The following is a 67,892-nucleotide window of genomic DNA, read 5'->3' as shown; positions in this document are numbered from 1 at the left end:
GGTCAACATGGTGAAACCCCGTCTCTACTAAAAATACAAAAATTAGCTGGGCATGGTGGCGCGTGCCTGTAATCCCAGCTACTCAGGAGGCTGAGGCAGGAGAATTGCCTGAACCCAGGAGGCGGAGGTTGCGGTGAGCCGAGATCGCGCCATTGCACTCCAGCCTGGGTAACAAGAGCGAAACTCCGTCTCAAAAAAAAAAAAAAAAGACCCTTCTCTAGCCTTTTTTGAGATTCTCATTTCACTCTCCAGCGGCTCTGATTGCTCTGGGCTCCTCTCCTGCTTCCTCCGGCCACCATAAAGGGAGGGCTTCTTTTTAGCCCCCTGTCTTTTCACAGGCATTGAACATGGCAGACTTTCCATTGGGATTCCAGGTACCCACACCATACACCAACTACCCTGTCAAAATATACCTGCTTTTGCTAGCTGAGGGAATCTGTGGGGATCGCTCCCATGTGAGGCCCCTGGGAAATGGGCCTCGCCATACGGTGAGCTTGAGCCCAGACACAGATCCCTGGTTGGGGGAGTCGAGCTGAGGGAAAGCAGGAACCGAGAGAGGGACTATGTTATTCTAAATAGTTAACAGACATTACTTTATGAATATGAGGACTTGGGAGGCATTGTGTCCACTTTCGGCTCCTTATGGTTTATTGCTTGATTGTGTTCATTTTGGACCCTTGTTACCTTCATTGTAAAATATTCACTTAAGTATTTACACTTGGTAACTTACTTACCGTAACTTACTGGGTGTAACTGTAACTTACTTCCCATAGCTTACAGGGCGTGACTGTAACTTACTTACATTGATCCATTGGGTGTAACCTAATTACTGAAAGTAACCTACTTACTGGGCGTAACCTACTTAATGGGATTAACTTACTTACTGGGCGTAACTTAGTGGGCATAACTTGCTTACTGTAACTTAAGTACGTTGATCTGGTGTAAACAACTTTGACTTCAGAAAAGTATATAAGGAAACATATTGCAAAAATAAAATTGCTGCTTGGACATAGCCTAAGCCAGCCCTCCAGACTCCGCTTTTCTATTTTCTTTCACTTCCGCGCACTCTCTCCCTCAGGTTGCACGAGACATCTACGTTGGTGGTCTTGGGGACTCCTGCAAGTCGGTAGTCCCCCGGCAGACGTGCCGGACCCCGACAGCTAGCATTCTAGAGTCCTTGGTAGTTTCCGTTCATTAGTGATTCAGAGTTTACAGTTATGACATGCGGGAGTCCTGGTTTGTTAAAATGTGCTACTCCATACTGGAGGTAGAACCAAGAGAATGTTCGGCATGGGGGGTGAGAGCAAGCGGGTGAGCAGGAAAAGGCTGCCGAGTGGTCAAGTCTAATAAGAAAAAAACATTGTGCATTGAATTTGGCTGCAAGAGGGTTGGTGGCTGTCACGAGAAGTCCTCTCAGTGGGTGACAAGACAGCAGGAAACTGAGGAGTGGATATGTTCTCTTATGTTAAGGAAGTTTCTTTTGAGTCCTGGTCCGCTAAGCATGGTTTGTAACTGAAGTGCATTTTACACTTTATCACATACGTTCGGTGTTGTGAACTGAACGCGAGCCTGGGAATCTCATCCAGGGAGAGGGTCCCCAACCTGGAAGAGAGCTTGCGCCGGAAAGAAAAGAAAAAGAAAAAGAGCGAGGTCTGGAGGGCTACATGTGCTATGCCCATGCAGAAATTTTATTTTTGCAATATGTTCCATTATATACTTTTCTGAAGTTAATGTGGTTTGCGCCAGATCAACATACTTAAGTTACAGTAAGCAAGTTACACCCACTATGTTATGCCCAGTAAGTAAGTTAAGCCCAGTAAGTCAGTTACGCCCAGTAAGTAGGTTACTTTCAGTAAGTAGGTTACGCCCAATAGATCAATGTAAGTAAGTTACAGTCACGCCCAGTAAGTCAGTTACACCCAGTAAGTTACGGTAAGTAAGTTACGCCCAGCAAGTAAGTTATGCCCAGTAAGTTACTGTAAGTAAGTTACCAAGTGTAAATACTTAAGTTAATATTTTACAATGAAAGTAACAAGGGTCCAAAATGAACACAAGCAATAAACCATAAGGAGCCGAAAGTGGACACATTGCCTCCCAAGTCCTCATATCCATATAGTAATGTCTGTTAATTATTTTGAATAGCATAAAGTTCCTCTCTCGGTTCCTGCTTTCTCTCAACTCGACTCCCCCAACTGGGGATCTGTGTCCAGGCTCAAGCTCACCGTATGGCGAGGCCCATTTCCTAGGGGCCTCACACGGGAGCGATCCCCACAGATCCCTCAGTTCAGCACTTCTCAATATCATCATATGGCTTTTCTTTCTTTGGTTTATGAGCATAACAATATTAATGGGCTTCTTCATGTTGAGTCACCCTCAAGTTCCCGGAAACAAACTCTCCTTGGTCATGGTGTGTTATTCCTCTAATTTAATCCGCGGCTGGATTCCATTTGCTAATTCTCTTATTGACAATTTTTGCATCTATCTTTACATGTGACCTTGGACTGTGGTTTTTCCTTTTTTGTGCCATCGTGTCTGGGTTTTGGTAATCAGGGTTAAGCTAACAGGTAAAATGAATTGAAACTGTGTCCATCTTCTGAACTTGAAACATTTTGTATAGTACAGGCCTGATCTTGAGTGTTAAAAAAACAAACAAGCAAACCAAACTTGCCTGTAGAACCCTCTGGGCCCTGTGCCTTTTTCTGGGGTAGGATCTTATAACCCTCAGTTGATAACCCGGTAATTGATATGTTCAGATTTTTCTAGGCCCTCTTGAGACAATTTCCAGATACATATTCACTTAAACAAGACCTTTACATTTCATTTTTTAAATTCCTTTAAATATCATTCCCCATAAATTTCATTTAGTCAACAAATACCTTTTAATCTCTATGATGTGTCAGATCCTTAAAACAGGCTATATTAAACCTGAATCAACATAGAACTGCTGCGAGATTAGACATTCAATGAATCAGTCCCTTTGCTGCCTTCCCTCACCAGCATCATCTCAGGTGAGAATCCAGGTAGATACTTGTTGGCCTACAGTTGACTTGCACCTGTCCACACACCCAATTATCCGTGCATACATCCATTTACCCACCTGTACATATATTCCTCCATCCATCACCCATCCACTCCATCACCATCTACCTATCCATACATCTATCCATCTGCTCATCCACCCACCCACCCACCCACCCACCCATTCATGGAACCCACATTGAAGGTAAGTGCTTGGAAGACCAAACTGAGATTTAAAATGGCCTCCTCAGGCCAAGACCATGGACAGAATAGGGCAGGATAAGACGACGTTCTGGGATCCAGGGAACCAGAGTGGAAGATCTGAGGGAATTGTTTGTGAGGTGCTGGCTGGGCCCCTCCTCAGCCCTGCTGTCGGTTACATTTATGTTGATGTGTCTCCCGGTGGTCGTTTTGAGAGCAGGGATGGAATTTAGTCCACCTTCATGACTCTAGGGCTTCGTACAGCCTGGCATCTGTGTATTGAACAGATGATGAAGGGAGGAAGGACCAGTCTTGTGGAAGGTCACACCCTAGCCGGACAATGGGGGGTGTAGCTGCTGAGGGCTGGGTGCCAGGAGGGCCTGCGGCTGCTGGCTTCATCACCATAGAGGGCTCTAGTCTAGATTTCTGTCCCGCCCCCGAAGCTCTGAGCCCAGGTCCAGGGGTGGGGAAAGCCCTGCAGTCCTAGCCCACACCCTCCGCGGGGGCCGGCCAGCCCTTAGCCACTGCAGCTCCGCAGGGCATCAGGAGAGGCCTCGACAGTCTTTCTCCCCACGGTGCTGCTGAGCTGGGGCCAGGACCTGGCCGGGGAGCATCTCAGCCCCATTCTCGGCAGGAGGGACGTGGGAGTGGGCACTGCTTGTCCTCCCTCCCCGCTCCACTGATTCTGCAGAGAACCAATCTGCCTTATCAGAAACTCCCAGGAGTGGCTGGCTAAACCAAACAGCTAGGATTCCTGCTCAGAGGCACATCTGTTCCTGATCGACTGGAGGCCAGGGATGGCAAGGCAGGGGAGTGCAACAGAGCTACTCAGCCAGACCTACCCAAAGCGATGCTCTGGCCAGGCATGGGGAGCCCGCCAGCCTGGCACTGGGCAGACCTGTGTTGCCCTCGGGGCCTGAGGCAGGAAGAGCTCCCTGCTCCTCACCCTCTGCCCAGCTGAGGAGCCAGGTCCTGCATTTGGTGGGGCCAGGGGCAGGGTGGAAAGGACCCAGCCATGCATGCCTGCATGCGATGCTGCTAGGCCACCCAGAGCTCCTCCAAGCTGGGGCACCTCTCTGCTCCCGGCCCAGCACCACCCCTCCCACACCACCCACCAGTGCACCTCTAAACCCTCTCAGGCTCCAGGGGTTCCCATACTTAGACCATTTCTCTAGAATTTGCCTCTGAGTGGCTCACTCTCCCTGCTTCCCAAATCTCACTCAAGGTCAAGTTCAGCTTCTTGCCTCGGCACTGAGGCCCTGCGAGCTGCAGCCATCTCCCGCTGTGTGTGCACACCTTTGCCTGCCCATGAGGTTCCCTCTGCCTAGAATGCCCTTCCAGCCCCTGTCTTGCCAATACCCATGCACCTGTCCCACCCAGCAGCAGGAGTGCCCCTGTCTGCATGGTCCTTCTCAGCCCCAGGTCTCAGCCCACTGATGCCACCAGGCCCCTTGGTCCAGGACTTTCTTCTTCTGAAGCCCCCAATCCCCAGCTCCAAGAGCAGGCATGAATAAAGAATGACCAGGAGGAGAGCATGAGGGGAAGGCAGTGGAGGAGGCTGGAAGAGGAAGGGGCCCTCTGGCACGCTGAGGAACCCTGGGAAGGTGAAGGATTGAACCACTTTCCCATCTCCTGGGAGAGCCGGCCATGTGGGAACTGCCTGAAGATGGAGAGGAGACTGTTCTTGCTTCCAGCCATGGCACCTCGGGGTCCCACCTGTCCCCCACCACTGGGTTCCAGCATGCGCCTGCACACCGCCCTCTGTGCAGTCTGAGGCCACCACTCTGTGGCTGCGGGTTCCCACGGGCCGTGGCATCCCCATCTCCCCATGCTCCACAATCAAGGAGGGAGGAGGTGGAGGATGGGGTGCAGCAGGGGGGCAGGTGGGTAGTAGGTGCTATCACCTGAGGGTCTAAGCACCTGTCTGGGTGGAGGGGACACTGAGGGGCTGAGGGGTAGACTTGGGGAGGGTTTTCCTGGAGGGAGCAGCTGCAGGCGGCCACTCTCCTGCCATCCTTCCCTGTCAGGCCACATGGAGTCCCTAGTCCAGCTCCCAGACGGACTTGCACCCCACTACCCCAACCCCCAAGGTACATCTCATGCTGCTGACCCCCAGAGGAAGCAAGCCCTGCCCTCACCCCAGGTCCGTGGTGCGATCCCCTCTCCCGGGCCTCGGCAGCCCTTTCCACTGAGGAGCCCCGTAGGAGGGCCCGGTGCTGGGGAGAGGATGGGGGGCTGGCTGGGGAGAGGGCGGGGGGCTGGCTGGGGAGAGGGCGGGGGGCTGGCAGAATGTGCCAGGTCAGTGTAAACAGATCATTTCTGTCTGCCGGAGGGGAGGGCTGGGGGTGGGGAGGGAGTTGTCTCGGGCTTTGTTATGTTCTGAAAAAAAAGGCAAAAAATTTGGGTCACAAACCACAGACTGTTTGCTTTCGGCATGACTGGCATAAACAGGCATTTTCGCTTTGGTTTCGGGCGGGCTGAGGCCTGGGCTGGCTGGGGCTGGGAGCTGGGAGACAGGCTGGAGACTGCACTCTGAGGCCTGGGGCTGCAGCCTGGCCTGGGCCAGGGCGGGCTGGGCAGGGCCAGCGGCCCAGCTGAGAAGGTAGAGACCAGCCTTGAGGGGTGGGGCCTGCCCGCCCGTGGCCCCCAGCTCTGGCCTGGCCACACCTGTGCAGGAGCTGGGAGGAGCAGGAACCCTGGGGGCCAGGCCCAGTGGGACAGGTTCCTCAAGGGTAAGGCCTGCTGAGCCTGAGCAGGCCAGTGAGCACCCCAGCAAGGAGCCCTGGCAGGCTGGGCCTACTCTGCAGGCTAACCCAGGGGCAGGGAGTTAGCCACCGGGTGGGGTGCCAGGGTCCCTCTAGGTACCCTCCAGGGCCTTCTGTCTGGCTCCTCTGGTCTGGGAGCCCTAGACAGAGCCCCAGTGATCCTGGAGAGAACTTGCCAGCAGGCGCCTTGGGGCCATGGTTAGCAGTATCTCTGGTGCCAGACCAAACAGGAAGGGAGGCCAGCCTCCAGGGAGTCAGGATGGCACAGTACAGCAGAGGGCGTGTGCCAGTTACTAAGACAAGGGCGATGCCAGAGGGCTGGGCAAGAGGGCATCAGGTGAAGCCTGGGAGTGGAGGCGGGGGGCAAGTGGGAGGACCGGGGTGGAGCCACGTGCTGGAGAGCCTGGCCAGGGGCTGGATTTGCCAGTGGACCATGGGATTCGGGGATTCCGGGAGGACTCTTCATGGAGAGAGGCAGGCTCTGGTCCCCCTGCTCTGGTCCCACATGGAGCATGGCCGGGGGGCTGGCTCTACTGGAGGCTGGACAGCAGGGGCCAGGGCCTGGTGGAGTCCATGGAAAGCCTTGACCAACTCAGTGTGAGGTGTGACAGTGGGCCTGGTTGGCACACTGGGTGACGGTTGTGTGGGACATCCTGGGGGAGGGAAACGGGCCACAGCAGGTGCCGTCAGAATTGTGTCCTCTTCCTACCTGGAGTGTCTGTGGGACAGGCCCGCATGGACTGCTGCTGTGTAGAGGAAGCCCAAGGCAGGCTCCACGCCGGGAGTGCAACCATGCCAAGATGACCTGGGTGAAGGTGTGCAGGGGAAGGGGTCCAGGCAGCGGCAGCCCGACCTGGCACCACTGTGGCCGGGCAGGTGTCATAGGGGTGGCGGTGATTGATGGGTAGCAAGGGTCAGGTGACCTCATGGGTCATCACGAGGGTGTTGCTTGTCACCAAGGAAGTAAGGGGCCACCGCCGAGCTTACCACATGGCCGTGTGTGTGCTGCTTTCAGGTTAGGAGTAGAGGAGACAGTCCAGAACGGGCAGTCAGGAGGCTGGGGCAGCCGGGGTGCGGGCCGTGGACTGGGAGTTCCTTGATGACAAGCTCAAGGCAGGATCTGCAGCACCTGGAACGGGGCCTAGGATGGAGCAGAGGTATCCTAATGTCATTTCCCAAGGGACCGCTAACAACAGAAATTCATTCTCACAGTTCCAGAGCCAGGAAGTCCCAAACCAAGGTGTTTGCCAGGCCTCCCTCCCTCCAAAGTCCCTAGGGGAGGATCCCTCCTCACACAGTCCAACTCCTGGGGCCCCTGCGTTCCCTGGCGTGTGGCTGCCTCAGTCCCATCTCTGCCTCTCGGGTCGCCTGGCCTTGCCCTTAGGTGTCCCTTCCCCTTCGTGTCTTTTCCGAGGATACCTGTCACTTGATTTAGGCCTGCCCCAAACCCAAAATGATCAAATCGCAAGATCCTACCGAGACCCTTTTTATTTTTCTCTTTTTCTTGTTTTGAGACGAGATCTTGCTCTCTTGCCTAGGCTGGAGTGCCGTGGCACAATCTCAGCTCACTGCAACCGTCACCTTCTAGGGTCCAGCCATCCTCCTGCCTCAGCCTCCCAGCTAACTGGGACTACAGGCATGTACCACCACGACAGCTAATTTTTGTTTTAGGTTTTTTTGTTTTGTTTTTTGGTAGAGATGGTGTTTTGCCATCTTGCTCAAGCTGGTTTCAAACTCCTGGGCTCAGATGATCCTCCCACCTCAGCCTCCCAAAGTGCTGGGATGACAGGCGTGAGCCACCACCCCTGCTCACCCTTTTTCTATACAAGAGCACATTCACGGGTCCGAGGGGATCAGGGTGTAGACAGATCTTTTTTTTTTTTCTTTTTTAGAGAGACATGGGGCTCTCATTCTGTGACCCAGGCTGGACTGCAGTGTCTGTGACAGGTGCTGGCATAGCTTACTGAAACCTTGAACTCCTGAGGTCAGGTGATCCTTCTGCCTCAGCCTCTGAGTAGCTGGGACTGTAAGTCCGAGTCAGCGCACATGGCGGGATAGATCTTTCTGGTGGCTGCCGTTCACCCCAGGCCAGTGGGGGCCCATGGTGTCTGTTGAACACATGCACTGGTCTCTGCAGCCTATGCCATCTGCCCCCCTTACAGCTCTGACCTCAGCTCCTACACAGGCCCCCCACTTCCTCCTGCCGCAGCTCCCACCCACCCAAACTCCCAACTTCAAACACTCCCAGGCCACTCATTTTTCATTCCCACTAGGAGAAATGCTCTTTCCTGACACTTGACACTCCATCTCTGCCCTCACGCCAACTTCTCCATGAGGCCTATCCTGCTTAAAAGAGCACCTAGCACCTTTGCCCTTCCCTCCATGACACCGAGCTCATCTCTTCGCCTGAGAGTCCTGCATGTGGGTAGTGCCCGTACAAGTGTTTGGATACATGGGTAAGGGGTGGGTGGATGAAGGGGTGAGTGGATGGATGAAAGAGGGGGTGGTGAGTGGGTCAGTGGGTGAGCGGGTGAACAAGATGGATGAATAAATGGATGAGTGGGTGGGTGGATGGAGGGGTGAGTGGATGGATGGATGAGTGGCTGAATGAGGGGTAAGTGGGTGAGTGGGTGGATGAGATAGATGAATAGATGAGTGAGTGGGTGGATGGATGAGTGGGTGAGTGAGAGGTAAATGGATGAGTGGGTAGCTGGGATGGATGAATAGATGAGTGGGGATGGGGGTGAGTGGATGGATGGATGTGGGTGAGTAGTAGGTGGGGATGTTTGTGGATGGGATGGATGAACAGGTGGATGAGTGGGTGGGTGGAGGGTGAGTGGATGGATGAATGAGTGGGTGAGTAGTAGGTGGGGGTGTTTGTGGATGGAATGGATGAACAGGTGGATGAGTGGGTGGGTGGGTGGGTGGATGGAGGGGTGAGTGGATGGATGGATGAGTGGGTGAGTAGTAGGTGGGGGTGTTTGGAGATGGAATGAATAAATAGGTAGATGGGTGGGTGAGTGGATATTGGGTGGGTGGGTGAATAGATGTGTGAATGGGTGAGTGGGTGATTGAGTGGGTAAGCGGGTGAGTGGGTGGAGGATGGATGAATAGATGGATGAGTGAGTGGGTGGAAGGAGGGGTGAGTGGATGGATGGATGAGTGGGTGAGTGAGTGGTAAGTGGGTGGATGGAATGGTTGAATAGATGAGTGAATGGGTGAGCAGGTGAGGGAGTGGGTAAGTGGGTGAGTGAGTAAATGAATAAGTGGGTGAGAAGTTAGTGGGTGAGTGGGTGATGGGATGGATGAGTAGATGAGTGGGTGGGTGGATGAAGAGGTGAGTGAATGGATGGATGAGTGGATGAGTGAGAGGCAAGTGGGTGAGTGGGTGAATGGGATGGATGAATAGATAGATGAGTGAGTGGGTAGATTGGAGGGTGAGTGGATGGATGGATGAGTGGGTGAGTGAGTGGGTAAGTGTATGAGTGGGTAGAGGGGATGGATGAATAGGTGGACGGATGGGTGAGTGGATGGTTGTGTGGATGGATGGTTGGGTGGATGAATAGATGTGTGAATGGATGAGTGGGTGAGTGAGTGGGTAAGTGGGTGAGTGGGTGAATGAGACGGATGAATAGGTGGACAGATGGGTGAGTGCATGGTTAGGTGAGTGGATGGTTGGGTGGGTGGATGGTTGGGTGGATGAATAAATGTGTGAGTGGGTGAGTGGGTGATTGAGTGGGTAAGTGGGTGGAGGATGGATGAATAGATGGATGAGTGAGTGGGTGGAAAGAGGGGTGAATGGATGGATGGATGAATGGGTGAGTAGTAGGTGGAGATGTTTGTGGATGGGATGGATGAATACGTGGATGGGTGGGTGGATGGATGAAAAGCTGAGTGACTGGGTGAGTGGGTGAGTGGTAAGTGGGTGGATGGGATGGATAAATAGGTGATTGGGTAGATGGTGAGTGGATGATTAGGTGGGGAGATAGACTAGTGGATGGATGAGTCGGTGAGTGGGCAAGAGGATGGGTGGATGGATGAGTGGATGGGTGGATGGATGGATGGATGGATGGGTGGATGGATGGTTGGATGGATGGGTGGATGGATGAGTGGATGGATGGGTGGATGGGTGGATGGATGGGTGGATGGATGGGTGGATGGGTGGACAGGTGGATGGATGGATGGATGGGTGGATGGATGGTTGGATGGATGGGTGGATGAATGAGTGGATGGATGGGTGGATGGGTGGATGGATGGGTGGATGAGTGGATGGGTGGATGGATGAGTGGATGGATGGATGGATGGATGGATGGATGGATGGATGGATGGAGAGTTGAAGCTGTCAGGATGAACTGGAAAAGCGCAAAGCAGGGAGAGGGGAGGAGAGGGCCCTGCATGGTCTCAGAACCCCTGGAATGAGGCCAGGCCCAGTGAAGTAGGATGAAGGCCGGGCAGCCCTGAGTGGGTGACGAGAGACCAGGCCAAATCCAGAACTGGGGTGAGTGGTTCTGCTTAGTTCTGCAGAGAAGTCAGGGGAGGTCACAAGGGTTTTGGGGTAGCAGGGGGCAGCCAGGCTGCAAGCGAAAGTAAGGAAGTTGCAGGGAAGCTCCTGGGCATGGGCAGGAGTGGCTGAGGGGGCTCAGGTGCAGAGAGAGACAATGTTGAAGTGACCTGGGGCCAGGGTGGGCAAAAGCAGGAGGGCCCAGGCTCACCAGGCTGGAGGCTGGGCCCTGAACCAGACCTAGAGAGAAAGGGAGACCATGAGCCCGGTTCTGCATGGGCGTAGGCAGGGGTGGGGTAGGAGTGGCTGCAGGGCTGGGAGAGGGGCATGGGGCAGGGCTGCCTGGGCCTGCAGGGAAAGAAACTCGATCTGGCCTCAGGAAGGTGGACAGGACTAGGCCTCCCTCTACACCTGCAGCAGGGCCTCAGAGCAGCCCTGACCCTCTGGGGGTCAGCAATTCCACCTGGGCCCCAGACCCTACAGCTGAGCCGTAGCACTGAGCCCTGGACTATCCAACTTAGCCCTAGCACTGAGGCACAGAGCCAGGGACCATCCCAGGAAGGCCACGGTGTCCCCCACATCCAATCTGCTCTTCTCCAACCCCCAGCCCTCCTCATCTTCAAGGCTAATCCCACCTCCTCCAGGCAATGCCCCAAACCACCGCTCATGCTCTCCCTTCCCTTGGAGTGGCTCTCAGACGGTGTGGGCAGTGACACACCCTTGTTGATGTCCCCCAGGCTCGAGGCCTTGGTGACAGCCCAGCACTCCCCAGTGCCTGGCACAGGAGAAATGCTAGGGACAGAGGCAGCCATCAAGAGACAGGGTTTGACCAGGGGCAGAATCCCCAGAGGCCAGGGAGCAAGTATGCCCCCAACCCAGTCAAGCCACTCCCCACTGCCCACCTAGCACTGAAGGCTGCAAGGCTCTGGGTGCACCTCCAGGCTCCATCTGTGGCGCCCCTGCCCCTCCATCCCCACAGTGGGGTGGGAGCAGGCAGATCCACTGCCCAAGGCTGCTGGGAAGTTCCTGGAGAGGGCTGGAGAGGAGGCTCCCAGCAGCCCAGCCTACCCCTCCTCCCACACCCAGGGACCCTGAAAGCCAGAGGCCAGCACCCTTGGAACAGCTGGGCACAGGGCTGAATCCCAGTGGGAGGCAGTGGTACCAAGGACATCCGTGCAGCCTCCATCTTGGGAGGGGGCTGAGTCCCTGAGTGGGAGTGGCCCTGAGCCTCCATCTCCAGCAATAGCTATGGTGGTTTCCAGAACCTTCTAGACATTGCCCAGCCCCAGTCCTCCAAGGTTGGGGAGGCACTCCCTGGAATTGGTAGTGATGGTACTTTGCATTTCCTTTGGAAAAGCCCCTTAGGCTCCTACCCCTCCTGGCAACCCCATCTGTGAGAACTTGGTGCCTAAAACTGTCGTAGACCCCCGGGCTTCGGGTGCACGGCCAAGCGTCTGAGAGTCCAGCTTCCAGCTGCCTTCATTTCTCCATGTGCATGGTCAGGGGATGGAGGGAGGCGCCCACATCCCTTAGGTCTTCCCTTCTTCTCCTCTCCCTCTCTCCCTCCTTTTGTCCCTCCATCCCTCCCTCCCGCAATCTGCTACCCAGGTTAAAGAGTGGAACACTCACAAGATCATAATTTTAAATGCTTTTTATTGGGATTGCAAGCGTTACAGGTTAAAGACAAAACCCAAAACTGGATTTTGCCAGAAATATTCGCGTTAAGGCGCTGAGTTGAGTCAAACACGGGCCGCCGGGTGGACTGAGGCGGCAGGCAAGGTGACATTCAGTGTTTGGCGTGGGGGTCTTCAGGTGATGGCAGAGGAGGGGACCCAAGAGGGGGCCCCCGCTGAAGACATTGGGGACACGGGGAGGAGACGAGATGGAAAGCCACAACAGGCGTGGAGATCAGACAGGCGGCCCGGGCCAGGATGGTGAGTGGCCTGGGGGAGAGCCGCAAACATGGGGACGCGAGGGGCTGGTCGGCAAGGCCCCCAGGAGCACCCACCCGTCGAGGCAGAACTTAACACTGGGTGAGTGGGCGTCCCGACGAGCGGGCAGGTAATTTGGGGTGCCTCGGAGTGTTTTGGATCTCAGGCCAATGTGGGTTCTACAATTGTGACAATTTGGCTTTTTGGTTTCTGCCCAATGTTCCAAATGGCCCGCTCTCAGGGCGCTTGCCGAGGGATCCTCTGCGCCCGGGGCGGGCTGGCATGGACGACCCCCAGGGCCATGCCAGCCCCGTCACTGGGACCCAGAAGTCTTGGGCCTCTAGACTGCTAGTCGGGCTGCGTGAAGGGGGGCTGAGCTGGGGGCACAAGTGGGGGCGAGGTAAACCTCCCAGCCGCCGAGTCCCTGCCACAGCCCTAGGCGCCGAGGTGGTGGCTGCTGCAGCACTGCCAGACCCATGGGCTCCGGGGCCCAAGCAACCTGGTCGATGGCGGGACCTGGCAGCTCTCCTGCTCTGCGGGCTAGACCTGTCTGACCTCCCTACTCCCCGACCTCACCCTGCCTTGCCCCCATGAGGTCCCACAGAGCTTCGGACCTCCTGGACACAAGGCAGGGTGCTGAGGGGCGGGCAAGATGTCACCGAAGGGGAGGGGAGGGCTCCTCAAGTGTGCGGAAGGCGGCCACCCTGCCCCAGCCTGATGGAGTCCTCTGTTCACACACCTGCAGCCCCTTCCCCCCCAGCCGGCCTCAGGCCAACCGGGAGCCCCCTCCTGTGGCCTCCGAGCACCCTCCTGACACCTGAGGAGACCCTGCCCCACCCCCCCCTCCGCCCTCAGGACCTCCGGGGACCAGCCACTGTCCCCTGAGGCCAGGCCAGGCAGCGGCCTTCTCCACTCCCCTTTGACTTCTCCGAGGGGGCGCAGTGGCTGGCACCCCCCCAGAGGCTCCACCCTCAACCCAACACAAGCAACAGGGAAAGATACAAAAATCAAATCAGGGCGATAAATGGCGGGGGGCAGGACGTGGTGGTCTTCAGGCTGGCTTCGTACGTTCTGGCTTTGGTCACTGCCCCCCTGTTACATAGGGAGGGGGTTTAATTTGGTTTCTGAGCGCATAAAAGCTAAGGAGGGGGTCCAAAAAAAAAAACAAAAAAAAAAAAAAAGGAAAAATGCCCCAAGAAATAAAGAGGGGAAATAGATCAATTGACGTGAAATTTGGGGGGGTCCTAATTTCTCTAATTCTGCAAGTCTGCTGTCGCTCCTCCTGACTTTTCTGGCCAAAATCTCTCGGGACCACTTCCTACCCCAGAGCTCCCCCCACCCAGCCCCCACTGCCCCCCACCCGCCCCGCCAACCGCCAGACTTCCCACTCCCCGCATCAGTGCCCGGCCCCTGGGGACCCCACATTTCTGGAGGGCTCCCAGGAGACAGGCAAAGATGATCCCTAGGTGTGTTCCGGTGGGGAGGACCCCAAGATCTTTCTTCCAGGAGCACACGAGGGAGTCAGGCTACTCGTGGGGGCAAGAGGGCATGTCTACTGGGCTACCTTCATCTCCACTGTGGCCACTCTTCTCACTCTGGCTGTGTCGACACACAATAAGGAAGGTGTATCGGGGTGGGTGGGGGATGGGGAGCATCGTGGCTCACACTGCAGGGACTCTGGGGACAGGCGCCAAGGAGGCCAGCCTCGCAAGGGCACCTCTCTCATGGTGGCAAGATGGAATTCGGCCTGGAACACACCCCTTCCACCCGATGGGGGCATCCCAAACCACCGCCGGCCGGCACTCAGGCCCCGCCATCTGAGCCCTCTCCTCTGAGAGGCAGGGCACAGACCGGGCTGAGGGGCAGTGGAGATGGGGACGGGAGGGGGGGCTCAGAGCAGGAAAACAGCTTGGAGAATCTTAGATGGACTTTGGCCTGATCTGGACAGACATTAGAGTTGCTTAGATATTCTTATTGATTTCATCCAATTGTACGGGGGTGCGTGTGTGTGTGCATGTGTGTGCGCAGGTGGGTGCGTGTGTGTGCATGTGTGTGCATGTGAGCACATAAAAGCTAAGGTGTGTGTGCAGACGTGTGCATGTGAGCACATAAAAGCTAAGGTGTGTGTGCATGTGTATGTGTGCATGTGTGTGTGCAGGTGAGCGCATAAAAGCTAAGGTGTGTGTGCATGTGTGTGTGCGCATGTGTGTGTGCATGTGAGCGCATAAAAGCTAAGGTGTGTGTGCATGTGTGTGCGCGTGTGTGTGCATGTGAGCGCATAAAAGCTAAGGTGTGTGTGCAGACGTGTACATGTGAGTGCATAAAAGCTAAGGTGTGTGTGCATGTGTGTGCGCATGTGTGTGTGCATGTGAGCGCATAAAAGCTAAGGTGTGAGTGCAGACGTGTGCATGTGAGCGCATAAAAGCTAAGGTGTGTGTGCAGGTGTGTGCATGAGAGCGCATAAAAGCTAAGGTGTGTGTGCATGTGTGTGTGTGCATGTGAGCGCATAAAAGCTAAGGTGTGTGCAGGTGTGTGTGTGTATGTGAGCGCATAAAAGCTAAGGTGTGTGTGCAGGTGTGTGTGTGCATGTGAGCGCATAAAAGCTAAGGTGTGTGCATGTGAGTGCATAAAAGCTAAGGTGTGTGTGCAGGTGTGTGCATGAGAGCACATAAAAGCTGAGGTGTGTGTGCATGTGTGTGCATGTGAGCGCATAAAAGCTAAGGTGTGTGTGCAGATGTGTGCATGAGAGCGTGTAAAAGCTAAGGTGTGTGTGCATGTCTGTGTGTGCATGTGAGCGCATAAAAGCTAAGGTGTGTGTGCATGTGTGTGTGTGCATGTGAGCGCATAAAAGCTAAGGTGTGTATGCAGGCCTGTGTATATGAGCACATAAAAGCTAAGGTGTGTGTGCAGGTGTGTGCATGTGAGCACATAAAAGCTAAGGTGTGTGCACAGGCGTGTGCATGTGAGCGCATAAAAGCTAAGGTGTGTGTGCAGGTGGGTGCTTGTGTGTGCATGTGTGTGTTCATGTGCGTGCTGTGTTCGTGTGTGAGCGTGTGTGTGTGCATGTGTGTGTTTGTGTGCTGTGTGCGTGTGGCTGCAGGGATGCATAAGGTGTGAGTGCTTTTTAGGATGGGAATTGAGATGGAAATTTGGGGTGGGGGTTGGGCCAATTAAATTGTGTGGATTTGGGTTTTCATGCTCTGTGCTCCCCTCCTGTGGTCTCACTGGGTCCCTCTGGCTGCTCCGTGATGTTGGGTGATGGAAAAGGAGTGAGGGCTAGCTGGGCTGTCCCTGCACTGGGGTGGCCCGATTAGAAGGGAGATGGTGGTAACAGCGACATGCCCACCTGTGATTTCTGGGGCCGCTCTTTTCTCTTTGCTGGTGCAGGGACTCGAGTCCGATCTGACTCCGAGTCCTCGGAGGAGAAGGGGGATCTGGCCAAGTTCCTTTGTCTTGCCAGCTGTTTCCAAGCCAATTTTCTTTTTCTTTTTTTTTTTTTTTTTTAGCCAATTGATTTTTTGGTTGTTGGGTTTTTTTTAAAGCCAATTTCTGAGCTTTGCTGGTGTTTCTATAAAGCCAATTAGTTTTAAGAGGGCCGTTGTGTGTAGGGGGAAGGGGTTAGTTTGATGTGATTTTTTATGTGTGGGGATAATTTGATGGGGGCATAGAGAATGTTTAAAGCCAATCGATTTTGTACATTTTTGAAGATGTTGCTGTTTCCTCAGCCCGATGGAGGGGGCAGAGGAGAGTAGCCTGTTTTTGGGGAGACGGGGCATGGGGGCTGGGGTCAGGAGAAGCCCCAGGGGGAAGTGGAACCGAGAGATTTAGCGATGGAACCTGATGGAACGTCCGTGGTCAGGAGGAAGGTGGTGGTGCTGGGCTGCAGACTTGTGGCAGGCAGTTTTTCTCAGTTCTCATTGCTGGACATCTCTGGGGGGGTGCCCCCGTGGGCGGGGTCTTGGGTGGACAGAGCAGTCAGGGGACGGTGACGCTTGGCCTCCCTGAACAGCTCGAGCTCCTTGGTGAGAACGCGACCCCGGCGGTTGCGCAGGAGGGCAGGCAGAGTCCTGCGCAGGCGTTGGGTGGACTGCTTCCAGGTGTCGTATTGGAAGATCTTGCCCACGGGGTATCTGGGGAAGTTGTCCTGGGAGAGGAAGGGTCTGGTCAGCAGGTGCCTACTTGCCACTCCACCGCTTGAGCCACCCATCTGATCTGACAGCCCACCCCTCACCCCTGTGACTGCACTGGCTATTGTCCAGGGGCAGGGGGACGGGAGGGGCCAACTACCCAGCAACACAGCAAGCAAAGAAGTCATGGGTCCTCGTCCCCGGCTAAGAGGTCCCAGTGGCCACAGGAAACACCGGGAGCCCAAAGCCCTGTTTCTCTCTCTTTAGGGAGAGAGGAAGGGGCCCAGAACCCTCACCGGAAGCACGGTCGGAGAGGTCGACACGTCCCTCTCGGACTTGGCGGGGGTGGCACAGTAGGTCTCCAGGAGGGCCAGGTCGCAGCTGCGGAAGCAGCACTCCTCGACGATGCCACGGCTGCGACGGCTCACACGGCTTGCGGGCCTGCCTGGAAGTCCACAGCACAGAGAGAGGGCGTTAGCACCCCACTGTCCTGCCCCGCACTGCCCCAGTGTCCCGGGAGGGCTGGAGGAGGAGGAAACAGCCCTGTCCCCAGGCCACTCTTCAGGTCAGGGGATGGAAGCCAGAGCTGGCAGGCAGAGGTGTCCCAGAAAGAAGAGAGGTGGGAGGGAGGTGAGCGGGATCCAGACCAGCCCCTGGCCTCTGCTGCCTCCTCCCTCAGATGAACAATGGGCACAAGCTCTCAGTCCCATGGCCAGATGGACCCCACCAGGACCAAAGGCCCACACTGAGGGTGGTTAGGGAAAGGTGTGAGGTGTGAGCCCAGTTCAGGGGACCCCACAGGAGGGGACTGCTGTCCCTGAGCTTGGACTCTGGCTTGGCACCACCCAGGAGGCTGGAGGGGCCCACACCGCCCTGCGGCTGCTGAGACAGGGAGACAGGGCAGGAGAGAAGAAGACGGGAGGAGAGGAGTGAGGAGGCGCGATGGAACCACTCCCTTCTTTCCTCCCGTCTTCCCCCTCTCCCCCACAGCAAGGCTCAGCTAGCTGGAAGGGGTGAGTTGCTGGGGCTCCACCTTGGGGTGCCAAAGGGCAGGTGCCATCAGCCAGAGGAGGGAGCAGGAGCCCCATCACGGGGTCCCCCAAGTGGGGGCTCGGCCCTCCCCTCCTCTCAGGAAAGCCTGGTACAGGGAAGCTTCTCCCTGGGCAAGACTGGCTGGCACCAGGCCCTGCAGTGCCACTTCCTACCCCCAAATGGGGCAGGAGACAGAGGGGGCACAGGAGAGGCCAGGGCGGGCGGGGGCTTCCAGGGTCAAGCAGCAGAAACACTTTTCAGAGAAAAGTTTTGAAGTACATTTGTATCCTGTGAGCCCATTTCACAGAGTGCGTAAGTAGAGGTGGTGAAGATGTCACTCCGGGTGAGTGTCAGGTAGGATAAGCCGTGCAGCCCCAGCCAGTGAGGCACTGTCCCCCGCCACCCCGTCAGGCATGCCCAGGCACCATGCCTGCCTCTGCATCCACCCAGCCCCCCCTCTGAGGGTGGGGTCTCAAGGACAGCAAGCTGTGCACCCACCTGCCAGCCCCCAGGCTGGAAGACGGAGAGAGAAACAGGAAGAAAGGCCGAAGTGTCTTGCCGTCAGCAGGCGGGCACCCCCCACGCTGCATGCACGGTCAGGAGGCGCATGCATGCTCAGCCCTGCCACCTGCCAGCTGCACTGGCTTTATTGGGTTTAATTCTTTAAGTGACTTTATCTTAATTCTGATCACTCATTGAACACACGTCCCTTGTCAAAATATCCAAAAGGTGTAGGAAGAAAGGCAGGCTCTTCCTCCAGAGCCTGAAGCCCTGCCCCGCGGCACCGGAGCCTCCTGGCTCCCATCAGGAATTCTGATGCCAAGGGCGACCCCCGTGAGTGCCCCCTCTGGCCCACCCTTCACAGGAGCATGTGATGGGAAGGTCAGCGGGTGCGGGCGCTCGGAAATTCGGCTGGAAGGTCAAAGTCTCACGGCAAGGGGCCGAGCCGCTGACATTGGAGTGTGCTCACCTTGGCTTGAGGCTAGGGGCCTGAGCACGTTTAAGGAACCCCCCTACCACTTACTGAAATAGAAGCCGCGGTCCCCACAGACGAACTGGAGGGTGTCCACCAGCTCCCCGCCACACAAGGTCTCCCTGGGGCGGTAAGCAGCAATGCAGCACGAGGCGAAGGCCAAGAAGGTGAGAAGCACCAGCATCGACTTCCCCATTGGGAATCCCATTGGTACCTGCGGGCGGGAGAGAAGCTGCATGAGCGGGGCAGCTGGGCCAAGCCCCAGGCCAGAGGTGCCCCTCCCGAACCAGGGGCGCTCAGCCAACCTAGAAATTCCATTGAACATTTAAAGCATGGATTTCCTAGAAACATTATTTTTATTACAAAAGTAACACACAGGCCATGATGCCAAGGTGAGGGCACTGGCCACGTGGAGGGCGGTGCGTCTGGAACATACAGAAAGGCCGCCCGCTTCGATTTGTGAGAGGCACTAGTAATTGGACGCGAGGGGTGAACATCTCCACGGTCATTATTGCAGGAGCTCAGCGACATCCACAGCTGTAGGGGCCAAGCTGGACCCCCGACCTGGCCTCTGTGCTATGACACCATGGGGGCAGGGCCAGCCAGGGGCACATCACCACTTCGCAGGCCTCAGCCCCAGCCCCTACAGAGCCTGTGCCTCCAGGAGGACCAGTCTGATTCCTCCCCACCACCCCCAGCTGAACAGGGGTGTCCAGGCGGACCATCCCCCTCAACGCAGCAGGCCCCACCCCCTCCCCCAGCATTTCCACCTTTCCAGTCTGCAGCTGAGCCAGGCCTGGGTCAAGGACTCAAATGCTTAGCACTACCCCCCTACCCATGCTCGTAGGGATCTTGTTTTCCCAGTCACCCAGTTCTCCAACTCCAGTCTGCCTGAGGTACCCCAAACACACACCCAAGCCCAGAGCCTCCCTTGCAGACCTCAAGTCCAAGCACTGAGGCCAGGGACCTCTAGAAAATCTCCCCATTTGCACTCCCAAACTCTCCTGGCTGGAGCTGGAGAGACCAGCTCAGACCACCTGGGACATCAGACCCCAGGATCCCCGACTGCAATCTGGAAGGAGAGGCCAATCTTCAGACACACCCCCTGCACAGCTCGGGGTGGGAGGCCGGGGTGACTGCAGCAAGCTGCTCTTGCCCCTGCGTTCGGTGCAGCCCTCCGGGCGGCAGCCCCAGCCTTCCCTCCACAGACCCAGGAGACTTTTTGATGCAATAAATTGTGGGACCAAAGCCCCGCTTTGTGTGGCCTCTCTATAGAGCAGTGGGTGGCCCCGCCGAGGATCTGAAAGCCTCCTCGATCATCTCCTTGACTGGGCCGCAGCCAGTCCCCTCGCCGCCCCCTCTGCCAGCCCCTTCCAAATTCCAAGAGCACACCCCACCAGCTGGCCACGCGAGCCCTCGCCGCGATCCGGTGCCAACCCCACCACTCTGAACCTGGAGGTCTGGCTCAGGGTGCGGGCTCAGAAAAGCGGGACGGGGACAAGAAGCGCGCGGAGATGCGGAGCTGGTGAGGACCCAGGAAAAGCCCCGAGCTGGGCGGGGAAGAGGCCTAAGGGAAGGAGGGAAAGGGAAGGAGCAGGTGAGGAAGCAGAGAGCAGGTAGGGGCAGGAGCAGAGGCAGAGAGAGGGGGGGTGGTGCTGTTGGAGAGGCAGCAGGCGGGCGGGCGGGCGGGCGGGCGGGCGGCTGCAGGGCCCGTTGCCCAGACGTGGGCCGTGCCCCCTGCTGCCCTGCCTCAGGCTGGAGTGGGATGGCAGCGGGGGTCCTCACTCCACAGCCCTGGTTACCTACAGCTCAGCAGGAGGCTCGTTGGGGCTGGAGGAGGAGAAGGAAGAGAGGGAGGAGGAGGCTGGAAGTCTCTCTCACAGGAGAAGCCAATGTCCAGTCTACAGGCTGGTCAGTGCCTCGGCTTTTATCCCTGAGCCGGGCTCCGCCCAGCCCGGGCTCCACCCTACCCCCCCACCCCTCTCCCTGCTGACCACTCCCCCGCGGCTTTGCTCCCGCCCCCTCCCTCCTCCCAGCCAGTCTCTTCTCTCCTGCACCCCCCAACTCCGAGCTCTGGACCATCCCTTCGCAAAGTGCCACGAGCTCCCCATCTTGCACCCCCAGCCCCGCTCTGCACGGGGGGGGGGTCTTCCCACCTCCTTGTATGGACACTTCCACGCTGCCCACTGGGCAGGAGCCTCCCTTTGGGTTGAAGTCTGCCCTTCCTGGCCTCACACCAGCACCCCTCTCCCCCTCTCCCGGACTCCGTTTTGGAAACGTTGCGGACAGAGCAAGAGGGGGTGTGGGGGGGAGATATCGCGAATGTGGCGTCTCCTGCCAGCTCGGCCCCTCTCCATCCTGGCCCCGCCCACCCCGTCTTCCTCTCGCGGTCTTGCTGGCACCGCGTCAACATACCAGGGTGGGCTTCTGCGGCTCCGCGCCCCTCCTCATTACCCAGCACCCCAGAGGGAGGCCAGGGCCCGCCAGGCACGAATCACACATGTTCCGCTGCACCCCCGACACCCACAGACTGACCAGGAAGTGGCCCTTGCAGACAGCGCACACCTCCCTCGGCCCTTCCCGACGCCCCCACCCCACCCCCAGCCCCGCCGCCAGGGTGGGCGCGCAGGGAACTCCGTGCAGGGAATGGACCCGCAGCTGCCTGTCCTCCTCCTCCTCCTCCTCCTCCCCCCCACAACCCCGGGCTCAGCCGCCCCACGGAACCCCGCAGGCCCGGCCGCGAGCAGGCGGAGGAAGGGCCAGGCGTCCGGCGCAGCCCGCGCCGCCCCGGCCCCAGCCCCGGCCCGCACGCCGCTTACCTGGAAGCCGGCGACAATGCCGCCCACCTCCCTGCTGCGTGTCGCAAACCGAACAGCGGGCGTTGGCCCTCCTGCCGGACACTCCTCTGCCAGCGCCGCTCTGGCCGAGTCGCGGAGGCCGAATGTGCGACGGGGCAGAGCGGGGGGATGGCTTTTTTTTGGGGGGGAGGAATTCGTCTGATCGTCTAGGGAGGACGGGCTGTCTTCGGGCTGGGGCGGGCCAGATGTTGTACTTTTAGGGGGGGAAAAGGTATCGGGAAATGAGGTCAGCTGTTGTATCAAGGATAGAGGGGGGCAGAGATAGTGGGAGAGACAGAGTGAACGTGAAAGGGGGGGGCCGAAGAGAGGGCGAGAGGGAGAGAGGACAGCGAGAGGCGGGCAGGCTCACAGCGGGAGAGAACAGCACGGAGAGAAACAGAAAGCGTGTAATTAATCCACTTTGGTTCTGCGAAGGCGAGAGGGCGGGCGTGAGGCGGGGAGGGAGTCTGAGGCTGGGAGCTGGGGGGGACGGGAGGGAGCAAAGGGAAGGCTGCGGGAGAAAGAGCGGGGCCGGGGCCAGATGCCAAGAGGGGCGCGGGGAGCACAGAGAAGCCAAGGGAAGGGCGCCACGTCTAGGGGCCGGGGGCGGAGGTGACTGCGGGGCGGAGTGGAGGCTGCACCCGGGCCGCGGGCACCCAGCTCGGTTTGGGGCGACGGAGCCCTCAGCCGTCGCAAGCCCGGGCCTCCGGGGGGGACAGGCGGTGGCGGCGCCCGGGCCGCTCGGGATGCAGCGTAGAAGGGGAGCGGTCCGAGGCTGCGCGCCGGGGGGAGGGCTGGGGGGGGAGCGCGGGGGGTGACAACGCCGGCGGCCTGCGAGCCGGACTGCCTGCGGGGGGAACCGCCTCCTCGGGCGAAGCGGGGATGGGGGGTTGAGGTAGATAAAGAGGAGGCGGCGGGGAATCCGCAGGCCCGGCGGAGCGCGACCCCGCGGACGGCGCCCGGGACGGGAGTCAGCAGCGAGGCAGCGGGCGACGTCGACGCGGGGCCGCCTGCCCGGTGGAGGCGCTGGTGGGCCGCGCGGGGCGGGCGTGGGCCGGTAGGCGGGGGCGGCCGGAAGGGGGGGCCGGGGCCGACCGGGCCTCACGCAGCTCCGCCGGAGAGCAGGCGAACTGCGGGCGCCCACGCCCGGCTCTTATAGTCGCGCCAGCCCGCGGCCCAGCGCCCGCGCGAGCCCCGCTGGCCTTGCGCCCGCGCCAATGGGCGCCCGCGGAGCCCTCGCCCCGCCTCTGGCCCGCCCCCGCAACCCGAGCCAAGCGCGGGGCGGGGGGTGTGGGCTGGGGGCCCTGGGGCCACCGGGGGGCGGCGATCGCGGGGGCGGAGGGGGGCGCGGGGGGGAAAGCTGGGTGGGGGGCAGGGAGCCGCCGAGCACGAAGGCCATGCTGAATGCCCGTTCTAGAGAATTGGGGGCCCCATCTCGAGTTTCTAGGGTGCCCGGGTGGCCTGTGCTCGTGAGCTGGGGTCTCCGGGCAGGCAGTGGCAGGCCGGCTCCCAGCGCCCCGCCAGGAGACTACACCGCGGGTGCGCGGCGTCTGACTGCAGAGGCAGGTGGTTAGGGGCTGGGTCGGGGGGTCCCTGCTGGTTGTTGCCGCGGAGGGAGCCCCTGGGCTCGGGTGGGGCGCGCATCCGCCACCTGCCCCAGCAGGAGGAGCCGGCCACGCGGCGCCTAAAGCCTCAGCCAGATCCCGAGCGCCCCCCGGTGCCGCGCCGGAGCTCCGGAGCCCCGGCCAGGTGCGGGACACCGGGAAGGCCAGCTGGGCTGGGCCCAATCTGGGCCAGGCTTGGAGCCCGCCGAGGCTGTGGCCGCCAGAGGAGAGAGATCAGGGCGGGAAACACAGCTCAAATCCTACCTGCATGGCGGAGCTCACCGGGTTGCGTCTAAGCAGCTGGCCTCTGGGGCCCACCCAAAATATCCGGATAATGGTTACCCCGTCCTCAGAGCGTTGGACTGGCATAGACGCGAGTTTAGTCTCGGGGACCACTGCGATAATTTGGGGGTCTGGGGAGACCATCTCCTGGAGAGTTTGGACGATGTAAGAAAGCACTGTGATTTTTTACGAAGTCAAAACCACGCACCACATCCCGCACCCCGCCGCCTAAGCCTGGCCAAGGGGAAGGGGCCGCCAGCAGAAACTCGCGCCCCCCAGCCCCCATCGCCCCCCTCGTTCCGCCATCAATCACTTCGCCCGCGTTCCGCGCGCGCCTCCCGGCGGAGTCCTAGGCCCGCGGGCTACAGGCACTTTGCCGCCTGGCGGGAGCGCCTCTCCTCCGCGTCGCTAGCCCCAGCGCCCTGCCCGCTCCACTTTGGGCCCCTCCAGATCCACAAGTGTGATCTTTGCAATGAGCAAACAAAAGTGGCGCGGATTTCGGGGCACCCAGCCGGAGCGAGCGGGCCGCCAAGCCTCAAGTCCGCAGCCGGGTTCCGCGCCCCGTGCCGGCCTCCCAGGCGGCAGCCCGAGAGAGCGCCAGCCCTGGCGGGACAGCAGCGGATGAGGGCAGGAGCCAGGCAGGGGCGCAGAGGCGGCGGGGAGCTCACCAAGAAGCTGGAGGCTGCGTCGGCGGGCGCACCGGGAGCCCAGGCAGCGGGCGATCGAACGCTCTGCGGCGAGCGGTGGACGCTGCTGAAGGTGAGCGAGACCCCGGGGCCAGTCCTCGGTGTCTGGGAGCAACGCCCAGTCCGTTGGAAGACCGGGAGACAATGCCCAAATTTGGGGGAGACTGGGGGCGATGCCCGGTCGCTTTCCTGGACAAGGGGAAGCCCTGCCCACGTCCTGGGGGCGCGCGGCCGACCCACGTGTGTTTGGGGAACACGAGAGAAATTTCCCAAGTCCGAGTTGCTCTGGGGACTTGGTAGGAGACAGGCCCGAAACCAGTGCCCGCTGTGCGCGGGGTTGGGGAAGCTGTAGTGGGCGGCTGGCGAGCCGGGAACAATGCCCAAATTTTGGGAAACGCAACTCTGCCTTGGGGGCTTAGCGAATGGGTGTCCTGGAGGAGGGGAACCCGGGACTCCGATAATTTGAGACCCGTGATTCATGACTAAACCTGAGACTCCAAAAAATAGATGACAGGTTTGGCGGATGAGGGAAATTGCTCCATGCGATTGGGAGCATAGAGAGGGGTCTAAAATAAGGACCAGCTGGCTTGGGGGACCCACGAAATCCCAGACCGATCTGTGAGGAGGGGTAAAGAAAATTCTCCATATGCAACTGGTAGGAGTTGCCTAAGAAGCGCATTGCCTGGAACTGGCAGATGAAAGCAAGGGACATATTTTGGGGATCCAAACACATTCTTGGTGTGTTAGGGGGAAGCTGAGATTAATTTTCACATGTTAAGAATACAAGTTAGTGGCCTGGGCGCCTGCAGCGTCCGGGTGAAAATAACCTTCATAATTACTGTGGCTTCAGGGAAAGGTTTTAATATCCTTCAGAGACGGAGGAAGCACTGTCTGAATTTTGGGGGAACCTGGAGTGTAATCAGTACATTTGGGGAAAGCAAAAAAAAAAAAAAAAAAAAAAAAAATCAGTATTCTTTTTCTATGTTATTTTTAAATGATTTCCATAGTTTGTTTTTGGTAAACAAGAAAAATATTGTGTTTTCCTGGACAGTGTCTGCAAGTGGGGAAGCCTAGCGAAATACGTTTCATTTGGGATCCATGGAAATTACCCAGTGGAGATTTGATGTCTAAATTTCTGGGAACCGGGTTAGTCGTTAGGAACATTCTTTAATGTGCTTTGGGGGGGTCCATGGAACATTTTCTAAATTTAGGGGGACACAGGGCAGGGACCATAAAGGCAGGAGACTCATAAATCAGTGTTCAAAACAAAAAAAGGCAAAAAAAAAAAAAAAAAACCCAACAAAAACAAAACAAAACAAAAAACCTCAATTGTTTTTTGAAGGAAAAAAATCTCAATTTGTTTTGGAAGGCTGGGAGACAATACCTCAATTTGGGGGCTCCAGGAAAATTGTTTTTGAATCTAAAGATCTAGAGAAGTTGCTCAGAGTCCTTGGAGACTTGGGGTGTCAATATGTACATTTTAGAGAAAGGGGATTCCGAGTTTCTGGGCATTAGGACTTAGGAATTTTCAGATTTTGTGATAGACAGGGAGGGTGCAGTGTATCTGAAGGAAATATTGCTTAACTTTGAGATGACTCAGTGGGTTGTTTGGAGCTCAAGAAACCAGTGCCTTCCTGTGATCCAAGGGCAACACCGAATGTTTCTGGAGGGCCTCAGGGCAGTGCCCAACACATCCAAGTGTGGGGCACCAGGAAAAGGGTCCAGTGTGATCCCGGCTATGTGGTTTCCGACCAGTGCTTGAATTTTAGAAAACCGAGATTCTTGTCATGAAGCTCCTGGGACCCAGAGAATTGTTTAATAGTCAACATGTTTGATGCAGAGAAAATGCTCAGAGTGTTTGGGAACTGAGGCCATTAGCAACGCCAGGCGTAACACACAGAAAGAAAGCCTCTGCCCAAGGAAGGGGTCCTTTTGTGCTTGGTGTAGCCCAGCGGGAGCCAGAAGACTCCCCTGTATGATCTGGGGGGCCCTGGAGAATGCTGGGTCACACTTGAGCACCTCCTGGTAACTGCCCAGTGTGCTCCAGGGACCCGGGTGGCAGTGTCTCTACATCTTAAGGGACCTGATTCATGGCCAGGAACCGTGTAGAGCGTAGAGGTAAACGCTCCAAAGCTTTGTGACTCGTACTCGCACATTCTTAGTAGGTTTTGGGGTCATTGAGGAAAGCTCTCCATTTTATGAAACTCAGCCATCAGAGCGCAGAAAAGGATTCCGTGGGCTCTGGGTGTAATGCCTGGATTTAGGGGTAAGCATGGGAGCAATTTTAATACTCTGAGGGTTCTGGCCTTCCAGCCCTGCTCAGTGGCATGGGGGACTTGGGATTCAACCTGTAAAGTTTAGGGAACACAGCTCAGTGTGAATAGATTTGCGGAACTCGGAAGCAGCAAATGTCCCGTGCTGAGGTGAACGGGAAGGGGGATGCGGAATGGGGTGGAAATGTGGGGGAGACGGTAAGCTTAGGAGACCTGGAGTTAATATTCAGAATTATGGGGGGAAGTTCCACTCTTTTGGGAACAATGCGTAAGCGTGGAAAAGGCACTATCCACATTCTGGGGGGCTAGGCAAATTGGTCGGCGTGAGAGTGCCACGGACTAAGGGATTCGTCTTTAAAATGAGGGAACCTGGGTTGCTGGTCTGTAAATCTGTGGGATCAGGAAGGGGTGTATGAAACTGTCCAGAGCCTGGGAGAAAGGAAATCTGGGGCCACAGGCCGCATAGTGCAGTCTGGAAAAGCCAGCCAGGCTGATGTGTTTTGACGGCCCCGGAAATTAATGTCCAGGAAAATTCTTGTGACCCGTGGAAATGCTGAACGTATCTGGAAGACTTGGGGAGCGATGTTGAAATTTAGAGGATCCCGGAAAAAGTAAAATGCCCCAGTTCGGGGATAGCAGGGAAGCCGTTCTGTGGACCAGGACCCCGAGGGTCAGGGGCTAATTGTTGAGCTCAAGCTTCCCGGGCGGCGGAAGGAAGGAAGGCGCGGCCGGGGATCCACCCTTGCTGGGGCGCGCGGAGCACTGGCGCCCTCCCCGGGGAACGCGAGCGCGGGCGGCGCGGGCAGGTAGCGCAGAACGCCCTGGCGCTCACGGCCGGCTGAAATTCTGCTTTTAATTCTTCTGGGTTTTTCTTTCTTTTTCTTTTTCTTTTCTTTTTTTTTTTTTTTTTTGCCTTCTCCACACGGAGAGCGCCTCTGTGGCGGCAGCCCGAGCCTAGCAGGCGTCTGGGTGGAAAGGAGAGACCCAGGAGCCGCGAGGGAGGCCAGGACACGGCTCCCGGGGCGCTCCCGGGACTCCCAGCTCCCTGCTCGGTCCCCGCCGGGGAGGTCCGCAGGCTCCCCCTCGCCGCTGTGCCCCACGCGCCTCCGAGCTGCGAGCCTAGGCGAAGCCGCGGCCGAGCCGCCACCGGGGGCAGGCGAGTCCCCGGCTTGGCTTGGGGGCCCGGAGCACCCCCGGCGGCCACCCCCGGACCGCCCTGGAGCTTTGCGCGCACCGTTCGGGCCTTCGCCAGCACCAAACAAGGGTGAACGCAGTTTTGTTTGGGTAACACAGAAGAGGAGAGGAAGTGGGGAAGAAAAGGAGAAACGCGCGGGGAAGAACGGGGTGCAGGGCTGCACGCCACGCCGCGGGGGTGCCAGGGGTCTCTTTTCGTTCTCTCCAAGCGAATTTTCAGGAAAAGCCTGTCTACCCAGGCTGGGGAAAGTCCACTTTCTTAAAGGCAAATATTAAACCCGCATGCAGGCGCCCAGCGGCCCTGTCGGCGGGAACAAGGTCACCCCTTGCCGTTGGGCAATGCCGGGCCTTGGGGCAGTGGCTGGGGGGTGGCTGCCAGAGAGGGGGCACCGCTGGGGACCAGCAGAAAGGTGGGGGATCCTGGGCAAGTACAGCGGGGCATTGCATGTCCCCATTGTCACCCCACAGGACTCCCCTAGAAGGGGGACATCTCAAAGCCGGACACTGGGGAGGCGGAAGTTAATGGCCTTGGACAGTGTGGGGACGTGGGCAGGGTGAGGCACCTCTTTCACATGAGCTTGGCAAGACAGGGAGAGCCCCTACCCCACCATGAAAAACAGCCCGTTTTCCACCCAGAGCACAAGACACGTGGGAATGTCCCCCTTCAAATTCCAGTGTTCATCTACCACCCCCCCCCCGTGTCCCATTCCAAGAACATCTGGCCCAGCTCCCCCCACCCATCCCTGCCCCCCTTCCCACCAGCGTTTGCAGGCCCCCCACCCCCAGCTCTCTGGCCTTTCAGACTGTGCCGATAGCATAGCCTGGGAGCCTCCAGCAGAGATTCCCTCTCCAGGGTGACTGGAGAATTTGCGGGTGAGGAGCCTTTGAAAAATGCCTGTCTGTGAACCCCGTCTCTGGGAGAGCAGTCTAGGGCACCAAGGCTCTCTGTCAGGGACAAACCCAGGGCTCTCAGGGCCAGCTTGGGGCTCCCCTCCTCTTCCCCTCCAGGCCTGCTTTCCAGGCTGGGGACAGGTGGGGCACTGGGGGAGAGCCCCAGTTCCGAGTTGTGGGCTCTCTTCCTCTTTGGGGGTTCCTGGGGACAATTAACCAGTGACCCATTTGGGGCTCCCTTCCCTTTGTTCTGTCTGCCCCCAAGGAGCCACCACTCATGCTTGGACTTTCTGAGGTAGGAAGAAGGCTGAGGTCACCTTGGGGTGCCCACAGCAGAGTTTGGTGGCCCTGTAGAGAGAGAGGGACAGGTGGGGGAGTGTGTGGGGGGGCCTGCATGCCTCCCCTCCTCCGTGGGGCTGCCTGCTGAGTGCTCTCCTTATTTAGTCAAAAGTTTGACCACGGCAGGCTGGAGGCTGGGGCAGATCCAGGTCACCCTGGGGCTCAAAAAGCACACCGCCTGTGCCTGGCCAAGACCAGCATCCAGTTCTTCCCCAAGGCCTGCTCCTCCCTTCTTGCTTCCTGTCCCCCAAGGTAGGAAGGGTCCTGCCAGCAGTCCAAGGGTGTTTTGAGGGGGCCGGGGTCTCCTCCCGTCCAGAGCGTGGCCAGCAGGAAGCCCCAGTCAGCACCCTCCCGGGCCCTGACCCACTGCCTCCCCAGGGCAGTGCTGGTCTCCTCTCTGCTGGCAAACCCAAGTTCCACAGAGAATGAACATCCCCTCAAGGACTCAGGCCCACCCCGCGGAGCCTGGCCTGTGATGCCCAGCGTCCCCTCACCGGCGGCTCTGCAATGTGCCTTTCTCATTCCGTGTCCTCCCGGCTCTGAGCTAACCACTTCCCTGTCCCTGGGAAGGAGCCCAGCATTTCACACACCCAGCTCCTTTCTCCAAGGGTCCCCAGAGCGCCCCTCCCTCACCCCTGCAGGGCGTCGCAGACCAGGAGCTGACTGGCCCCAGCCCGCTCGCTCGCTGGGGAAGGACGCACTCACGCCACAGCGGCCTCAGGGACTGAGGACCCGAACCGGAACCCTTCACACCAGATGGCACAGACCACCGAAGGCTGATCAGTCCACCCAAAGCCGAAAGTACGCAGGGGATACGGGTCCAGGTTGGGGTGCTGGGCAGAGGGGCCTCGGGGAGGGTCGGCCGGTTCACACTCCAGAGGACTGAGACTCCGCCACTCTGGTACTATTTTATCGAGTGTCCGAGCAAGCTAAAGACACCTTTGAAAGAACACTCCTGGCTTCTGGGGCCCTGCCTACAGGCCCTGAGGGCAGCCCCTGTCATGGGGCAGGTGCGGGGACTGCGAGCTGTATGCCCTCACCTCCAATGCTGTCACCCCAGTGCCTGACCAGTGATAGGGGTGCCACCACAGCGCAGAGCTCCCTCCGGCTGAGTCAAGGCCACTGGCTAGGCCTTTCTAGCCGCCAACCCCCTCACACACAGGAAGCCCCGTCGGCTCCCAACCACGGTGGGATCCGCAGCCCCCAGAGCCCCTTGCTGCACTCAGAAGGCCTCTCAGCATTGCCTCAATTCTGAACAGCCAGGAGGCCTGAGACTGTCACCCACCTTGACAAACGGACAAACACAGAAAGGTCAGGCCATGGGTGTGAGACCCCACAGCCAGCAGCCTGGGGCAGAATGAACTTGGGGGCCTCACAGCCCCCAGCAGAGCCCAGCTTTCCTTGGGTTTCCAGATTCTTCTAAATGACACATTTTCGCTTTCTCCTCTTCTCCCCACTCTCTGCCCCCCTGCCTTTTCCTCTTGGGCTGCCTGCCCCTTCCCGGCCCTTCTCCCCTTCTCTGCCCTTCCTCTCCCAGGAGCTCCCTCGCCAGGACCTCGGAGCTGGAACCTGCTCTGCCCACACCTGGTCTGTCTCCTAGGGAGAAGCATCTGGAACTCCATCGCAGCTGTGTGACTCTGAACCCTCCCCCAGCCTCTCTGAGCCGAAGCTGCTTCTAAAAGGGGGAGATCCCAGTTCGAAGACTCCTGCAGAGCCTGCTGCCTTCTCTGCCACACCTCAGGGTGCCTGAGACACTCACCTCTCTGGGGTTGGGGCTGGGGCTGACTGCCAGCCTCAGTTCTGGGAGTGCTGGGCTCGTCTGGGCCACAGGCCGCAGCAGCTCACCTCAGGACTGGACTCTGGCCGCTCTGGCCTGCTCAGGCTCAGGCTGTGGGGCAGGCTGGGCACGGGGTGGGCTGGCAGTGGTTCGGAGCCCCGGGGCTGAGGGCTGGAATCCACTTCCTACTGCACGAGCTCCGTGGCAACTCCTCCGCCCTGGGGAAAGCAGAAGGATGTCCGTGAGATGATCTCTTTTCAAAGCCCCCCACCCCGTACACACCAAGTGGGAGCCAGTCCCATCCCCTCCCCTGGCTGCCCGAGGCTCACCTGGTCACGACTGGGGCAGCAGCTCCCCTCCAGCCCCTCCCCGGCCAACAGCTCCCTTTTTCAGAGCACAAGGGAGGAAGAGGTGAGAACTTTGCCTAGGAAAAGCTTCCCAGTGCTGATGGAGAGGCCGGAGACCTTTCTGCTGGACAAGCTGCCCCCTTCCTGGGCCAGGGTGGGCTTCTGCCTGGCACTGGGGGTAGAGGGCTACACACGAAGGACCCGCCCTGAGGGGCCACAGCCCAGAATACGAAAGCCTCCTCCTCCACCCCCAAACACTCCCACCTTGGAAGGAGACAAGGAGGGGGCCTCGGGCAAAATCCGCAGGACAGGGCCAGCCAGGGAGGGGGCAGCAGAGCTTCCTGGGGAAAGGAACCCCCTCCCCACAAACACCACCCCGGGTGGATTGAGGAGTGTGGGTTCAGGGTGCAATCGAGAAAAACTTCATGCATGAATGAGCATTCCCAGGGCCCCTCTGTGTGCGGGGGAGGCTGGGAGGGTGCCCTCAGGAGGGGAAGCTCCATTTTGTAGAAACCTGGAGGGGACGTGGAGGGGACCTGGAGGGGCGCTGTGGCCCCTTCCCCGCCTTCCTCCTCAGTCTCCTGGCCACCTTGTTGCTGGTGGCCAGGGCATCGGGAGGCGGGGGAGGGAAGCTTTCTCTTACAGCGGTGTGTGTATACATGTATAAATAAAATACCTGCACCGGATTCCCGGCCCTGGCTCCTCTGCCAAGTCTCCTGTTTGTCTCTGGGAATGGGGTGGGGGTGCAGCGGGATGAAACTTTGCTCACAGAAAAACTCTTCCTTCACACTTGCGAAAACAGCTGTGTGCTCCTGCTGGGAAGAGCCTCCGACCCTCCTCCCCACCCCTCCCATTTCACTTGGTGCATTAGTACAGGAGACCTGTTTTCCCTACCCTATAGAAGAACCCCTTCCCCAACGGCCTTTCCAGCTCCCTGCAAAGTTGAGGCTGCTCTCAGGAAGCTTGGCCGGGACCCCAGCAGCAGAGGTTCCCCTCCTTCAGAAACCAGGGTCCTGGCAGTGGCCCCACGCTCCCAGCCCACCCACTCCCGAACACTCAAAATGCAGCTTTCCTCCCACACTCAAGGGTTGGCAGCCTAGTCACCTGACTCCAGCCGCTGCTGGGTCCCCACAGCTCCTGGACAGTGGGTAAAAAGGACCGGGAGTCACTGGTGCCCAAGGCTGTCTGCCGAAGCTGCCAGGACGGAGCTCCGCTGGCCTGGCCAATATGAGCAGTTGCCACCAAAGCAGGGGGTTTGGCATTCAGACCCTCCAGCCTGGTTGACGTGGAGGAGGAGGAGGGGGACAAGGCTGAGGCTGGAGAGATGAAGGGCACATTTGGAGCGAGCATGTGAATGTGGCCCTAGAGACGGGGTAGCCTCACCTCCGCTAAGCACAGCACCTGCTCAAATGCCAACGGAAATGATGGAGTTGCCCCTCACCTCCTCATCCCCTCCACTCCTTTCCCCGAGCCCCTCCAAACTTGGAGAACTTTGTGCCAACCTGGTAGTGCTGGGGCAGCTGGCTGTGGCACTTTCCAACACCAGGACATGGTGCATTAGGGGATGGAGGTTTGGCCCATCCCTGACCTGGCAGAAAGGCACCTATGGCTGTGGGCATAAGCCAGAAGCTCCCTGCCAGCTGGGAGGTGGGGTCATGTGGGGTGGTGGGGAGTGGGGAGTAACACTTGCAGTTATTTGGGACATTCCAGTCACCCTGGAATGTTGGTGGATGTGGCACTAGTAAAATGGGGGGATGGGTGGAAAATGCAGGGGTTCAAGAATGAGCAGAAAGACGGGGCTGTAGGTGCTCCCAGGAGAGCTATGTACTGCACAGTCATGCCCTTCCGTCTTCCACGGGCAAGGCCTCAGCTGGGGGTTTCCCGCTCCATGGGTCAATCTGATCTGCCCTGGTACATGCCATGTGTGACACTAAGCTCTGGCGGCACGGCTGCAGGTGACGCTCGCGGGCTTCCCTGGGTAGGGTGACTGGACAGGTTCACGACCCTTCCAGTTAAAGCATAGACTCCAAGCTGGCAGCCGCTGGGTGAGGGTTCACATAGAAGCACCCACCAGATTGGACTAAATCACAGTGCTCGTTTCTAACGTCTTCTGCAGGAAGAGCAGGCACAAAACCAAACTGACGAAGAGGCCAAGATGCTTCCCAAGTCCCACCCTCCCAGCGCCCCTGCACCCCGGCCGCTTCTGTGTGCTCAGCACACTAGCCTGTGTGGGACTGAAGGGTCCCCTCTCCCTGTTCCTTTCAAGCCCTCGTCTTAAACCCTTTCATTAGCGGGAGGAATAGGACATCTCGTGGGGACAGCAAGGATTGCAGCCGGGAAGAGCATCAGCCGCGAAGAAGATTCCCATATGGTGTGTGTCTGGGGGTGTTTCGGATAAGATGTAGAAGCCCCAGATCTACGTCCCCTGCCCCGGGAGGAGGGCAAATGGGATGTTTCGCTCAGCTTTTGGGTGGGGAGGTCCTCAGCACTGAACAGGTTCACAGTCTTTGCAGGTAAAGCACAGACTCAGAGCGGGCAGCAGCTCGGGGGCCATTCAGAGAGACTCACCCTCTGGATTAGTCCAAGCCTCACTGCGTACTCGACACCCCTTCCTCAGGCCTGCAGAAGAGCAGGCGCACGACAAAGACTCGGGGTGAGGGCAGAGAGCCGCCCTCGCTCCTGCCGGCTCTAGCTGTGGCTTAGGGACCCTGCTGCAGGTGCTGGGCCCAGCATCTGCCGAAAGATGCCAAAATGGTGCCAAGAGTGGCTGCCAAAGCCCTCTGGGGACCCTTGTCTGGGACTTTCGAAGCCGCAGATGGACCTGGAGAGAGTGAAGGGCTGACCCCAAGCCAGATGAAATGATTCCAGGGAGGCCCCCCCAGGTGGAGGGTCCCCTGGCTGAGGAGGCGGCAGCGAAGGGGCTGAAGTGGGAGCAGTCCACAGGTCAAACTCCTGGAGGCCGGAGCCTCCCGGGCCCAAAATGGTGTCTTGCCTCCAAACTGTGAGCTGTACTGGAATGCCGTCCCCGGGATGATGCGAGCAGAGGAGCTCGCTCCAGGCCTGATTTCATCGAGATCCTGGTTTCCTCCCATCAGGCTCTTGGAACCCAGGGTGTGCAAGCAGGAGAAGGGGAGCAGGGAGACGGGGTCAGGACAGAAAGGGCCCCCAGGGAGCCGCTAAGCCACTTCAGCCCCTTTGCTGCCACCTCCTGAGCCGGGGGACCCTCCACCTGGGGGGGCCTCCCTGGAATCATTTCATCTGGCTTGGGGTCAACCCTTCACTCTCTCCAGGTCCATCTGCAGCTTTGAAAGTCCCAGACAACTGTCCCCAGAGGGCTGTGGCAGCCGCTCTTCGCACCATTTTGGCATCTTTCGGCAGACGCTGGGCCCAGAGGCAGGACCAGAGGCATTGGGGGTCCGTGAGTTAGGCTGTGAGGGCTGTGACCCCACAGCACTATGCGCCATGGATTGTCCCTGCAGGGGTGCGGGGACACATGCCTTATGAAGGCAGGTGAGAGGGACCACACCACAGCCAAAAACTAGGGCGCAGGGGTGAGGGACACAGCATGGCAAAACCTCCCTGCGCCACGGCCTCTTAGGCCTGGGAGAGGGTCAGCCCACCTTAGGGACCTGTTGGATCCTTGATGAGTGAGGGTCTTGGAAACCCCCAGAAATCTATACCAAGCTTTGGCCATTCACCTTCTTAAGTGGCCTTATGCTGACACCTGGCGGTCATTCCTAGAATTACAGCGGCATAACCCAAAGGTCTCGGGCGCTGCAAGTGGGGGCACTCTGGGAGGGGGACTCTGGGGGCTAAGTTAGGACACCTCCCACAGAGGAGAGGTCCCTCTGCACTGTGGGGGGGCGGGTCACGGGTTCTACACCTTTGTGCTTGGATCCGGGGCTGTTGTCTGCTTCTGTCCGGGCGTTACAGAACCGGCAGGGGCGCGGAGGGAATTCCTCCCTTTGGGTGTCTCCTACCTGGGGGCCTGTGGCCCGGTGGGCATCCTAGAGCTTAGGGGCTGAGCCTCACGACGAGCCTGGGACGCCTTTCTGGAGCATCTGTTTTGTTCTAAGAGAGGGAACTATTACATTTGCATGAACATCAACTCAGCTCTATGACTGAGAGGTCCGGGGCAGACCGCCGGGACCCCAGTTCCTTCGGAGGCGGTGTCCCCAGGACGAACCCAGGTGGGCTGAATTTCCTTCTGAACTCGCCTCGCAGCCCCGCCCCGCCCCACCTGGAAAGCGGAGAGGGACGAATTTGGCCCGAGCCTGACACCTGGTGGCCACTTGTGAGACTTGCAGCCACAGCTTCAGAGAGCTTACCTTGCTTTCCAATAAATCGATATTGCCAATTGATAGCTACAGGGTCGCTTTACCAAACCTCGGCAGTGGAGAGAAAAGGACAAAGGAACCCACAACCCTGTCCTGAAAACAGCAGACGGTGGCTCCAGAGCCCTGCGCTCTCAGGCACCGGAGGGCCAGGCTGCCTCTGCTGGGGGCAGCCTGGATGGAAGTGAGGCCTTTCTCAAAGACGATAGGGCCGCAGGCAGAGGGGCTGCCAGGGAGGGGGCCGCTCTGTGCCACGAACACATCTGTGCTTGGAGGACAGACGGGCAGGAGGGGCCTGGGGGCTCACCCAGCTCACAGCCCCCCTCTGCCAACGACTTGGGCCAATCAGTTCCTGTGCCCCCTCCCTTCCAGCCTCACGACTATAGCGGGTGGGTCTGGGTGGCCACCTCTGGCAGAAAGTCAATGTGAATAAACATTCCATTTTATCCGCCCCCAGACTCAAAGTGATATTTGCCCCCGCCTACGTACCCACGGGTGCTGAAACCTTTTCAGGGGTCATATGGAAACTGCCTGGCTGCTCAGCAACTCTGCAGGACGCCTGAGCAGCCTGGGAGAGCTCTCTGCAGACTCCTCCACCCACTCCAGTAAAACTCGCTGCCTGGGAGGCCTCGGGGTTTTTGGAGCCTGTGGCCCATGGGGAGAAGGGAAGTTCCAGGGGCACAGATTTCAGCCCTGGGCTGGATCTGCGTACTTGGCAGCGGGGACCCAGGGTAGACCCAACCTCAAGGCTGCAGTGCTGTCAAGGCAGGAGACACCTCCTCCAGGAAGCCTCCCCTGCCCCACTCCCTGCTAATGTCTGCCTCCTCTGTTTGAATGGTGCAGCTGCAGCGGACACTTCTCCCTGCCCCAGGCTTCCTTGGATGCTGAGCTGGGGGTTGAAAGAGCTCAAAGTCCCCTTCCCTGTGACGGGCCTCAGGGCCACGGATTGCACCTGGGTGTTCAGGCACCCCAGAGCCCCTCCTGCTTGTTTTACTCCAAGATGTGCAGAGGCCTCTGCACCCCAGCACCAGGCCCCTCCCTCAGGGAGCTGCTCCTCCCTTCCAGGTCCCTTCCGAATGCCCTGGGCACGCCGGGTAGCTGTGGGGACTGCCACTTCCCACGGAGGACACGTCAGCTTCCCCTCCCCTGTAGCGCCCAGACCTGAACCACACCCATGGTGCTGGTCCGATGAGATGAAGGCCCAGGCACAGAAAGCAGCTCATGCGGAGACCGAGGCCAGAGGCGCAGCTGCCTGATGGCCTGCTGCTCACAGACGCCACCCAGCAGTTCAGGAAGGCAGGGTCTCCTTCGGTTCCCTTCTGACAGATGAGGAAACCAAGGCCCAGTGATGCTAAGTGACTTTCCCAAGGCCACTCAGCGACTAGCAGAAGAGCCAGGACTTCAGCCCCACACTGGCCCAGGTGGACACTCACTGCCCCTTGGAGGCTGAGGGCCTGTGGCTTCTCGGCACACACAGATCACAGCCCTCAAGGCCACAGCTAACCCTTCTTTACTGACAGGGCCAGCCCATGCCCAGCCAGGGGGAAGGACCCAGGAGTGACCTCCATATGGCTCTCTGGTGAGGGCAGCATGGGCAGTGCTGGGCTGGGTCTGCGCCCCTGGGAGTGGGAGCCCAGTGTGGACTCATGCTCAAGGCTGCAACGCTGGCAGGGGCCCAGGACACCTCCTCCAGGAAGCCTCCCAGCCTGCTGGCTCCTGCCTCCTCTGTTCTGAGCTCTGGTGGTGCAGCTGGAGCTGGGGTGGGGTGCCCTAGCCCTTACCCTCTCCCCTAGTTCTCAGGCAACTCTTCTGCCTGCCTGGAGCCCAGTCTCCTGCTCCCTCCTTCCCCATAGCTGGGCCTAGGTTGGGGCTCGGCCATGGAGCAGCAGTCCTGGGTCTGCCCCCCCAGATGGCAAGGGAGGAAGGGCCCCTTCCACTCACCCCCGCCCCTAAACCCTCTCCTTGCACCTTGGAGGTCAGGGCTAAGAGGGCCCCATGGAAAAACAAGCAGCCACCACCAGAGCTGGGGTTTGGGTGCCTCAGTGCCCCCCCATGGGATCCCCAGGATCTCCTTCCGGCCCCGGCCCCCCTACCCACTGAGCCACCTGTGTGTAATGGGCCCATGCCAGGGACCCTGAGCCCTAGAGAGGGTCAGGGGATGCTCCAGGTCCCTCCAAAGCTGGACAGCCATGGGCCTGGGTGTGGGCAGGGGCAGGTGGTGGCCCCGTGAGGGCCGGGCTGGGGTGGGACCCAGCTTTGAGGTGAAGGTGGACTTTGAAGACAGAATAGTGCACTTTGAGTCCCAGCGTGAGCAGCCACAAGCTGGCAGGGCCGCGGGGGGCTCTGGCTCTGTTTTCCAAAAACACAGATGGGCCGGGAAGGGGGTCAGAAAGAGGCCTGGGCGGAATGTGGGGCCACAGAGCCCCTGAGGGTCCGATGACTCAGCAGCCTGTGCTGCACAGAGCCTCGGGGGGGGGGCTCCCCAAAGCCTACAGGCCTGCAGACCCCCAGGGCTGGGCGGCCTCCAGTCTGGTTCCATCCCTGGTGAGTGGAGGGCCAGTTCTGGCTCTGGCCCCAGCAGCCCTGTGACACTGTCCAGGGCTCACAGCCACCTGGGTCTAGACATTCTCAGCCTCCCTGGGTGAGGAGAGCCTGGCAGGCACCTCGGCCTTATCCTCGGCCTCAGGGACCCTGACTCTGATTCGTCCTCAGCTCATGGGCACCCTGAGATCCCTGTCACCCTGTCTTAGAGAGTGGGGACTGTGGGTTGACCTTTGGCTATGGCCCATTTCCCGGGGGCAGCCTCAGCGGTCCCTGGGGTCAGGGACAGGGTCTCCCACCAGCAGCAGATGGGCAGGAAGTGGGGAGTCCAAGCGAGGTGGGGTGGGGCCTGGGACGACCTGGGTGTAGGGGAGTGAGCTGAGGACGCAGAGGAGCGGGCAGGAGGCCGGCAGGGAGCTTGGCGCCAGCACAGCCGTGAGAGGGACGACGGGGAGGCCGCCTCCAGCCAGCCCCACTTTCGAAGGAATCTGCCTCGCTGTTCCTGAGACCCAGGCCAGAAACAACAGTGGGAGGAAGGGCGGAGGGTGCGGAGGCGGCACCCCAGCGCGTCATCTCCGCGTTCCCAGACCCGGTCTACTGTCTACCCCTGCCCTCAAACATTCTTTCCAGTGGACCTCCCTTCTCCTCGAGGCGCTGGTGGAGGGGGCCGTGGGAACGTGCTGACCCCGGGCCGCCCGGACCCCAGCTCCAGGCCGTCTTCGGCCCCAGGTCCCAGCCCCTGAAGCCCCTTCCTCACATGGGAACCAGCAGTTGACCTTGAGTGGCTGAGGGACGGACCCCCCTCCCCACCACCACTGGCCTCCAGCCTCCGCTGGCCCTGGGGACCCTCAGCAAAGGCCACAGCCGGGTCCACTTCCAGCCACAGCTGGCTGAGCAGTGACTAGGATGGGACAGTCTCCCTGGAGTCTTCTCACCTGGGTGCTCTGTGACTCTAGGGGCCTGCAGGTGGGGCTCAGAGTCTAGCCACAGGCTTTCTCGGAATATTAGCGACTCAGGACATGTGTCCGGGGCCTCGGAGAAACCCAGGTCAGTGAGAGGCTGGCCTGGGCTTGACTTGGGGGCCGAAATTGGACCTGAGCAGCCCGGGGGCCTCTGCGGACACCCCTCATCATAGTGAGACGCCGCTTCTCATTCCTAAGCCCCACGCTCTTCAGAGTCCTGGTTGGCCAGCTGGGCAGGGCCCCCCACAGCCACTACAGCCCCCGGGAGTGCCCAGCAGGGGCGGGGCGCAGCTGCTCACACCCTGGGCAGCCCCGGAGCCTGGAGCCTCCGCCCGGGCCGAGTGCATCAAAAGTGAGGCTCTGGTGCCATCTGCTGGTCACACCTGTGATTGGTGGCTCCTGGCCACACTGCCGGGTGTGAAAAAAGCTCCGGGTGCTGGCCAGGCCCTCGAGCAGGCCCCCCACATCCCCCTCCCCTCACAGCCTGGCTGGAGGCAGACACCGGCCAGCATTCAGCCCAAGTTCTGCCCAGGGCCAGCGTTCCCAGAAACCCAGGCTTAAGAGCCACCTGCTCTAGCCTCACTTTCTTCCCTGGGGCTGGGAGCCCTGGAGGGCGGGGGGTCACCCTCAGCATCCCTTCGTCCACTCTCATCGCCCCAGGGTCTGCTCAGGCCTGGAGACACCGAGGACAGTAAATATTTGCTGCCGACAGGCAGGAGAAGGCAAACACTGTCCCAACGCCAGGCGAAGGTGCCAATTATCCATGCCAGGGGAAGACGCAATCCAGGAAGCCAGCCTGGAGGCAGCCACACCTCCGTGGTGCCCGGGTGCCACATGCCTGGCTCCCGGGTATAAGAGCTTCCTCCCTGCGCAGCACACGTGAAGGCAGGACGCTCAGACAGAAGGCTGCATGCTCCTCCAGGCACGGGCAGAGGCTTCAAGGGGGGCCGGCAGGTTTGCGGGGCCTTGGGGGGCAGGTGCCTTGTGACTGGGCAGCAGTTAGATGGACCCAACGCCAGGGTAAGGGGTGGGGCTGGAGGCAGCCGAGTGCCCCTGCCAGCACCGTGCGCATGTGGAGCCCAGGTTCCAAGGCCAGGCAGATCGCTGGACACTGGAGGTGTCTGTCCTATTGCTTTCCAGAAGGGGTGGAGCACAGGCAGCGGCCAAGCTCCGTGGGCCTGGCTCACATGGGGTGACCTGGGAGCCCTAGGAGCATCCACACTCCCCGGCCAGGGCGTCTGGGGGCCAGTGCCCAAGGTGGTGCCCGACAGGAGACTGGGTCTGATGCTGCCCCTGCACCTGGGTCACCTTGACAGTGCTTCTCACTGGGGCTGGGGGGATGGAGGGACTGTCCCTTGTTCTGGCCTCCCATGTCCGGCTTTTCCAGGACACAGTAGTGCGGGGGGTCAAGGGGCTGAGAAGCCAGGCCTGGGGGCCAGAGTCCCGGATCTCAGCAAGATGAGAGCTGGCCCCAGCTCTGGCCCAGGGCAGCTGAGGGCACCTCGAGCCATGGCTGAGTCTTTTGGGTGGCAGCCTTGCCCTCCCCTGAGGCCTTGGGCCAGAGGTCCCCCAGGACAGAGTCACAGAAGATTTGGCCCCCAGAGGACACTCCACAGTCCTCAGCACCAGCCAGCGCCAGCTGCCCTATAAGTCCCGGGAGGCTGGGACAGCCCCAGGGGTCCCTGGACACCACTCTCCACAGCTCCCCATAGAACGCTGACCCCCTGGCCAGGCTTAAGAAACACCTGTCCTGGCCTCACTCTGCCTATCACTCCCCACGGCCTTTTGGCCATCAGGGGTGGCCAGGGCAGCAGCTTGTCCAATGGCCGCCTGGAGGGCAGCCTCCCAGCGGGCCCACTGCAGCCCCTCTCAAGCTCACATACCTTGGCTCCAGCAGGGCACCTCTGGCTCTACCGGTGCGAGTGGGGCCGGCCGGGTGTTCCCATGGACAGCTGCCACTGATTCCAGCCACCGCCTCCCTCCTCTTCCGGGGCCAGTGTCCGGCCAGCCACCCGCCTGCCTAGTCTTGGCCCCCGCTCTGGGGGTGGGGCTAGATGGGGGCTGTGACAGCTCTGGGCAGAGGGGGAGCTGATATGGTCATGGGGAAGGGGCGAGCTCAGAGCTTCAGGGACAGGGCTACCCCAATGGCCAGGCCCCCAGCTGGAGGGTGAGTGCCTGGCCTGAAGCCTAAGGTGGCAGTGTTCTGCAGCCCCAGGCCATATCAGCCCCAGGCCCAGCCGTCCCCGGCCCAGTCCTGGGTGGAGCTCTCAGGAAAGGTCCAGATTGGTTTGGCCTGGGTGGCGCGCAGGCTGGCCCGGCCACAGGGTGTTTAGGGTCACCCGCTGACCTCCCGGGCCACAGTAAGCCCAGGCAGCCCCTGGGCTTTCATCTGCCCACCAGGCTGGGTGCCCAGTGGAGCCACCCTGTGCCCAGAGGTGCTGAAGAGGAGGATTTATGTCAGGACCCCCAAAGACCTGCAGCCCAGCGTGACGTCATCACCAGGGCTCGTGCGTCCTTCCAGATGAGTGGCAGGTCTGTAGATACGAAGCTGGCCATGTGGCCCTACTTATGGGGAGGGTGACGGCAGAGGGGCTGCAGGGGGACCCTGGCCCTGGTCTCTGCCCTGGTGGCCTTGGCGGTTCCCTGTCCTCCTGGGCTGCAGTCCTCTGGGCTTCCAGCCAGGGTGCCCAAGGTGTGGGTTCCAAGGCCCTGCCCACTGCTTCCACCGTCCTCACACCTGCCCCAGCTCATGCTCCCATCTGACCTTCCCTGCTCCCTCCAAGGCACGAGTGGGGCCCCCAGGTGTCTGGGCCTGGATGTTATGGGCTGTGGCTGCAGACCGCTGCCAGTTTGGGCCTCAAGGCCAGGGTGTGTGACTGCTCCGGGACTGCCTGGAGCTGGGGATAGTAGGTACCACTCGGCATCCTCCCCCCACTTCCCAGCCCCCGCCTGCAGGACCCGCTCCAGCAGCCCAGCCTCCTTCTTCCACAGGGACTCCATCAGAAATAGCTGTAAAAATGGAACCTGGGAGGGCTAGGTGGGGGAAATGCTGGAATCTTCTCATCCCCTTTCCTCAACAAGGTCTCTGGGGACTCCAAGAGCCCAGAGCTACTGAGCAAGAAGTCATTTCCCAGTGGCCCCGCCACCCGGCCTCTCAAGAGACCCCCCCCAACTCTGAAACTGGACCCTGAGCCCCAGCGCGGGAGTAGCAAAGAGGCAGCCAACAGGCACCACCACTTTGGGGGGCCTGGCCAGTGAGGGCACCTATGGGCATCTAGAGAGTGTCTAGAGAGCTAGGAGGGGCTCATAACAGTGCCAGGAAGCGGGGCCTGGCCCAGGGCCCCGAAAACACACAGACAGCACAGCAGAGCTGGTTCGAGGCTTTATTCCATCACTCGTGGTGCAGGTGCAGAGGGTGCAGGCCGCATTTGAGCCTGCCTGCGGGCCGCGACTAGCTGCGGTTCTCCAGCTGGCAGAGGGAGCAGGTGCTGGTGCAGGTGGCAGTGGGCACGGGGTGGCCTGTGGGCCCAGTCTAGTTGCAGTAGTTCTGCAGCTGGTAGAGGGAGCAGATGCTGGTGCAGCACTGATCCACGACGCCACGCTTCTGCAGGGGACCCTCCAAGGCCGGCAGGCTGCCCGTGATAGAGCCCCCACCCAGCTCTACCTGCCCCACTGCCAGGGCGAGCCACACAGAGCAGGTCCAGAACAGCAGTGAGGAAGAGGACACAGGATGGCACAGTCAGGGAGAGACGATGCCCGCCTGCCCACCAGCCCCAGGTCACGCTCCCACCCCTCTCCAGCCAAGCTGGGCCCAGGTGGAGGAAGGGTGGCTCACACCAGATGTGGACATAGAGGGCTTCAATGCGCTGGGTGGTGCCATGGCGGGAGGCTGAACAGGTACCCCCGGTACGTCTTCCCAGGGCCTGTCCCCAGCGCCTGCCTCATTTCCTGACTTTGGAGCTGTCGTGAAGCCCAGGGACACTGTGGCCAGCAGCCATGTCCTCCTCAGGTGCCATGGGGCGTTTGTGACCCTGTGACCCCAGGTCACCCAGGACTTGATGTACTCAACAAAACACTGGAAGCTGCAGTTTTCGGGTGAGGGTGGAGAAGTGGGCTGCGGGGCACTTGCTTGAGGGGCACATGAAGGGAGGAATCTGCCCTGCCCGCCCTCTTAGGTATCTCGGAGCTCAGCTGCCGAAGCCAATACCGTCCTCAGGCTGAGTTTCTGCTGGGGCCGCAGGGAGCTGGTCACGTTTTAGGATGTGACCAAGAGAACTTCATCTCTTTTTAAAAAGTCCACCTGTTGCCCAGGCTGGGTGGGAGCAGCAGGAGCAAGGGTGGCTGGGGGTGGTGGGGGGAGTGAGGGGCGGTGGGGCTCACCCTGCAGGTCCTCCGCCTCCCGGCGGGTCTTGGGTGCGTAGAAGAAACCTCGCTCGCCGCACACCAGGTAGAGGGCTTCCACCAGGTGGGGGCCGCACAGGTGCTGGTTCACAAACGCCGGGGCTGGCTCGGGTCCCCAGAGGGCCAGCAGTGCCAGCAGGGGCAGGAGGGGCATCCACGGGGCCATGGTGGAAGCACAGCGGCCTGGGAGACAGGCAGGGCTGAGGCCGGCTGAAGGTCAGGTGCCCTGCCCTGGGGCCCCTGGGCTCACCCAAATGCTTCAGAGCCCAGCCATGCCCTCCCACTGCAGAGCTGGGGCCTGGGGTCCAACTGCTCTGCAACCCCCAAGTGGGGCAGCCCTGGGCCCAGGCTGGCTCAAAGGCCCTTGGAACACACCTGCTGGCTGGTCTCCTGCGATGCAGCTGGTCCCGGAGGGCTGAAGGCTGCTGGGTCCCCGCTGGCTTTATAGGCCCACAGCCCATCTTCCCTACGTGCCAACCCTGCCGCCTGGCCCATTAGGGCCTGGGGTGCAGGGCTGGCAGATGGCTGGGGGCTGAGGCTGTACCTTCCAGATCATTTCCCGGCTGCTGGGTCGGCGGGAATATCTCCCTGGTCCTCAGGGCCAGGGAGGGGGTCATTAGATTCTTAACCAGGGTCCTCGTGGCCAGACCTGTGCCTGCTCGCAGCTGGGGGTAAATGTCTCCCGGAGAGCACAGCCCTCATCTGGGCCACTTTCCACATTAGACCAGGAGAGCAGGAGGCTGCAGGGCGGGGTTCTTCATGTTGCTGTCCCCAGACTCCTGCCCTCCATCTCTGGTTGCCTGAGATGCCCCCATGGGTGGGCAGAGGTTGCGGGGTGGGGGAGCGAGAAGGCCCCCTTCCTGCTGGCTGCCCAGTTCCCACCCCACCCCAGGACAGCAGCCCCAGCTGAGGCCCTCAGTTCCCCTGGGTGGCAGGAGGGCAGGACCCAGGGACCCAGGGACGAGCAGCGGGTCCCCAGCAGGCTGCCTGGACCTCATCTTCCCTGTGATCTGTGGTGGCTGCAGGGCTCCATGGGCAGGTGTGGGAAGCACCGTCCTGGCCCCATAGGCACCTTCCTGGCCCCCACTCCTCTTCCAGGAGCCCCTGCCCATTGCTCCTCTCCTGGCCAGGCCCCACGATCCCATCACCCCCACAGTGTCATCTGGGCTGAGCCCTGGGGAGGCAACTGGAGGTCAGCTGGACCCATCGGGAGTGCAAGGGCTCCGAGCCTCATTGCCCGCAGCCCCTAACCACCTTTGAGCGCCAGGGGCAGGATCAGGAGGTCCCAGCAGCAAGAGGGCAAGATCATGGCGCAGGCAGGTTGGGGCATTGTGTGCCCCGAACCCTCTCATCCCTGTGCCCCAGCCTGGCCTCAACTTCAGAGCCCCTGGGGGCCACCCCGAGCTCTCCCAGCCTTAGCATCTCCTGCCTATCCAGTTTGGTAGTGGGCACCAGCTGACTGTGGGTCCCTCCCTTCCACCCCTTCCACCCTGAGCCGTGCTGTAGCAGGACCTGTGATGACTGCCCCAGGATGCCACCATGCTCTGAGGCCCTGCAGTGGGGCAAGACAAGTGTGTAGGGAGAGAGCCTGGATGGGGGTGCTCAGGTGGGAGAGCAGAGCCAGGGGCTGGTAGGGTCAGGGGCAGCGAGGTAGGCACAAGCTCTTCCCCAGGGCTTCCTTGGGGCTCACAGCCCTTCAGAGACACTCCTAGTTGCAGCCTCTAGGTGCCTGCAGGGGCTGGGCTCCGACACGGTGTGTGAGGAACAGACTGCCAGGCTGGGAAGGACTGCTGTGCCCGGGAGGGCCTTGACGGATGAGTAGGAGTTTGCCACGGTTGTCAGCCTGCGAGCTCCAGGACCCCAGCAGAGTGTGGTGGGGCAGCTGGAGGGAGGGAGGGGCATTGAAGGCCAGCTGGTGTCCTGGCCCACCCTGCAGGATGCCTGGGGTTGCTCTCTCTAAGATAGGAAGCGGCACCCGGCTGGCCAGGCCTGGAGGGTGCTGGGTGCTCTCTCTGGAGGACATCTCCCTCTCACAGCAGCCTCCTGGGGAGACAGGCCCAGGGCATCTGCTCAGCCACCAGCTCAGCTGGACTATCCCATCAGCACACGTTCTGGGGGCCATGCTGAGACCCCCCTCAGATCGCAGGTCCTGCTCCAGGTGGGTGGGACATTGGAGCATCTGTCCCTCTCCCCGGTCCTCTCAAGGGCTGGGAGCCCCATCAGCAGGGGGTGCTAGGCCGGCAGGCCCCCCTCTGAGGCCACCCCCAGCCAGCACAGTTGTGACCCCTGCTCCCTGCCAGGCCTGAGAGAGACCCTCCCACTGTCACCTGGCTCCCTACCTCGGGAGGGCACCCAAGGAGATGGGGCAGCTCAGCCAGGGTGCCCGAGGGGCTCAGAGCTGGGCGGGGCCTCAGGGTGAATGGGGAAACTGGCCCCAGAGGGGCCTGCTGCCTAGCCAGGATGATCAGCCATCTCCCAGAGGAGGAAGGAGGCCAGGGCGAAACCTCTGAGTGAGGCTAGGGTGGGGGCGAGGGAGCCTGGGGCTCCCAGGGTCTGTCTTTGCGGCACAGACACGGGGCCAGGCAGGCAGAGGCACACTTTCTTTTATTGTGACAGTGGATGGGGCAGCAGATGGGGTCGGAGCAGGGCAGAGGGCAGCACAGCAGCCTCCAGGACAGGACCTCACCATGGGCACACGCAGCTGTTGTGCTGAGAAGCAGGCATCGGGGCAGCAGAAGCCTGGCAATGGGGAGGGCGTGGGGGGCAGTGGGACCCAGCCCCTCACCAGGGCCCTCGGTGGCGCCCTGAACCTAGCCAATGGCACTCAGTGCGTGGGCCAGGGTGTCCAGCTGGTCCTGGACACCCTCCAGGGAGCGCCGCACGGCCTGGGGACTGTCCAGCACATCGACGGCCCGTGTGTACGGGTCGAACTTCACGGAGAAAGGGCGCTGGATGCGTGAGGCGTAGCTCCTGGGGAGGAGAGCGGCAGAGCCCTTGGTCAATCAGCGGACAGAGTCTGCGGCCTCCAGGAGAGGGGGAGGCCAGCGGCCGCATTTCCACCATCACAGTGGCTCCAAGCTCCCAGGGCTTTTCTGAGCCACCTGGTCACAGGCAGGACACTGAGGCCTCCTCCAGGGCTGGGAGAGGGGTTCACGGGGAGACAGGCCAGGCTCCTTTTCCACCAGAGCCTCTGCCGGGCACCCCATCCTTGTCTGCACCTCCGCCAGGCCTCATTCTCCAGGAAGCCCTCCTTGACCACATCCCTAAGCCTGTGTGTGGAATTCAGCACCCGAATCCGACAGACACATAACTCCTGGCCTCATTTTCCCCAGGGCACAAGGGTGGGGCTGGCGGGAAGATGACGAACCCTTTTACTGAGGCTAATGGGCTCTGCTCCCCTCTCCTGACACCCTGGTCACTGTACCAAAGGCCCCTAGCCCCAGAGACCCCACTCCCACCGTGCCCCCACCCTGCCTCTGTCTTCCCCTGACCTCTCCCCATCCCTGGTTCCACAGGACCTCCTCACAAAGCTCAGCTCTGCCAACACCCCCAAGAGTGGTCTTGACCTGGCCTTGACCCAGCCACCCAGCACCCCCAGTCCTGTAGCTCTGCCCCTCCACAGACACTGGGGTCCTGGTCACAGACGGTGTCCCTGCCGTGAGGGGCTGCCGCAATCGGGGATCAGTTTTCTAGTCTGTGACCTGGGCTCACAGCCCAGCCCTGCTCAAGACCTGAGGAAGGCCTGTCTTGTCCAGTTTGGGGGCACAACGGGGGCTCGCCCCAGGAGCCAAGCCCACCTGAGCTTGTCCTTGGCGTCGCTGAAGCTCTCCGACACGAAGTACACAGACTGGTATGTCTGGTCTTGGTAGGGCTGCACGGCCGCAGCTTCGGGGTCGAAGGCCCGGATCTCTGGCTCCTCAGACAGGGAGTGCTGGCGGGAGGCCAGCGGCGTCACTGACCCCACTGACCCCCTGGGGGAACTGGGCACCGTGGCCTGATGCTCGGTGGCTTCCTTGGGCACAGTCACCCCCGCCTCCCCCTCGGTGCCTCCCAAGGCCTGGGAAAGTGTGGGGTGGGCCCAGGCTGCAGTTTCCTCCCCTGAGAGTCTGTCCCCTCCCTGCACTGTCCCCCATGGATGCCCCACCCCTCCGCTGGGGGCTGGGCAAGGAGAGGGTCTCACCAAGAGCTCCCCATAGGAGGACAGCAGCCCAGCGCCGTAGGCCTTCACCTCCCCGTTCTGCTTACACAGCCCAAACTCCACCGTGAACCAGTACAGCTGCGGGGAAGCCCGGCAGCCTCAGCCCAGAGACAGCAGCCGCCCACTGGGCAGCCCTTGGTCACCTGTGACCCGAACACCACCCCAGGGAGGGCAGACCAGGCTGCAGGCAGGCCAGGGTGAGGGTTGCGATTCATGGGTGGAAGCAAAGGCCGCAGCCTGGACAGCAGGAGGACGTGGCCTGGATTTCGGACCCTGAAGCCAGACCCAGGCCCTGCAGGGAGGGGTCAACCCACCGTGGACAGCTTCTCAATTTCCTCATCTGAGGCTCCAAGGGATGCCAGGCCGATGTCCTGTGGAGCGGGCAGGAGGATGAAGGGTGGGGAGAGGCAGCCCTGGGTAAGCTCAAGGTGGGGGCGCCAGGGGTGTCAGCAGCCCCTCCAGCGGTCTCTGGGACACTGCCCGGGGGGCAGAGACCTACCCCGGCCACCCCGGGTCCACGACCTCCACCGGGCCTCCTCCTTCAGGCAGCCCTCCTTGACCATATCCCTAAGCCTGTGGGTGCCGTTCTCAGGCAGCCGGCAGATGGCAGCACAGCCCGTGGGAGGCTTCGCTCCAGCCCCGCCCTCTGCCCCTCGACCCTTGGGGCGCCAAGCCCCCCGTGGCGGGACCCAGGGGCAGGCAGCACATTTCACCCACCCACACATCAACCCCCGACCCATCCTCCGCCCCAGGCCAGCCCCTGGGTGACCCCGGTTCCCTCCGAGGCCACAGAGCACCTGGGAGAACTGCGCGAAGGTTCGGTCAGCCAGCATGGGCACGTGCCCCAGCAGCTCATGGCAGCAGTCCCTGTGCAAAGGAGGGAGGGGAGGCTGAGGGGCCGCCCACCGCACCCCTAACCCTCAGGTCTGCCTGCGCGTCGGACGGAGGGGAGTTGAGGAGCCATAGGTCGCACCCCTCACCGGAGGGGCTGCCTATGTGATCGGAGAGGGCAGCTGAGGGGCCGCTGGTCCCACCCCCGCCTTCGGGGCTACCTGCATGGAGGGAGAGGGGACAGAGGGGCCGCCCACCGCACCTCCTACCCTCTGGGCTGTCTGTGCACAGGAGAGAGAGGGCAGCTGAGGGGCCACCTGTTGCATCCCCCACCCTTGGGCTGGGGGCCAGGGCGCGCACTCACGGCTCTGGGGAGTGCATGGGCGAGGACGCGTGGCGGATGTACTGCGTGCACTGGAACACGCGAAAGGCCAGGCTTGCCAGGAAGTCCCGCGCAGACAGCAGGCCGGCCACAGGCCGCAGCTGGAAGCCCGTTCGCTCTGCAAGGGGCCACCTGGTCACAGCCACGCAGGGGCGGGCTGTCTGAGCTGGGCTGGGGCTCATGGCGGCCAGTCCGGCTCCCCGGCTCCCCGACCCTCCCGCCCGGGGCGCACCCTTCAGGAAGCGGGAGACATCCTCCAGCTGCGGGATGTTGTCCTCCCGGTAGCCGCTGAAGCGCTCCAGCAGCGCGAAGGCCTCCAGGTGCTCCCCGCAGGCGTGCGTGGCATACAGCCCCTTCAGCTTGGTGTAGACCTCCTTCCTGCAGGTGGTGGGGCTCAGTCCCTCCCAACACCACAGCCCAGTGCCCGAAACCCTCTCCTGCGAGCCCCTCCTGAGCCGTGGGCACCTTTACCTGCCAGAGCTCCCCCAACACAGGCCTCTCAGGGACCCCTGAAGACCCAGGCCCCTGGGTGGGGCTTTTGCTGGGTCTTTGGGGAATCCCACGGTGTAGGGGGTCGTGAGGGGCGGTCCCTCAGCACCCTGGGGATGGCCCGGCAGGATGGGTAGCCTCTTCCTCCCAATCTGACACTCTGAGCCCTGGAAGTCCCTCCTCTTCCTGGCCTTTGTCCTGCTGTGCCAACATCCCTGGAGGTGGCTCTCACACGCCAGGATCCTGGGAGGCGTCCCCCGGGGCTCCTCCCCAGCCCCTGGCCAGCTAGCTGCTCGGGGGTCTCACCAGGTGGCAATCTCTTCAGCGGTGTACTCCACACGGGGAATCGGGTCGCCACTGGGGAGAGGCCAGTGGTCAGCAGGTGCTCTTGGAGAGCAGGAAGGTGCAGGAGGGAGGGAGGGAGGCAGGAAGGGAGCCTCACCGGCCACAGGACCACACCCGCCTTGTGCAGCGAGGACTCTGGGGTAGAGGATGGAAGGAGGGAACGCCCTGGCTGACTATACCATGAGCCGGTTGTGTGGCCTCTGTGGGTTGCTCTAGCCACCGTGTGCCTCAGTTTCCCCACTGGGATTTGGGGACAAGGGAAAGCCCTGGAGCAGAGCTGCCTGGCAGGAGGCACTGATGCTGGTGACAAGATGGGTCCTCCTCTCTGTCCTTCCCTCCCGCCCCCCAGGTCGAGCGTGAGCCTTCAGGACAGAGTCTGGGTCCCCAGCACAGGGGTTCCTCACTGCCTGTACTGGAAGGCGATCTCGGCAATCTGCTTCCTGCGCTGACGGTACACCTGGTCGGAGAAGCCCTGAGGGCAGAGGGGATGCGTGGGTCAGGGGGCTGTGCCCGGGAGAAGCCCTGAGGGCAGAGGGGATGCGTGGGTCAGGGGGCTGTGCCCGGGAGGAGCCCTGAGGGCAGAGGGGATGCGTGGGTCAGGGGGCTGTGCCCGGGAGGAGCCCTGAGGGCAGAGGGGATGCATGGGTGAGGGGGCTGTGCCCGGGAGGAGCCCTGAGGGCAGAGGGGATGCATGGGTGAGGAGGCTGTGCCCGGGAGGAGCCCTGAGGGCAGAGGGGATGCGTGGGTGAGGAGGCTGTGCCCGGGAGGGATGCGGGCCTCTGGGGCTTCTGAAACTGACAGACTCCCATCCAGGCTTGGGCTAAGGGTAGGGATGTGATCCGGATGGGAGGCTGGGCCCTCTCGCACCACTCACCGGGTGGTCCAAGTCCAGGTCAGGGTCGAACTTGGTGACCAGGTGATGACACTTGTCCAGGTCTGACACTTTCCTTGGGAACCAGGGGACTTCAAGGGGGATAGAGGAGGAGGTCCTGGTGAGCTCGAAGCCGTGGGACCGAGTCACCCACCTTGAAGCAGCCTCCCCGATAAGACTTCCCGGGGGGTAGAGGCAGCTGGGCTGTGATAACTGTGGGGGGATCCTGGAGGTGGCCTCAGGCCCGGACACGGATGTGTGGAAAATGGAGGGAGGAGTGGAGCCAGTGGAGAGGGAATCCCACGTTCCCCAGGCCACCGCCCCGTGGTCACTATAGGGTCCCCCTGCAGGAGCTTCTGCACCCCAGAGCCTCAAAGTCATTTGGTGGCACTCAGGACAGAAAACCAGCCTCACCCTTGTGCTCCACGGGGCTGCGCACATCCTCTGACACCTGGCGCACGCCACTGAGCAGGGCGGCCAAGTCCCCTCTGGGCACTTCCACCCGCACGAAGTACTCCAGGTGGGGGCCCCCCACTCTTGGCCTCTGGGCTGGCCGGCTCTCTAGGTGGTGGATTTTGGCTTCAAATGTCTTAGGGGGCAAAAGCAGGAAGAGAGGGGGAAGGAGAAAGACAGAGACAGAGAGAGTGAGGAGGAGAGGAGGAGGAGGCACATCCGGTCGGCTGGCCTGGCCCGGCCCAGCCCTGCCCTTGACCTTTGCAGCACACAGACCCTGTTCTCCCTGGCTCAGGTCAGCGTGGGCCACCAGGCTAGGGGTCGCCACTGGCAAACTGGGTTTTGTGTCACGCACATAACTGGGAGTTGTCACCACGTGAGCCTTGACCTGCTTCTGGGCGGCTCTGTCTGTGTGTCCCGAGGCCGTGCCACACAGCCTGGCTCCCCAGCCACTGGTCAGAAGCTGCCCCCAACTCCGGAGCCTTATCCAGGATCTCAGGGTGGGGGACACTGAGTCTCCCTGGCCCCTGAGCATCCAGGGCACTGGCCGGAAGGGGCCGCTCCACCTCCCCCCAACCTTGTTGCCGAGCAACAAGGACCATGGGTCGCAGTGGCCCTCAGGCCAGGAAGCCAGCTCTGAGAGCTGGTGGGGAGTCTGGCTTTAATGTCATTTGGGAGCCTTTTCCGGGAGCCGGGTCACCTGCCCCCCGGGCACAGTGGGTCCGGAGTGATTAATGCAATCGGCGGTCACCTCAGTTGCTGTGCTGGGCAGGTGGGAGGGGGGCGCCTTGCCCTGCCCCTGCCTTCCATGCTGCCCTGCTGGGAGCCCCCCCCATGTATGAAACGGTGAGTGAGGGGCAGCTGGGGGTGGGCAAGGCAGGGGGCACAGTGAGGCTTGGTGGCCTCAGCCCTAAGGCTAGGCTCAGGATCCCTCAAGAACATGGGGTGTAGCCAGAGGCCACAGGGGCTGAACCGAGGCCTAAGACTCCCCCGCTCCACCCTGTGCTGGCCTCAGGGGCCTGGACAGCTGTGTCTCTGCTATAAAGAGGTCAGGGACTCACCCCTTCTGCCCACAGCCCCACCCACAGGTGCACTTGCCCCAGGGACACAGAGGCCACCAGCTCACCTCGAACACCTTCACAGCTTGGGACAGCGCAGAGGGCTTGGTGGCCCTCGGGGAGAAGAGCAGGTTCAGCACCGCCTTCCCCTCCTTCTCCTCAAAGGCCACGGCCTCCAGGGGGTCCCCAGCCTGCGAGGAGGCTGCGGCAGCCTCTGCCGCCACCGCTGCCTCCCGCTCTTTTCGGGCGTCCTCGATGAGGCTCTGCTGCCGCCCAGTGAACCTCGGGGACTGTGGGAACAGGAGCACCCGTGTCTCCTCCACCTGCTGAGTCCCTGGAGGCTGGTCCCACAGAGGCCAGGGAGGGAGCACATTGCTGAGCATCTACTGTGCTCCTGCTGGGGCAGATGCTAGCTGACTGCGGGCATCAACCCCGGTGGGGGCAGCCCAGCCAGAAGTGGTGGCAGTAGGGGAGGAGTGGGGGACTGTGGGGAGCAGACAGACAGAGGCACTATGTCACCTGTCCCCAGGCCAGGCGCTAACCGGATTAGTGATGGGAAGAGGGCGATGTCTCGATGGACGGTGCCATCAGCTACCGGGGAGGGGTCGGCAGCTGAGGAAAGAGCTGCCCCCACAGAGCCCAGTGAAGAACGCTCCTAGCTTCTTGGTTTCCGCACAGGGTCCCTTTCGCACGCCTCCGTCGGGGCACCTGTCCTCCGGCCCTGCCCCTCTTCACTACCCCCGTGTGCCCGCTCCTGGCTGCCCCGTCGTCTCTCCACCCTTTGTCACAGCTCTGGATGCAGGTGTCTCTCCCTGGACTCAGCCCCTCTGACCCCTCGATCCCAGAGCCGTCCCAGGCCTGGACAGAGAGGCACTTGTCTGATGCCTGGGGCTCATGTCATGGAACTGAACTCCCGAGACAGCTCTGGGCCCCTTGTAAGAGAAGAATCGGCTTCATCCTGCGATTCCAGGTCGAGGAGCATGTCAGCAGGAGCCCCCTCGGAGCTCCCCTCACCCTTGGGGGGGGGGTGTGGATGCAGCTAGAGCTGCAGTTCCAGGCTGTGGAGAGCCTGGAGGCTGGGCCCCAGGTCCCCTGGGGAGGGGATGCCTGATGGGAGCCTGGCGGTGGGAGGGCGCTCTGTACCCCTGAGAAGGTGCATGGAAATGACCCTGCTGCAACCACACCATGTTTCATTCAAGGTCCATAAATAAAAGCCTCTTTTCAATGTGCCAGGGAGCTGACAGTTCTGAGTGCCTCAGCAGGCGCCGAAGACCCGTCCTGCGGGCTGAGACACTCCCGATTATCCGGCCTGGCCGGCACAGCCCTGTGGACACAGAGCTCCCAAGTCTGGGCCACAGGGGACTCAGACTCCATGGTGAATGAATGAGGGAAGGAAGGAAGGGAGGAAGGGACAGGCCGAAGGGAATTGCCCCACAGCCCAGATACCCTTTGACTCTGGACTTGCCCCCTATTTGCCCAGGACCCCCCACCATGAGCTGCTGCTAGAGCCTCAGAAGGGTCTGGGAGGTGCCTCCCCGAACAGGTGGGCTGGTTGGGGTGCTGACAGGGCAGCTGGGACACAGGGAGGAAGGGGCAGGTGGGAGCAGGGTGGGGGTTGCGTGCATGCAGCAGCCAGGGACCTCTGGCTATCTGGGATTTGGGGGATGGATTTTTTTTCCATGTTTTCATCATTAAGATTCAAGATGAAGGGGACCCATACAACCCTGGGGAAGGCCGACCCAAGAGGAGCACACGCAGGGACAGGCACTGCCTCACTCTCCCCCCGCAGGGACCCACACACCAGGCATGGGGGTGCCGCCATGCCCAGGACTCCACACCCATGCTGAGAACCAGGGGTCTGCATGGACCCAGAGCTTGGAGCTGCCAGCTAGGCTGGGGAGCAGCAGAGGCAAGTGGCACCAGCCCTGGGCTCCGGTCCACTGAAGCCCCTGGGCACCTACCTGCCCTCTTACCATGATGGCCTCTGCCTGCTTGGCGTCCAGCTCAGACACAGCCCTGCGGAAGCCCTTGGCCTGTGGTGCGGTGGCGTCAGGGGTAGGCATGGTTCAGTGTGGAGGTCCGGGCTCTGTCTCCACAGCCCTGGCCCAGCGGCCTCTTATAAGCTGAGCTGACGTCAAAGCCCACTCTGGGTCCCCCACCTTCCCCTCCTCATGTCCCCCACCCCTGCCTGCTGTGCCTGGTGGAGGCGGGGGTGGGTGAGGAGGGAGGGACGGAGGCGCAGGAGAAAGGGCTCGTCTGCGGAATATAATTGCCTCCACTCCCCAGCCCTGTCTGAATCATCCTCAGCCTGAGGCGGGCAGGGACCAGGGGCTGGCTCGTGCTCTGCAGGGGGCTGAGACAGCCAGGGTCCCCTTGGCCTCATACCCCTCAAGGGGGCCCGCAGGGAGGGGCTGTCTGGGCAACCCAGGGGCACACTTTTAATGAATGCCAGACCCTTGTGGCAAACACACCCAGAAAACCCCAGGATGGGCGATCCAGCCTCAGACACCACGAGGCCATTTGTTTGCTTCTCCAGACAATTCCAGGCCCTGTGCCTGGTAGACATGGTTCCGGGGAGTGACACCTGCCCTCAGCCCCTAGGCCCTGCACGTGCGGCTCACGGGAGCTGGAATGTCCCAGACGGCCTGGCTGTCCAGTGCGGAGGACCCAGGAGGCTGGAGGGAAGGCATCTCTGAGGAGATGCCCTGTTGTGAACTGAACGCGAGCCCGGGAATCTCATCCAGCGAGAGGGTCCCAAACCTGGAAGAGAGCGCGCGCCGGAAAAAAGGAGATAGAAAAGGCGAGGTCCGGAGGGCTACACGCGCTATGCTCATGCAGCTATTTTATTTTTGCAATGTTTCATTATATACTTTTCTGAAGTTAAAGTTGTTTACGCCAGATCAACATACTTAAGTTACACCCAGTAAGTAAGTTACGCCCAATAGGTCAAGGTAAGTAGATTACAGTGGCGCCCTGTAAGCCATGGTAAGTAAGTTACAGTCACGCCCTGTAAGTTATGATAAGTAAGTTACCAAGTGTAAATACTTAAGTTAATATTTTACAGTGAAGGTAACAAGGGTCCAAAATGAACACAATGAGACAATAAACCATAAGAAGCCGAAAGTAGACACATTGCCTCCCAAGTCCTCATACCCATAAAGTAATGTGTTAATTATTTAGAATAACATAGTCCCTCTCTCGGTTCCTGCTTTCCCTCAGCTCGACTCCCCCAACCAGGGATCTGTGTCCGGGCTCAAGCTCACCGTATGGTGAGGCCCATTTCCCAGGGGCCTCACATGGGAGCGATCCCCACAGATCCCTCAATGCCCACATTTCCGAACGGCTCCCACCTCCTGCATGGCAGTCCCTACCAGAGTGTCCAGGGAAACCAGGGCTAGGACAACACCCCAGGGACAGCTTCCACCCACTTCACGCAGCCCCTCCATGGCCCGCCACTGGCTCCCGGCTTCCCTTGGAGGTCCTGTGGCCCCTCTTTTAAAGAGCATGCCTGACCCTCAGTGCTGAGGGCCCAACAGCTGAGAGAGACCTTGCAGCTCCTCCTCCACCCCAGTGGGTCCCGGGACGAGGGTGATCCTGGGGTGACACAACAACTCCCTTGAGGACAACCCCAGCTGAGCGCCTCTCCCAAGTTTTGTGTTCACCCCACGATCCACAGACCCCGTGCCCAGCCCACGCCCACTGGCACCTCCTGCTCCCAGCTGCTGCCCTGACCCAGGCAGAGAGGTCCCTGCCCAGAGTGGCTTTTGGCCCTTCTGATGGAAGGGGAGGTCTCCTTTTCCCTCTGGGGTCAGCAGAGATGGCCAGAGCCCACCTTGAAAATGGTGGAGTGAAGAGAGGGAAGGACATAGCCCTGGAGTGCGTGGGCTGTGGCCACCGCTGCCACTGCTGCCCCTCCTGGAGAGGAGCTGCTTCCAATGGGCGTGGGGCCCTCTGCCTCTGCTGGGCTTTCAGGTGTGGGTAGCCAAGGTGACTTGGGCTCAGCAGAAGCCAGAAGCCCGGGCACTCCCTGACTTCTTGAAGGCCTACCCCAGCTGGTCTCTGTGGCACCCAGAGCTGGCATCTCTGAGGGCTGCTCTGCCCCTGTCAGCTGCGGGACCCCCTCAGCCATAGCACCCCTGTGCTAAGTGCTCAGTCAGAGCATTGGAAGACCCCCCACCCTTCCCACTTCCTGCCCCAGGATGTGGGGCTCTGTGACTCACAGCTTGCAATGTCATTCCTCACCCACCTCTTATCCGGGTGAGCTCCTGTGCATCCCACAAAACCCAGCTCAGTCACTGCTCACTCTGCAAGGCCTGCCTTCTTTGCTATGCCTCCCTCTCGCTCCTCTGGAACCTCCCTGGGGGCAGACACTCCGCCCGTTCGGCCCCTGCTGTCTCCCAGTGCCCAGGGCAGACCCTGTCCCCTCTTGAAGACGCTGTGCCCTCTGCAGCAGTTGCCCAGAGGCTTCTACCTCTAGGTCCTGGCCCACAGTAGGTCTGGGGTGCCTGCTCAGAAGGGTGTCAGAGGGATTTGCCTCCAAGACCGCAGCCTGAAGGCCCAACCTCTGGCCTCACCCTGCAGGCTGTGAGCTTCTGTCACCCGGGGCTGAGGCCCCTCCCCCGCCCCCAGTCCCTGATGATGGTCCCCCTGGTGGCCCCGCCTCCATGCTCAGCACCCAGGCCTGCTGAAGCTCTGCACAGCTGTCCCCAACCCTCCTCAAGGACCCAAGAGCCTCATTTACCTCCCTCAGGGTGGGCTGCTGGAGATCCCTTGGTCCCCTAGTCCCCGCCCCAGCTCTACCCAGCATGGCCCTAGTGCTCAGGTGCCCAGGCCAGGAGCAGAGGCCTGCCTGACAAACAGCACGCAGGAGGCCGGTGGCCCACTCCGCCGGATGTGGATTTAACCTTTCAGCAAATGTCTCCTCTGATACAAACACTGCTTTCTAATTCGGTTTCCTGCCTGCGCCAGCCATGCTTTCACGGAAGCCCTACGGGAACTAAGCCTTCTAGACTATTCCTTGGGATCAGGCTCTCCAGAGGCAGGAGCTCAGGCCAGAGAGGCCCCTGAACCCCTGGGAGGCGAGTGCTGCCCTCGGGCTCCTGCACCTGTCGCACCTCCCACCTCCAGCCCCAGCCAGCATTCATCCCTGCCTGTCCATTCCCAAGAAGCCTGCCCCACACAGCAGCCCCTTTAGGGCCACGGGAGCATACTGGACCCTGGATCTAAGGCCCCTGTGGGCACAGAGGTGGCCCCACCCTGCTTTGCGCCATGCCCCTCCCTAATCCCAGATGGACTCATGGAGGCCCCAAAGCCCACCCTGGCCAGCCTCCTCCATCCCAGCCCAAGGGTACCTCTCTAGCCTGGACCACCCAGGCCTGAGCCATATCCTGCATCACCCACCTGCCTCTGCCCCTCTCCAGAGATGCCCAAAAAGACCAGGCCAGCCCCGCTCTGGTGAGGCACCCTCCCCGCTGGGCATAGTCCTGGAGCACACGGCTGGCTTCTGTAGAGCTCAGCGTCGGACAGGCTGCAGCGTCCACCTTCAGGTGGCTGAGGTGTTTACAGACCCAGTCTGCAAATGTGAAGACCGAGGTTCCAAGGTGAGACTTCTCAGGGTCACACAGTAAGTCTCCAGCCCAGGTTTCCCAGCTCCCAACACACTGGTCTTCCAAAGATACAGTGGCACCCATCCCCCGGGGCAGCGGGGCTCAGGACCCCAGACCACAGGGGAGAAACCGGACAGGCTGCTGCAACCTGGAACATCCTACAGCGTCCCATCTACAGAGACCCCAGAGGGAAGGGCAGAGCTGGGACGGGGTTCTCTGGAGGCCCCGAGGTCATGCCCCTAGAGGCCCCTGGTGCCAGCACAAGTGGCCCCTGGGAAGGAGAGGGGCTGGGGCTGAGCCCCATGGGGGCAGGCTGTGAGGAGGGGCCAAGAGTGGGGGCTGGCCCAGGCCAGAAGATCAGAGACAAGGCAGGTGACCAGGGCAGTGGGGGCCTGGCTGGGGTCTGAGTGACCCTTGCTGTGCCCTCCCTTGCACCAGCCCCACCTTCCTGCATGGAGCCCTCTGGCCTCCCTTCCACACCCCACCACCCTCTGCCACTTCCTTCCACCAAGCCCGTGGTTATGCCCCCTGCCACCACAGCCATGAGGGGCACTGAGCCAGTTCCAAAAACAGCATGTTCTCGCTCAACAGCCTCTCAGTGCCAAGGCCCAGTCACCAGATTGTTCCCCCCACATGCCTGTGCCCTGGCACTGGGGCCTGTGCCCAGTGTGGGGCAGGGGCAGAGTGATGGCTTCAACCCAGCCGTGAGGATGTTCCAGCCACAGGGAGAGTCTCCAAGGTCACGGGATCTGCTCCCCAGCCTGGCCTTACCCACCACAGGCGTCCCCAAACCCAGGCTTGCTGGAGGAGCCCAGCTGTGTGCTGCTGGCTGACCGGCATCGCCTGTGGCCCTGCAGGGCCCGGCCATAGCCTGGCTGTGGTGTGCACGGGCTCAGGTGGCCCTGTGATCTTGGAGAGACAGCATTGTGTGTGTCATCTTGCAAGTGCCTGGGCAGATGCAGGCATCTGTGTGATGTGCATACACACACACACACACACACACAGGGCACACATGCACACACAACACTCAATGCACGAGCACTATGACACATGTACACACCATAGGTGCAAGCACCATGCACACACTACACATGCAGGCACACTCACACATGACGTGTACACACCACACATGGGCACACTCATCCATGACATATTTACCACCACATGCATGCACACACAGGCAGGCGCACATGACACATGCATGCACTGTATGTACAAGCACATTCATTGACACCTGTACACACCACACATATAAGCACACTCGTGCACACAATACACATACAAGTGCACTCATAATGACCCATGTACACACCAAATCACACACACAGATGCACATGACACACACTACACATGAAAACACACTCATACATGACAAAGGACACACAACATACACAAGTGCCCTCATATATGACACGTTCACACCACACACAAGCACACACCACACACTACGCACGTGCACTCACACATGACATGTGCTCACACCACACACAAGCAGACACCACACACTGTGCATGTGCATTCATACATGTGTTCACACCACACACAAGCACACACCACACACAATGCACATGCACTCATACATGATGCATGTACACACAAGCACACACTACACATGTGCACTCATACATGACACATGTTCATACCACACATCACGCACACAATGCACATGCACTCATAAATGACACATGAACACACAAGCACACACCACACAATGCACATTCACTCATACATGACACATGTTCACACCACACACAAGCACACACACCACACAGAATGCACATGCACTCATACATGACATGTTCACACAAGCACACACTAGACTTATGCACTCACGCATCACATGTTCACACCACACAGGCTCACACAATGCACATGCACTCATAAATGACACATGTACACACACACAAGTACACACCACACAATCCACATTCACTCATACACGACACATGTTCATACCACACACAAGCTGACACCACACACAAGCAGACACCACACACTTTGCACATGCACTCATGCATGACACATGTACACACAAGCACACACTACACGTATGCACTCATACATCACACATGTTCACACCACACAATGCATGTTCACTCATACATGACAGATGTACACACAAGCACACACACTATGCATGTGCATTCATACATGACACATGTACACAGCACACACGTGCACTCATACATGACACATGTACACACAAGCACACACTATGCATGTGCATTCATACATGACACATGTGCACAGCACACATGTGCACTCATACATGACACATGTACACAGCCCATGCACACACAGGTGCGCATCAGACGCACACATGTACACACATGCTGGAGCACACACTGCTCGCCATGCCCACGTTTACCCCACAGCTCTCTTTACAGACCAGGATCCCCAGGGTTCCCAGAGACACCTGGGTCCTGAGGACAGGCCTGCACCCTCCCAAACCCCCACTCACATCTGGGAGGCAGCGGGGACCTCCTGAGGAATTGGGGGTGTCATGCCGCCCTGGGCCATCCCTCAGTTCCCATTGTCCCAAGAAGGCAGGGGACAGTGAGACATTGGTCCTCCCCTCATGCCATCTTGCCCCACCTGGCTTGCAGGGCCTTTCTCTGCCATGTAAGGAAGCAGCTCCCCTCCATCCCCCAAGCTGGAAGAACTAAGACACCCTGAAACAGGACAGAATCCACCGTTCCTGTCAGACCCAAATGCCAGAGCAATTTGCCCTAATGAGGCCGTTGGCTGCAGCCCTGCAGCAGGGTGGGCAGAGCGCATGGATGAGGTGGGCCTGGAATCAGCCGCCCCGCCGGTCGATGGGATGCACTTAGGGGTAATTGGGTGTTTGGAAGTCAGGCCCAGAGCGAGGCCAGCAGAGCAGGCACCGCACCTCCCTCGGGCTTTGAGCCCTGCGGGCTGCCTCTCCAAAACACCCTGGACAGCCAGCCGGGCCTCCCCTGTCTCCCACAGATGGCTCCTTGCCCCCATCTGCTCCTGCTGCTGCCCACCTGGGCCTCCGATTTCCCTTCCCCACCAAATCGTGCCAGGCCCTCAGGCCCAGGCTTCCCTCCTCCTCCAGGCAGTGCCCCCCACCCAGCCTCCTCTGTGAGCCCCTCCAGCCTGGACTGCCAGTGTCATCCCTCCGTCCTTGTGGCCTGTGGTGACTTCTCAGTGTTGAGACCCACCATCTAGGGGGCCGAAAAGAGAGTCCTGACTCAGCCCCTTGGGCCCTGGTCAGTGGGGGCACCAGGGATTATAGTTGTAGGCCCTTGCGGATGAGGGGTCAGCCTCGGACCCCTTGTGTCCCTGGGACCCCCCAAAGGGCAAGGGGGCTGAGTTGGGGTGGTCCTTTTCAGGAAGGGGATCCAGTGACCAGAGGATCCTGTGGGACTGAGTTGGGCAGATATGGGGGCAGGGGCGGGGGGAAGGGTACAAAGAGGGCAGGTTACAGAGCCTGGCAGCCAGGCATTCAGCTGGGAGGAAGGGCACGCAGGACGGGGTGCACATCTCCCCCACAGGGCCCTGCCCCAGCTCCCAGTGCCCCTCACTGCTCACCTGGCCCCAGAAGCTCCCTGTTAGACTCAGGCTGGCTCAGGTCCGGGCTGGAGGGGGAGTGGGATGGCTCTGCCCGTACCTGGCTGGCCCACATCACCCAGAAGCCCACACCAGGACAAGGGGTTCCGGGGTGTGGAGGTGCTGGAACTGCCAGGAGCAGCTGGTTATGGTGCAGCTGACTTTGGGAACCCATGCGCCAGAGCTCCGCCTGTTTTCTCTGGTCTGTGTCTGTGTGGGAGAGAGAACGTGCATTCAAGGGTGTGTGTCAAAGTGTCCATGTGCACACATGTGTACACGCCTCTAAAATTATTCATACAAGTGTTAATTTCATGTTCATGTGTGTGCTTGTGTATGTCCTATGCATGAGTGTGTGTTTGTGTGACTGTGTGCGTCTTATGCATGTGAGTGTGTGTCCTATGCATGAGTGTGTGTTTGTGTGACTGTGTGCGTCTTATGCATGTGAGTGTGTGTCCTATGCATGTGTGAGTGTGTGTCCTATGCATGAGTGTGTGCTTGCGGGACTGTGTGTATGTCCTATGCACGCATGTGTGTGTGTTTGTGTGAGTGTGTGTGCATTTGTGCCTATAGCAGGGGCTTAGAAGAGCTGACCAGCCGTGGATATGGAACAAACAGGGTGAGCCCAGCTCCTGTGATCCTCCACCCTCCGGACTTCCACACCACGTCATGGCCAAGGCGCCCACTGGCCCTGGGTTCCTGGCAGGTGCTCTTGCTTTCTTGCGGACCCCTCCAGGCACCGGCCTCACCCCCATGCCGGTGACTCAGTCCGACCTCCGGTCCCCACCTCCTGCCCGTCCCCTGCTTTTGACAGCCTAATTAGCCGGGTGAAAAGCAGTAAGAGGCATTCAGTTCTCATTAGTCACTCACGGAGGCGGCCGCTGTGCTTTCACAGCAAATCACATCTAATGGCAGGACCACAGCAGTGCCAGTACCACCGGCTTGGGTGCCAGTCACCTGCCCTGTGGCAGGGAGAAGATGTAGTGTCACATCTGCTCTGAGCTGAGGCAGGTCCACACCTGGGGCTTCTGTGCCTCATCCCATCTGTGCTGCGACCCCCTTCCCTGCTGCAGTTGTAGACTTGGAGGCCCCACCTGGGAGGTCAGCCCCGGAACCCTGCTGCCCCTCACTGTGGGCTGTACAGGCCTGGGCTGCGTTCAGGGGGACTGGACAGGCAGCTGCGTGCCGGGAGGATGGAGGGAGGCGTCAGTGCTCGTTTCAGGTGAGGCTGGGACGTGGCTGCCGAGGCCCCCAGTTGGCCCCACGCTGACACTTTGGGGACAGCACAGCAGAGATCCCCACTGCCTGAGAGGATGCAAGGTCCCACGGTGGCAAGAGCAGTCTCCAGGGGCTTCGGTGATGCTTCCGTGGGCAACTCGACAGTAAACATCTTTATTTTCCCTCCACCTGTGCTCATGAGAAATGTTTTGCTCCCTTGGGCTCTGGAAGCCGAGAGCTGATGGCCAGACTTGGAGGACAGCCCACAGGTGGCCTGCTCAGGAACGGCTAGCTCAGGCAGCGGCTGCTGTGACCACCTTAAATTTTTATTATCTGTCGCCCAGGAGCTGGTCCAGAGGCCCTAGGTTCCCCGAACCATCACCACATCCTCCTACAGACCAGGCGGCCCCTCTCTTGAGGACCCACTGGGCCTGCAGCGGGGCAGCCTTCTCTGCCCCCACCCATGGGCTGCTGCTTTGGACCTGGAAGTGCATCCCCCCAACTCCTGCCAAGCTCGATCTCCCCAGTCCCCTCTGCCTGCCACCCTCCAGGAGCGAGCTGGGCTGGGGCTGAGGGAAGAGCCCTGGTCCTGGCAAGTCCCTGCGGTCCTCCTCTGAGCCCGTCTCCAGGTCCTGAGCAGGAGCAGGAAGGAGGTGGGCACATTCATTCACTTCAGGTGCCTCCGCTAATCCCGGGCTCAGAGGAGCCCCCACCCCCAGCTGACATTTCCAGGCCGCCGCGTGCCGCCACCCCAGCCGCCGTGATATTTAGACAGCGCTTGTTTGCTGTGTGATTACGTTGGGGCCTGGGATGAACTCTGCCGACACCTGAGCTTGCCCACTTTGCTCCAAAGCTTGTTTTTAATGCACTCGCCGTCAGCTAAGCCGTCTCCCTCCAGCTGCAGGGTCCGGTCCCCTCCTGGGCCAGAGTGAGGACTAAGCCCTGGTTTTCCTCAGAAAGGCAGATGAGGCCTCAGTTTCCACCCTGGGGTGGAAGGTCCCAGGAGGCTGGCGGCTCCATCGTCCCCATCCATCCTGGTGAATGAACTCACTCACTTATTCATTGATTCACCCAGCAAGCATGTCCTGGGTGCCCTTCGGGAAACGGCACAGTCCCAATTTTGGGGGCTCTCATAGTCTGGCGGGGGGCAGCCCGCGCACAGGTCCTCACATCCGATGCAGCCGAGACCCTGCAAGGGGGCCCAGGAAGGTGTCTGGAACGGCCCCTGCCAAGTGGGAGGCACGGGGTCCCTGTCCCCACCCCAGCATGGCCTTAGGGGTGGGGGACAAGGCCAGCACAGCACAGTGCAGGCATGGAACAGGGAGGTGGAAAGCCTGTGTCCACCCTCCCCTCAATCCACAGTCTCCAAAAGAGGTTTCAACTTCTGTTTTTTCCATTTTTATTATCAAAGACAGGGTCTTAGTCCGTTGCCAGGCTGGAGGGCCACGGTTTGAGCATGGCTCACAGCAGCCTTGACCTCCTGGAATCAAGCAAGGTTCGAGGAGGCTTCAGCCTCCTAAGTAGCTGGGGCTGCAGGGGCACAGCAGCATGCCTGGCGCATCTTTAAATATTTTGTAGACACAGGGTCTTACTGTGTTGCTAAGGCTGGTCTCAAACTCCTGGCCTCAAGCGATCCTCCCACCTTAGCCTCCCAGGGTTCCAGGACTACAGGCTCGGCTACCACACCTGGCCAGGATTCCAGATCCTTGCAGGCTCCCCAGATTCTGGGCTTGGGAGCTTCCCGGGATCCTCTGGGCCTCTGTTCTCTCCACCAAGGCTTTCTGGGGGAGGAAAAGTAACCAGAAGCTAGGATGCCTGTGCTCCTGGCCAGCAGGTTTCAGGGAAACTAGGGTCCAGGAGGCATCCAGAGCCCTGTCATACAGCTGGTGCGGCCACACCCCAGGGCACTCCCAACCCCAGGAGCCAGGAGAAACTGGGCGGGCCCTTGGGGTGAAGAATTGTCACCAAGGCTGCTGGGTCCCTCACTCTGTGCAATCAGACTGAAGAGCGAGGGCGTCCTGGAAGGTGGAGCAGGTGGAGCAGTGTGCAGAACCCGTGTCCCTGTGGGCCACAGGTATGGGCAGACGTCCTGGTCTCTGGGCTGCAGCCACAGTGCTTTCTGCCTCCTTCCCTGCACCGACAGCCTCAGCCTCAGCCTCAGCCTCAGAAGGTCCAGGTCAGTCCGGGCCAGGCGGGCAGCCAACATGAGAAAGCCCCTCCTCATGCAGCAGAGGACATAGAGGGGCAAACACTGCATCTGGGGAAGAAAGGGCTGTGGGCAGGGAGCACAGGCCAGGGCTGAGAGGGCAGGCACCCTCTGTTGAGCTGACTTTGGAGCAAGGCTGCCTGGGCTGGGGTCTCCCTGAGCCTCCTGCCAGGGCCTCAGCCCAGACCCACCCACCCTTACTTTAGACAGGGTTACTGGCCCTGCAATCACTTTGGGGCCTGGGATGAACTCGACTGGTACCACGGCTTGCTGCTTGTTTTTAATACAGGGTCCCCCAAACAGGGGACCTTCCTTCCACCCCTCCTCCACCCCACAGGTCCCCAGCAGCAGCACCTTTCTGTGTGTGGGAGTGACTGACTCGTTCATGTTGATTCTTCCCCGAATGGAAGCTTCTGGATAGTAAGTAGCCACTTGTTTCCCCAGTTGCTGGGCAGGGCAGGCCCTCAGAGCCTGGTTGTTAGAGATAGAATGCTTGTTCTTAGGTACTGCAAAAAAATTAGCATTCAGACAAAAAGTTTTCTTAGCAAGGCAATTTTACTTTCTGCAGAAAGGGTATTACTCATTAGCCATCTTGCCAAGAAAGGGCAATGAGCGAAGGAAAGGCAGGTGTATGTGTTCCTTACGCAAAGGGTTCTTACTGCCGTGTCTGATCTCTGCCGCTTGGACCCAGACCTCACAATCTGAACTGGCTAACAACTTAAAATTTTTGCAAATAGCTAAAGGTAATGGAGAACAAAGGACAAGAGGAAGTCGCTTACGAAAGACCTGGAAAACTAGTAACATTCCCAAATGAGGAAGGGGCATAGGCTGCGAGCGGGGGCAGGCCTGGGAGCACGTCTAGCACCTACATAGGACAGGGCTTAACAAAGAGTCTTTAGCAAAAGGCGAGAAGGCTTTGAAGAAAGTCTTTAAAACAAACTATTCTTTCTAACATTTATTACTCTTCTTCTTTGACAAGAAGGGAAACTTTGAAGAGGAATTTTTACTTTCTATACTGGTGGATAAATGGACAAGGAGAGAAGTTTGGGAACAATGGGCTTAGGGATGAGAAGAGGGGCGGATTGGCCACCATGTGGCAGTTCATGGGCTACGTCTCCCTGCCACGGCCAGTGGACCCGGGACTCGGGTTCTCCAGCGTGGGCCCATGCGGCTCGGAGCAGGGTCTGCCCTTTACTTGAACCACTTCCTTCTCCTCCCCTGTCCCTGCCCACTGTCCCCGCAGGCCGAGGTACACTTGGAGCCCTGAGGACCTCTGAGGCCGTCACCACCCTCATCCGTTCTGACTGCTTCCTATTACTGGACTTGTAATTATTGTATTGCTGTGGTAAAGTGTACATAATACACATTTACCTGTTTTTTGTTTTTATTACTTATTTATTTATTTTTGAGACAGGGTTCCAGCTCAGGCTGGAGTGCAATGGCACAATTTCGGCTCACTGCAGCCTGGGACACCTGGGTTCAAGTGATCCTCCCACCTCAGCCTCCCAAGAGGCTGGGAATATAAGCAGGTGCCACTGCACCCAGCTTATTATTTTTTTATTTTTTGTAGAGATGAGTTTTCTCCATGTTGCCCATGCTGGTCTTGAACCCCTGGGCTCAAGGGATCCTCCCAGCTCCCAGCACCCACCCTTGCTCCTTGTCCCGTTCCGTGGCATTAAGTGCGTTCACGTGGTTGTGAAATGGTCACCACCATCACCTCCAAAACTGCTTTCGTCTTCTGAAACAGAAACGCTGTTCCCCATTACACACTCGCTCCCCAGCTGGCACCTCCGTTGGCTCTGTCTCCGCGCCTGTGACGGCCTTAGGGACTGCGTCTAAGCCGGATGCTGCCTGCGCCTTGCAGCTTATCTCACTCAGCACAGCGCCCTGGGGCAGCCGCCCGAGAAGGAAGCAGCCGGGCAGCCAGGGACTGCTCTCCATGACAAGCTTTGAACAACATGGCTAAGTGCATGCACACACACAGACACACACACACCACACATGCACATGCACACCACACACACACCACATACACACACACACCACACATGCACATGCACACCACACACACACCACATACACACACACCACACATGCACATGCACACCACACACACACACACCACACACACATGCACACCACACACACACCACATACACACACCACACATGCACATGCACACCACACACACACACCACACACACATGAACACCACACACACCACATACACACACACCACACACGCACATGCACATCACACACACACACCACACATACATGCACACCACACACACACCACATACACACACACCACACACGCACATGCACACCACACACACCACATACACACACACCACACACGCACATGCACACCACACACACACCACATACACACACACCACACACGCACATGCACACCACACACACACACACCACATACACACACACCACACACGCACATGCACATCACACACACATACCACATACACACACACCAGACACGCACATGCACACCACACACACACACCACATACACACACACCACGCACACACATGCACACCACACACACACCACATACACACACACCACACACGCACATGCACACCACACACACACACACCACACACACCACACACACTACATACACACACACCACACACGCACATGCACAGCACACACACACACCACACACACATGCACACCACACACACCACATACACACACACCACACACGCACATGCACATCACACACACACACCACACACACATGCACACCACACACACACCACACACGCACATGCACACCACACACACACCACACCACATACACACCACACAGCACATACATGCCATACACGCACATGCACACCACACACACACCACACCACATACACACCACACACACACCACACCACATACACACCACACAGACCACACACCAAGTACAAACAAAGCACACGCTGTTGGGTGCCAGCCCCAACCCTGTTTGTGGGTGCTCTTAGTCCTGGTGGTGACGAGGGAGTGAGAAAAGAAAGAAAGCCAAAGACAGGAGTAGAGTTTCCCAGCAGGGGTCCCGGGGACCAGCGCAAGTGCGGGGACCAGGCTGGCCCTGAGCTGTGGCTGCACTACCTTGTGTTACGTGCATAACCTCAGTAACCTTGTGGGCCGAGGCAGGGGTTTCAGGGGAGGACTGAAAACGGGGGGAGAGGGAGGGGTAAGATGGGGAGAGGGAGGGGTAAGATGGGGGGAGAGGGAGGGGTAACATGAGGAGAGGGAGGGGTAAGATGGGGGAGAGGGAGGGGTAAGACGGGGAGAGGGAGGGGTAAGATGGGGGAGAGGGAGGGGTAAGATGGGGGAGAGGGAGGGGTAAGATGGGGGAGAGGGAGGGGTAAGATGGGGGAGAGGGAGGGGTAAGATGGGGGAGAGGGAGGGGTAAGATGGGGGAGAGGGAGGGGTAAGATGGGGGAGAGGGAGGGGTAAGATGGGGGGAGAGGGAGGGGTAAGATTGGGGAGAGGGAGGGGTAAGATGGGGGAGGGAGCGAATGCAGCATTCAATCGCATATGTGGTTCTTCTGAGAAACGCTAACTTAGGACACTGAGTTTTACCACCCACGGTTATCAAGGTCTATTTGCACAGAAGCACAGCGG

At 59.9% G+C, this 67,892-nt stretch overlaps 3 protein-coding genes across 13 annotated transcripts; all 3 read right to left on the bottom strand.

The window, feature by feature from the left end:
• Positions 1–12,121: 12,121 nt before the first annotated feature.
• IGF2 (insulin like growth factor 2) lies at positions 12,122–24,055 on the bottom strand. 5 transcript variants are annotated; one of them, XM_017978384.4, is made up of 5 exons: positions 23,940–24,055; positions 23,254–23,418; positions 18,600–18,762; positions 16,840–16,988; positions 12,122–16,560 (listed from the first exon to the last, which is right to left on the bottom strand). In XM_017978384.4, exons 2-5 carry the CDS (start codon positions 23,413–23,415, stop codon positions 16,324–16,326), a joined length of 711 nt encoding a protein of 236 aa, XP_017833873.2. In that variant the 5' UTR covers positions 23,416–23,418; positions 23,940–24,055; the 3' UTR covers positions 12,122–16,323. The 5 variants fall into 5 exon arrangements, with proteins under 5 accessions (XP_017833873.2, XP_035119623.2, XP_035119626.1 ...); XM_035263732.3 differs by lacking the exon at positions 23,254–23,418; XM_035263735.3 differs by lacking the exons at positions 23,254–23,418; positions 23,940–24,055 and adding an exon at positions 21,368–22,512.
• Positions 24,056–41,984: 17,929 nt separating this feature from the next.
• Positions 41,985–43,515, bottom strand: INS (insulin). Of its 2 annotated transcripts, none has more exons than XM_035263736.3 (3): positions 43,392–43,515; positions 42,996–43,216; positions 41,985–42,287 (listed from the first exon to the last, which is right to left on the bottom strand). In XM_035263736.3, exons 1-3 carry the CDS (start codon positions 43,475–43,477, stop codon positions 42,148–42,150), a joined length of 447 nt encoding a protein of 148 aa, XP_035119627.2. In that variant the 5' UTR covers positions 43,478–43,515; the 3' UTR covers positions 41,985–42,147. The 2 variants fall into 2 exon arrangements, with proteins under 2 accessions (XP_035119627.2, XP_035119628.1); XM_035263737.3 differs by having other exon boundaries at positions 42,996–43,199; positions 43,392–43,433.
• A 2,088-nt stretch (positions 43,516–45,603) lies between these two features.
• TH (tyrosine hydroxylase) lies at positions 45,604–53,736 on the bottom strand. 6 transcript variants are annotated; one of them, XM_035263726.3, is made up of 13 exons: positions 53,605–53,736; positions 51,712–51,933; positions 50,547–50,721; positions 50,136–50,224; positions 49,666–49,733; positions 49,223–49,396; positions 48,660–48,805; positions 48,410–48,545; positions 48,012–48,081; positions 47,529–47,585; positions 47,197–47,292; positions 46,814–46,947; positions 45,604–45,986 (listed from the first exon to the last, which is right to left on the bottom strand). In XM_035263726.3, the coding sequence occupies exons 1-13, from the start codon at positions 53,704–53,706 to the stop codon at positions 45,827–45,829; spliced, it is 1,629 nt and encodes a 542-aa protein (XP_035119617.1). In that variant the 5' UTR covers positions 53,707–53,736; the 3' UTR covers positions 45,604–45,826. The 6 variants fall into 6 exon arrangements, with proteins under 6 accessions (XP_035119617.1, XP_035119618.1, XP_078197893.1 ...); XM_035263727.3 differs by having other exon boundaries at positions 49,223–49,273; XM_078341767.1 differs by having other exon boundaries at positions 53,617–53,736.
• Between the last annotated feature and the right edge of the window lie 14,156 nt (positions 53,737–67,892).

The sequence above is a fragment of the Callithrix jacchus genome, chromosome 10 (assembly GCF_049354715.1).
Source record: "Callithrix jacchus isolate 240 chromosome 10, calJac240_pri, whole genome shotgun sequence".
Taxonomy (NCBI): domain Eukaryota; kingdom Metazoa; phylum Chordata; class Mammalia; order Primates; family Cebidae; genus Callithrix; species Callithrix jacchus.
The sequence above is the reverse complement of the archived record's forward strand: the minus strand, read 5'-3'. Positions and strand labels throughout refer to the sequence as shown.

Excerpts from the sequence above, each read along its gene's own strand:
- IGF2 (XM_017978384.4), bottom strand. The coding sequence starts at position 23,415 with ATGGTCTCCCCAGACCCCCAAATTATCGCAGTGGTCCCCGAGACTAAA. Across the intron at positions 18,763-23,253 it reads CGGTGAGCTCCGCCATGCAG|GTACCAATGGGATTCCCAAT; the intron begins GTAGGATTTGAG and ends TCCCGCCCGCAG. Across the intron at positions 16,561-16,839 it reads CCTCTCCGACCGTGCTTCCG|GACAACTTCCCCAGATACCC; the intron begins GTGAGGGTTCTG and ends TTCCTCTCCCAG.
- INS (XM_035263736.3), bottom strand. The coding sequence starts at position 43,477 with ATGGGCTGTGGGCCTATAAAGCCAGCGGGGACCCAGCAGCCTTCAGCC. Across the intron at positions 43,217-43,391 it reads CGCAGGAGACCAGCCAGCAG|CCCTGCCTGTCTCCCAGGCC; the intron begins GTGTGTTCCAAG and ends AGCCGGCCTCAG. Across the intron at positions 42,288-42,995 it reads GGAGGCGGAGGACCTGCAGG|TGGGGCAGGTAGAGCTGGGT; the intron begins GTGAGCCCCACC and ends TCGCCCTGGCAG.
- TH (XM_035263726.3), bottom strand. The coding sequence starts at position 53,706 with ATGCCTACCCCTGACGCCACCGCACCACAGGCCAAGGGCTTCCGCAGG. Across the intron at positions 50,225-50,546 it reads CAGCCCCGTGGAGCACAAGG|TCCCCTGGTTCCCAAGGAAA; the intron begins GTGAGGCTGGTT and ends TCCCCCTTGAAG. Across the intron at positions 47,293-47,528 it reads AAATTGAGAAGCTGTCCACG|CTGTACTGGTTCACGGTGGA; the intron begins GTGGGTTGACCC and ends GCTTCCCCGCAG.